This window comes from Mya arenaria, chromosome 1, assembly GCF_026914265.1.
Source record: "Mya arenaria isolate MELC-2E11 chromosome 1, ASM2691426v1".
Lineage (NCBI taxonomy): Eukaryota > Metazoa > Mollusca > Bivalvia > Myida > Myidae > Mya > Mya arenaria.
In genome coordinates this window covers 58,131,455-58,203,543 of record NC_069122.1, presented here as the reverse complement: position 1 = coordinate 58,203,543, position 72,089 = coordinate 58,131,455, and the positions used below count along the sequence as shown (strand labels likewise).

The 72,089-nt window shown below is 34.5% G+C and overlaps 1 protein-coding gene across 4 annotated transcripts; it reads right to left on the bottom strand.

Annotated features, from left to right (window-relative positions):
* Window positions 1–17,497: 17,497 nt before the first annotated feature.
* LOC128235116 (uncharacterized) lies at window positions 17,498–67,209 on the bottom strand. Of its 4 annotated transcripts, none has more exons than XM_052949856.1 (20): window positions 67,154–67,209; window positions 60,143–60,226; window positions 52,611–52,667; window positions 51,868–52,027; window positions 50,655–50,742; window positions 49,683–49,829; window positions 48,518–48,650; window positions 45,470–45,607; window positions 44,690–44,864; window positions 44,265–44,385; window positions 39,706–39,832; window positions 35,406–35,458; window positions 31,228–31,413; window positions 27,214–27,258; window positions 26,029–26,401; window positions 25,444–25,541; window positions 24,980–25,123; window positions 22,288–22,422; window positions 20,143–20,238; window positions 17,498–18,009 (listed from the first exon to the last, which is right to left on the bottom strand). In XM_052949856.1, exons 3-19 carry the CDS (start codon window positions 52,630–52,632, stop codon window positions 20,182–20,184), a joined length of 2,202 nt encoding a protein of 733 aa, XP_052805816.1. In that variant the 5' UTR covers window positions 52,633–52,667; window positions 60,143–60,226; window positions 67,154–67,209; the 3' UTR covers window positions 17,498–18,009; window positions 20,143–20,181. The 4 variants fall into 4 exon arrangements, with proteins under 4 accessions (XP_052805816.1, XP_052805826.1, XP_052805833.1 ...); XM_052949866.1 differs by lacking the exon at window positions 67,154–67,209 and adding an exon at window positions 66,346–67,092; XM_052949873.1 differs by lacking the exon at window positions 20,143–20,238.
* Between the last annotated feature and the right edge of the window lie 4,880 nt (window positions 67,210–72,089).

Here is a 72,089-nt window from a genome sequence, read left to right as displayed (position 1 = left end):
ATTGATATCCTTATAGTATCACGTATGTATATTGTCTTCAGCCATTCGTTAAATTACAGATAAAAAATAAAATATTTCAAGAATTACGGAAAAGAGTTTATGTCGTCAAAAAGACATCTAGTTATAGTTAAATTAAATCCATTTCGAACGATAATAAGGAAAACATCTATATAAATTCTAGAATGTCATTTTGTACAATCATGTCATACCACGTATCCGGCGCAGCTTCGTGTAAGCACTTTTGGCCCGGCCTTTCCACGATGGTGAGAAGATATTGAGCTTATGCCTTTAGGCCATTTATCTTGTGCCTTTGACAGGGTTTTTGTTTGAATTCATGACTATTAAGATTGTCCCTGTAGTTTTCATTATATTCATAAAAATGCGATAATGCGTTTCTACAGTATAACATTTCATTACAGTCATTCAAGATATATACACCATACACATAAGAGCAGGAAGCATGTCTGATATTCAACACTTCTTTACAGTTATTGAATTTGATTTTGATAGTCTCTTTGATTTGTCTTATCTTTTTACATTAAGTAAATGATGTATAAAACAAGGTAAAGGTCACTGTTTAAAGGCAGTGGCCTTCGTATGTATAATGCAGATTGTGTATAGTATGCACTGTGGTATTAACTTAATAAACATTAGATATTGCTACCTATGATATTCTCAAATTTATCTAATAAAGCCAATTTTATAAAATAATTTTGAACTTAAGTTTAACATTGCCCTACACTGAAATACTATGCTCATTTCTGACCCAACAACAAGTTAACCAAAAATGTTCTCTATCACATATCGAACATTTATCCATTAATTCGGACACTTTTCATTCCAATGGTTTATCACGGGCGACTATTTTTTGGTTGTCCGGTTAGCACGGTGGTAAGATCTCTCGCTTTACGCCTTGGGGACCCGGTGTCGATTCCTGGCCTTGATGCATGCGGGTCTGTTTTGTGGTTACAAAGCTGGACAAGTGGGTTTTCTCCGGGTACCCAGGTCTTCCCCACATCTAAAAACCATAGTCCCGCGTCATAATGTGCCAATGGGAGTGATAATTATAATGTTGTCATTACTTTTCACAATCGTTGTCAATTAAAAAAAGTTTAAAGTAAAGATACTTCTTGTTTCTAATGTTTGCAAATGCTAAGTCGCAAGATAAGCTTTCATCGCATATTGTATGCTGCTGGCTTTGGTCATTGTGTGACTGCTGTCAGAGAAATTTATAAATGAACGGCTTGCTACAGTTTGTGTTTTAGATGTAGCTAACTACATTTTATGTTTGTCATTTAGATGTTTTGTCCATACCTTTTCTATTAAAACAGGTAGACATTATGGGATACAGGAGGAGAACGCACTTGCCAATATTGCGAATGTTACTCTTTTTGATGATATGTCTTTGATATAATGTTATAAAGAAAGATTATCTCAAAATACTATCAAGAATACCCTTCTTTAGATCAATTTTAGTTTCGAAATCATTACATGTCATTGTTGCTTTCAATCAGGTTTGTACTTTATATGTTGGCGCACTGAACCACTAGAAATGAGTGTTATATCGCCTGCAAATTCACTACAGAATGTTTAGGGAAATAAAAAGATGATCTGTAACCTTGTGTCATGCCATACAGCGCTGCTGAAGTGGTCTAGTGCACACAGACTGGCCGGTTTTGAATGACCAACTAGCGGCTAACACATTTGCAGGAATATCCAGTGCTGTAATTTTGTTTACTTTCTTAATCACTTGTTTTACAAAAACCGGCACATGAGTCGAGTAAGGTTATCGGCCAGCTACGGCGTACACATACTTTAAATGCTCCTTGTATGTGTCAGAGACGTAAGGTCTTTTCATATGAATACTGTGGTACTTCACTGAATGTTTGGTTTACAATTAAATGTTTTTTTCTTTTCTTTTTTTTTTCGTTCAGTTGTGAAGATTCTTTTATATAAACTGCGGCGCAATTACATGTCGTTTTATAAAATTCCTAAAGATACGTTTTATTTATCCAAACTATTTGTGCATGTCATGCTTCTAAATAGATACCCAATTATGACTATGCATATAAAGGTTTATGTAAACAAGTTGATCTCATGTGGGTTTGAACGATTGGTGCGATAAAATTACTGTCAAAAACAAATAGCACTTGAATGATACAATTTGTATCGGAGTGATTATCTTATTGTACAAGTATAGTACAACGTAATTGCGAGATAGTGAAGTGGTCAGATGACTGGGTGTTACAAAACTATTGTCATGACGTCAGAACTTTAAGTTTTTTTGTTTGTTTGTTGTTGTTGTTTTTTTGTGTGTTTTTTTGTATGCTGCCTTTTATTTTCCCCCGTACATTTATGGTATGCATGGTTCGGGGCACACCACAGGAACATACCTCACAAAACATTTTCATTTATAAACAAAGCAAAGAGGTGAAAAAGTAAAGAAAATAAAATATAATATAAACAGTATGTTCTTGTACAAATTATATTAGTTTTTACTGTTTTTAAAACGTATGTGGTCTAGATAAACAATTTTACAACTGACCAATTTATAAGTTCTGTATCATTAATATTTGATTTTTCATAAATATTCCAAGCAAATTTTAAACTACTCTTTAAACCAATAAAGGACGGTCTTCTTTTTCTCCTTTTACAGAGATAAATGTATTTTTTAATTTCATAACTAAGTATATTATATTGAATTGAATTTTTACAAGTGGTTCCCAACAAAAATGTCTGGCAATTTAATAGGAAAAAATCATATAGGGCAGATAAAAACTCTTTAACACAGTTTATTAAGGTTTGAATAATCTCACAATTCCAGAATATATGAATCAAGGTTTCCTCTTCAGACAAACAGAATGTACATAATCTATCATTAACAATATTCATTTTAGACAAAAGTGAGTTCGTTGCTAAAATCCTATGTATGATTCTTGTTTGAAACCATTGAATATATGTTTCTCTTGTAATACTAAAAACCAATCCATAGATCTTTTTCCAATTTACATCCTGGAAAACAATGTTCCATTTAGCCTGACATGTTGGAGTATCCTTATTTTTTATCAATTCATTATAAACTTTTTTAATTCATTTGGTTTCAAGCAAAATATCCTTAACATAACATGACATTGATGGGTTTTGAGTTCTATCATTATTACTAAATGTAATTTTACATGTTTTAATGTAGTTCTTAACAACTTTAATTAAACCTTCAAACAATATGAAATTTATATTTGTCCCTGTACCATTCTCTAAGTATCTCTTTGTTACAAATGTGCCTGTATTATCAACAATATCTTTAATAAAACGTATTCCTCTATTATAAAGACTTTTGACAAAGATACCTTTATTACCAATCTTCAAATGATGGTTGTAAAACAAAGGTGTATCTAGTATATTCTCAACAGTATCAGTGGATAATTTATCAATGTAGCTATTAAATATGCTAAGTACATCAATCCAAAAAATATTTTTTAATTTCTTTATTATACTTTCAGCAAACAATTTTCCTGTATTAATTACTTTACAGACATCAAACAATGAGTTTATAAACACATAACATTTTCCGTCGGAACTTTAAGTTAAATTAGAAACACCTGCATAGATATTCTTCTTATTATAACTGTTTAACTAATTTGTTGTTTTATAATACGTTTTCATATATAAAAAAGTGTTTTCCTTTCTAACTTTGTCGTTTTTTAAATATTTTTTCTGAAGCTTTGATAGCCATCAAGCAGTTCAAAATAAAAAAAATATATTGTTGGTTGAGTTTGTCTATGTATTGCCAATCAATATTAATAACATAAATGTAAATACTGATATTGATCACTAGTTTCGTAACTTTTAATATGGAGTCCATTAAGGCCGTGTAACTTTGTCGGAATCTCTCAGTAAAAGAGATGCGCGCATTTAAAAATATGCTGCTCTTGATGTGTTTTTGTTTCATTATTTCAAAAGGCGTTGTAAATTAAAATGATTAACCGTGTGTGCTATTACATTGTTGTTGTTGCTTTTATTTACAAAAATATATTCCCGATCGAAGGTTTCAACTTTGGACCTCCCTACGATAACATTAAAAACACCAGAGACCTAAATAGCAACCTGGATCAAATCGTTCGAAATCCATATTTAAAAAGAAAGTGTTAACTTTTCATCATAAAAACAGCCTTATTCCATAACACAATGACGATACCTCGTTTATAAAGGCAATGACGGCTCATTTTTCGTAGTCCTACTGTACAGTATGTGATAGAATACACTAGTTCACGCCTGCTAAATATCACAAGAACTAGGTATTATGGTGGATGTGCAACAGATAACCGCTATTTAATAAATACGGGTGAAAAATGTTGTGTCCGCATATTTGTTAAGTATTCATTGAACTAATTGATCCCTACAATTATTCAATTATTTGAAACTGACTGTAGAGGTGTTCAAAGACATAACTTATAAATATTGTCATGTTAGGGTATTAGCCCATGGTTTAATCTCGAACAATAATATATATTCAAATGCCAAAACTGTGTTGCAAAATGTGTGACTTTGTTTGAGAACAAAAACACTAATTCTACCCACCTTCAGTTTATATTTTTCCGCCAAAGACTTCATAACTGAAACGCTTGGCAAATTTTATGAAACAACCCACCAGGTTATATATATTCGTGTGTGCAGATATTATTGTATAATTAATTGTGCAGATAGCTAGTTTACACGTACAGTGCAGTGTCAATTACATTGATTATCACGAAAATCATCAGACAGTTTCACAACTAAAATTACTCTTGAATAATACCATAGTATTAAATTGAATTTTCTACAGTACTGAACACTAATTAATATTTTACTCATTTTACATTTAATGCCAGAAACGGACATTTAAAGAAGATTTGAAAGAATGAATTCCGCGCTTGTGATCAAAAGAGTTCTTTGGCCAGCGACGACATTTTCCACTGTGAACAGGTTTGTAAAACGAGCGATTCAGATTGACAAAAAGTGTAGATATTTGACGGGCTTAGATGCAAGAGAAACACGCTTTGATGGTGAGATCGTTTTGTTTTACATCGGAAATGACGATACACCCTTTCTGTCAGACCTATATAAGTTCGAAGAGATACACATAGATAAAGTATCATATGAGGATTATGAACAGGCACTAAAAGGAAGGAAAAACAATAAAGAAAATAAAAGTATTTTCATCACAATTACAACAAGCAAAGATGTCTCACACACAGCTCAGTTTTTGGATGGCTTTATCATTGTTCAAAACAGTGATGTTAAAACGGGAGTTAATACAACATGCGAGTTCACTGAAGCTTGTACCCAAAAAAATCTGTCATCGACGTTTAAAAGAAATGTAGAACGGATTGTCTTGCACTCCATGAAGGATGCCGTCGTTAAGTTGCAGTGCATATATGACTCAAAAAGGAAACATTTGTTAGAACACACTTCAGCTGCGAGTACCGACATTGCCGAAGAAGGAAAAAAGAACGACTTTGAACTAGTATTAAACAAAAAAAGAAAGATATCAAAAGTTCTGCCTCGTTTGAACGCAAGCGATAGTTCGTTCACACGATCAGGTATTATAAATTATCCTCGTATAAATTGAGCTTAGATGTGATAAGCTCTCATCCATGAGATTTAACTTTCGTAGCTACCTGCAGCCTATCAAAATAAAACCTAATGAATGGTTTTTACAAAAGATGTTATCTCAAACTAATTCAAAATCAGTTTTACGATAATAAATAACCCAATGTGACAAAATACAACTTGCTTTTTAGTTTAACCTGGTAAAGCATCTGTATAAATATACTATACACAACTTTATACAGGAAAGAAGATTAGATGCAGTTATGACGAGACAAAACGAGTCACGGATTTTGAACGAGATCGAGCTTTGATGAAAGACACACTACATGAGGCTTTTGCCTTGTTCTCGACGAGCAATATCTCAAAGGATGAAAACCCTTTCCAAGCAACATATCGATGGAAACCAATTTTGAGTCCAAAGGTAGATGTTGCGTATGTTATAAATGATACAATGGAGATCACAGGGACAAACCCAACATCAAATATCAACCATGAAAGTGTTTAAAGGCACAAGGCCTAACCAATCCCACTTTGCAGACACTCACACGTTTCCATACATTTATCAACACAATGATAGAAGAAACAAAGTGTCTATCATTAAATTTTGGGAACTGCCATTATTTATCAAATTTCAATTTATGTATTATTATTTATTAATAATTATGGCCTTGTTAAAGCTGCACTCTCACAGATTGAACGTTTTGACTTTTTTTTAAATTTTTGTCTTGGAACGAGCCAACCTTTGCGAAAATGCATAAAAATCAGTTATATGAGACTGCTGACAAAAAATTAGATCGCAGATTTTTATATTCAAGTTCCAAAATTGATGTTTTATGCATGTTTTTAAACCGTTTGTAACGGTTTAAGCCATAAAACATTAGTTTTAAAACGGAAATATGAAAATTTGCGATCTAATCTTTTGCCAGCCGTCTTTTATCATTGGTTACAGATATTAACGCAAAAATCTGCTCTTTCCAAGACAAAAAATAAAAAAAAGTTGTAAAAACGGTAAATCTGCGAGAGTGCAGTTTTAAATTACCTAAATTTACATGCATAACATACCAGTATGTGTCATTTATTTATCTTTATTTTAGCTTAAAAAGGCAGTGTATCATGTTGACAGACGCATATACGGTTGTGGATTCCGAAACTTCACCTTGGAGGTGTTCGTCAACATTGCACAACGCACTCCTACCACAGATGAACGACAATCGTTAAAACACAGAATTGAGACAGCAGCAAAATAATTTAAAATAGATGATGTTGAAGTAAACTTTGGAAGGTATGGACAAACGGAAATGTCATCATGTCGGGTTGGAAATAAAATAAAAAATGACCGTTCCGACATTGCGACACTTGGCGGATTTGCGACTACCGAAACAAGAGGCGAGCAGATTGTGTCTATTAGAGAATATGCAACTCGGTCAGGAGAACGAAATCCCACAGGACTGTACGTTTTATTATCACGACACTTTGCTGATCCAGAGCACGTCAAATTCATTGACTTTGTTGACAGGGCAAATAAATCCCACCTTCTTGCAAAAGTGTTTAAAGCAGAGATACCTGGCGAATATGACATAGCCATTGCTGAAGTTCTGCGTACAGATATCACTGACACACAGTTTCGTGACTTAAGCGGACAAAATAGAGAAAGCGATTTAGTTCAATTTAGTCAAATGGATTTCGCATCAATGAGGAGTATTTCCGAGTTAGAAGTTTACTTTTGGAGTGCGGAAGAAGAGCCGAGAATTGGGAAAGTAGTGATTCCAGATTATGATGAAAGAGCGACAAGTACGAAACTTGTACTTCTTAAGGACATAATGGTATACGATGATGATCTCAATGCAATAATCCCAAAACGGATGTTCAAGAAAGGTCATAGCGGGGCAATCGTTTGCTATGAGGACGAAAGGAATGGGCGAGTGCGCGTCTTGGCAATGTTCATGGGCGCAGTGAACTACAAGGATATTGAAGACGAAACGAACGGTTGGCGGATTCAAGGGGAATATCGAGCATTACCAATGAGTGAGGGGTTGATGCAGCTCAAAGAGGAACATGGAATGATATTCAACATCTGCTGAGGTGGATAAAAATGCAGCCGATGTGAAATAATTAACGGCTATCGACTAACGAGGCATAACATATTTGGCACATTTCGAACAAATAAACGATAAATGAAAAACTTATGTTAACATGATGACCAATGTTTATGTAACAATGGTTTCTAAATGTCATATGATTGTTTGATTGCGTTGTTATAATCATGTTTATGACAATTTATACTGCGCTGTTAAAAACGATGCTCATATTGACCTAGTCATTCGACTGGTCAACTGACTTAATATGTATTAGATAATCCCTGAGTAACATAGTAAATTAACTGTTGTATTTGTATCGAAATATTATCTCACATGTCCATCTTCATAAATTTTGAATCAACTCATCCGAATGAAACACAAAAATGACATTACAGCTCCTAGACGGTGTTTAAAATGGGAAAAAGGTGATGGTAGGATAAATTTGTAAACATAAATAGTTCATATAGAAACATGTATAACAACAATCTATAAGCGTACTCTAGCATAATGATTTAATACATTTAAGTTATGATTGTCCTATTTGTAATGTATTTGGATCCTGACCGGTTTGAAAAATGAACAAACTGAAAACATTTAGAATATTAATCGAGCGAGCGTCGTTGTTTAATGACTAGTAAATTACTAATAATAGTCATATTTCTTGAAGATAATGTAAATTATTTCGTATCATATATATGACTTGGAAAAAAAAGAGAAACTGTTTGGGAATATGTTCTCTCTATTTCTTGCCATGGTTAACGTTGCAGTAATGGGTTGTTTGTCCTAAGTTTGCATTAAATAATTTTGAAAGTATAGAAGCCGGTGGCTAGTTTTATGTCAAACATTAGTAATTTGCTGCTTCGTTTCAATGTGTAACTTAACCTCTTGAAAATAATAAAAGTTCCTTAAAAAAGCCTTCTGATACCATAATGTAATGCATAATAAGTTTATCAACAAACAAGATAAATACCAGGTACACTTCCTTGTCTCTAAGAGGACTATAAACAATGTTCACGTCTGCAGTAGTTGGTAAAGAGGACCACCGAATGAGATATGCCCAAAGACACACCGATCCCGAAATAGTATCAATATTTACAACCCATTCAAATAAACACGGCATTATTTTTTAACATTTTTGTTTAAAGTAGTCAACTTAACGTCCTGTTTTATGCGTCTGAGACATGCAAACTTTTACCTCCTAGTCATGCATCGTAAAAATATGAAGTTAACAGGCTAAGTTGACAGTTTAATTCGTTAAATCATTTAACCTGTCAAATATGCCTACAATATTCAATTTTGTACTTAAGGTAGTTTTACTCGGTATAATATGATAACCCGTTACTTTTAAAAACCCGTGTTATAGCATCATACCATAAGCTTTTCAGTTATTGACTATTTTATCTAAAAGGAGACATTTAAAATTTCTATTTTAAAATAGTTTTGTCAAAGTTCTGATTTTGTGTTGAAAATATGAAGGAATATGACATTCGCAATCTTAACATGATGTCAAATTTCTATTAAAATATCAAAACAGACAACTTTTGCGTATCATTTTAATATGAAACAAGGCATTGCCTTTAGCGAGCTATCGCTTTATATCTATTTAATACGGTCAATTGTTCGTTTCATACTGGTCACGTGTTAAAAGAAGTACATACAGGCCAGCAGTCATGCTTTTTTCCTATTTTCACTACAGTATGTATAAGGGATTGTAATGGCTTTGTTCATCAAATCGGGAGCTACAAACGGTTTTGAGTAGTTGAATCAACTTATTATTATGTTATGGGCCTTGCGAACATGTGGGTCTGTCACAGGTACCATATTCACTATGTCTCATGCCAATGCCTTGACCAAATTGTACTATAAGTGAGATATGGTGAAGGAAACAGTTTTTTGCTTTTCTTACAGAAAATCAGTTAGCTGTATGCTTAAAGCAAAGGCCTATTCTAAATACATAACAATACATTTTTGAATATATACTGCATTAATTGTCGTGCATTTCTTGCTTTTTACCTGATGCTAGCTTGCGTGCATTTTAATGGAGCTTTTGTCAATTTGTCACGTAACAGAGTTTAATACTATAGAATGTGACGTAATACGTTATAATTAAGATATAATTAAGATTTAATTAAATGGATATGTGTCTACATACTGCATGTTTAGTAATGTAGGGCATATTTGATTGTCATTTGAATATGAAGATGGTTGACAGCCGACCTGGTACAAATGTACAAAATGGTCATGTTAATTACAAAAACGTGTATTCCTGTGGTTGTAAAGCTGTCATAGGTAGACAACAAATTAGTACAAATTAGTATAAAAGAGATGATTTGGGATGTGAAAACAGAGTTTGGTAGGCACGGAAGGAGACCGGCCTTGGGTCCTTAATGGACGGCAGTTAGGATGCGGGATTACCTTAAATGCCATGCTGTATTATATACTGATTATTATACTTAGAAAGAACGTTGAACAATAAAGACTTAGAACACTTGAACAGTTGTTGGTTGGTTACTGAACGAACTATCACGAAAGTTAAGTGAGCGTTGGCGTTACGTGACACGTAAAAGTTTGGCGCCTGCTGACCGAAGATATTCAAGAACAGGGTTGACGTGGAACACAACGGGGGAGTACTTATGACTATTGGATCACATTTGATATGAAGATGAAAAAGGTACATGATGACAACTGCGGTTCGAGTGACTATGGACATTGCAGCGCGACCAGGCCACGGGACAAAAGTTAGTGACGTTTTATTACTTTGTATTTCTTGCCTAGATATGACATGTGTTGCTATAATTTTGGGATATTTAACAGGGCAAAATTTTAAAGTTTTGGATAATAAATGCAATCAGAGCCAAGCTGTTCTTTTGAAAGAACCCCTAAGTTATCTAATTTCTGACTTAACAACATTCCACATTATTTAGTACAATAAAACCATTTGATTTAAATAAGAATAAATTGAAGAATGAGTATTTAAGGTAACAAAGATAAAGATATTGAGAAATTCGATAAAAAAAAATTAAAACAGGTGTGAAAAAACGTTGTTAAATGCAAACTAAGTCATTTAAGGACATTAATTGAATAATTAACATGAAAAGAAATGTAATTAAAAGAAGTTTGAGTAAACTTATTTAGCAGGTCTAACATTAATGAAAGTTGCATAAATACAAAAAATAATGACTTATACTCAGGGTTTAGTGCAAACACTGAAGATACTAAAAAATGTGATGTTTTTATGTCGAAGAAGGAGAAAAATGGCAGGTTTTATTACTTCAGTTGTCATGTAACTGTAAGTATTTGTCAAACAAATCAGATAGGTAAATGATTTCAATGTTACCTGTAATTAACTTGACATTAATGATATGAAATCATTAAAATTAAGTAAGTTTATAGTCTTGTAAATAATTGTAGTATTTTGTCAATATATCATTTTATATAATTTTGAGTAAATTGGTGATGGTTTTAAAGTTGTAAAAATCATATAAATAAATCATTGTTTGGATCATAGTAAGGTCTGAGAGAGAAAGCATGCAAAATAAAAAGTATTTTTTTTAGATGTCATTAAATAAAGTGTATCGGCTGAATACGGCAAGTTATTTTCAATTTCGAAATCACTAATTAAATTGTTTGTTAGGTAATAAGTAATCTAATTAAATTATTTAAGTAACTCACAGATTAGTTTGGTAAAACTAATAAATCAATTATAAAGTTGTAAGTTATCCGATGATAAGCATGATGGTAACATGTTAAGCTAGAGTTTAGCTTTCTTATAACTATGAAGATGTACAAAGTTGTACAAAGATAAACAAAGATAGTGGTCAAGAAAGACTAGGTTTCTTAAAAGTGATTGGAGATGATACGTTCAAGATATTGAATTTCAACAAAATTGTTGTACTCCTGTGAAGTCACATTAGGGTGTGAGTTATTTAATAAATTAATTGAATCACTTATGTATTAGTTTTCTTAAAATAATGGACTACTTATGAGCTAACATATAAGCTTTGTAAAATATTGCATAAAAAGGTTCTTAATAAAATAAAATGCTGTTCATAAAAACAAAACGTTTCACAAAAAAAACAACAACTTAGGTCAAACATTCATTAAATCAAACATACGAATACTTACGCACAGATACAGTAATTAATTATAAATGGGGCCACTTTCAAAATATAAGCCTGCTTGAAAATATCAACACAAAATTTCATGGTAATAGCAACACCTATGTCAATGAAAGGTAAAAGTACAGGTAATATGTCACGTGATACGAACAGTCAATATCAACATTATTCTTCAGCGGATATCGAGATAATATACCTAGTGGCGATATTGTGTTAAGTGGTCATCGGTGTTTCATAAAGGATCGAACTATATTCTGGTATTGCGTATGTGATGTGCTAACCAATTGGTTACACTTCGGAATATCCAGAGGAGCTAAGCACACATTCTCGTATGACCTGTGCTCGGCTTGACGTCACATGATCAAGTCTTTAGGACCGTGATGATTCCTGTGTGATGGACAACACCAACTTGAGATCGTTAGTATCTTCAATAACATGAACACTTGCACACATCTATCTAAGTACACTTCCAGAATTAGCAGTCGTATAATGGCAGAACATTTCGAGTCGGTGGGGACATTCTACAATCAAACAACCCCTTGGCTATAAACTCTACATCTACAACAACGAAAAGAAAATCTTGCATTAAAAAGGGACGGTATCTATACAATTTGATATCATTGTTTGGGATTTAGGCACAGATTTTCTTTTGCGTATTTTTTGTCGGAAATACAATTTGATATCATTGTTTGAGATTTAGGCACAGATTTTCTTTTGCGTATTTTTTTGTATTTATGCAACTTTCATTAATGTTAGACCTGCTAAATAAGTTTCTATACAATTTGATATCATTGTTTGGGATTTAGGCACAGATTTTCTTTTGCGTATTTTTTGTCGGAAATACAATTTGATATCATTGTTTGAGATTTAGGCACAGATTTTCTTTTGCGTATTTTTTTTTTTTGTCAGAATTACTTTTTTTAATTTACCTGTTTGGGGTTGAGAAACATAGTTTCTTACGATTTTATTTATCTATTCAATTATAACCATTGTTTGGGGTTGACGCAAAGATTTTCTTAAAAATCTTGATAAAAAAAGGGACGAATGTCACGTAACAGAGTTTAATACTATAGAATGTGACGTAATACGTTATAATTAAGATATAATTAAGATTTAATTAAATGGATATGTGTCTACATACTGCATGTTTAGTAATGTAGGGCATATTTGATTGTCATTTGAATATGAAGATGGTTGACAGCCGACCTGGTACAAATGTACAAAATGGTCATGTTAATTACAAAAACGTGTATTCCTGTGGTTGTAAAGCTGTCATAGGTAGACAACAAATTAGTACAAATTAGTATAAAAGAGATGATTTGGGATGTGAAAACAGAGTTTGGTAGGCACGGAAGGAGACCGGCCTTGGGTCCTTAATGGACGGCAGTTAGGATGCGGGATTACCTTAAATGCCATGCTGTATTATATACTGATTATTATACTTAGAAAGAACGTTGAACAATAAAGACTTAGAACACTTGAACAGTTGTTGGTTGGTTACTGAACGAACTATCACGAAAGTTAAGTGAGCGTTGGCGTTACGTGACAAATTAAATATTCAAAATAAAATGTATAAAATGTGTTCAAAATGGTAAAACATCACCAAAAAACTCAAATAAAAGTTCTGCTGATAATGGTTATTTAAAAATATGACAGGAATAGCTTTAGCCGATTGTGTCAGTTACGCTTTCCGTTGCTTTGATTTACCAATTTACGTTCAAATGAATACATGTCAGTTGCTGTTTGGTTCTCTTTATTAATTAAGGAACATAACTCCAATTGAAGTTCAAACAAATATTGCCAAAATAAAATTGTGAGTGAATCTATTTAATAAAAAAGTTGTGAAATTTTCAAAAATGTTTTCTTAATTGATTTCCATCAGAAGTTTGAACGGTTCTCTATTTGCCATTGTAGCGAATTAGTTCTTGTTGTGTCTAGCAAATGGTATAAATGTCACCTTGAAACGATGTCTATGTTGAATGTAAGATGAATATTTTGAAACAAATTACATTACTGATATACACTTAATGTTTCAACAGCAGTCAATAAATGCCATACACCTGCCCCAAAAAGTACATAATCTCCCTTGCATTTTGACAGAGGATAGAAATGGAACAACGGGTTATAACTCAAACCATTGCAGCAAGAACGTCTGCGCATTGAACTTCTCAATACTATATATCTGTTTATAAAGTTATATCAAAGACTTTTGGAGTTATGATACATAAATACAGTATAAAAATGAATAAAGGGCAATAACTCAAGCCAGAGCTATAGTTCCTATGCACTTCCATTCTCATCAATGTGATATGAAGTTTAAAGTTCATACACCAAAGCCTTATGGAGTTTTGCTCCGGACAAAAGTTATTTATGAAAAAAGTGCAAAAAATAAGAAAATACTAGTCCGTGTTATGGTTCCTGTTCAATTCATTTTTATTCAATATGGTCTATATGAATATGACGTTTGAGGTCCATACCTCAAATCATTTTGGAGTTTCGCTGCGGACAAAAGTTAACAATGAAAACGAACATACGAAGTCAATAGCTCAAAGACCTTTGGGGTTATGCCATTGACAAAAAATCCCGGGACGCTCGTAAACAAGCACATACAGATGCCTTCCATTTCAATATCTCATTCGGCGGGGGTAAAACTAAATAAATAAGCTTAAATATGATGTTAAGAATACCACTTTCAGATCCATTTTAGCCTTACTGAATATAGGTCAAATGCTGAAATCCGCAGCGTAAGCCTAACAAACAGTCAAGCTATATCAAATGCAACACATATATGAGTGATTTGCATTGAGGATTAGTGTTTGTCTCAGTGAAAGATCGTATTATATTTCATCGAGTGAGCACCAAAAGCTATTTTGTTCAATTTAGGTGTCCACGGGGTGATATTTAATTAAAGCGACTATATCTTAAGACTGCAGCTAACAACTTTTAGCATACACTCTTAAGAACCAAAAAACAAAATCAGGTTTCGTGTGATCTACTTTTTGACATGACATGTTAAAAGAATTAATGCGTCGGGTTACAAATGGGACGTATGATGTTATACGGTTTAATGTAGTGCAAATTGAAAAAGCACTTTATTTAAAATACAAAATTTACGTTCATAAAATCATTAAGACAGAAAATGGGATTTTTTTTTACTAAAAGACGCTGCCTTAATTCACTTACAACAATAAGTCAAAAGATCCACACCCGATAATTGGTTTCATTTTTGTTTAACTCTACACTAATAATGAACAGAAAGAGATGAAAGCAGTGTTCTTATATCCTTTTACATATAGGTTTAACAGAAACTGTTATGATACTAGATAATTGTATTAAAACTCGTCAAATTAACAGGCCGTCAACCAAGTTTTAGTGAAAATATAGGAAAAAATATAGGAAATTTTGACCCCAAATATAGGAGGTTTTGGCATTTTCTCGGCAAATATAGGAATTTTAAGGTTAAAAATCGACATTAAGAGGTATGTTAGTGAACATTTACTTACTCGTTTATTGGCTTTAATCATAAAATTTGTGTTTCACTTAACCCACATTCCTTAAAGGGACTGTACACAAGATTGGCACCAATACAGAGTTTTTTCTGAAACAAATCTCAGAACAATTTTTTTTTTTTACTCTTTGATATCATAATTGTAAAACAAGAGGCCCAAGAGGGCCTATGCTCTACTGCCATGGCTCTTGTGGTCATTTTGAATCCAGAACACGTACATACGAGTAATAGGAAACAAATATATAGTTCACTTTTTGTGTTTGGGTTAGCTAAAAAAACGCTTCATGTTCAACATCAGAGGACAGAAAGTGTTGTAAGCAGATTAATTGCATGAACTATTTTAATATTTGCCAAGTAAAGGTAATCTGAGGGTAAAAAATATTTGCTTTCAAAACTGTACTCATGGTCAAAATTTCATTGCTGTAGCTTTAAAAATAAAAAAGTTGGTCAAAAGCTCAAAGTCAAGGACATCTGAGGACAACATTGATGCTCGTTTGCAAAACTGTCCATATGGTTGAAATTTCATTGCTGTAGCTTTTAAATTTAAAAAGTAAGTCAAAAAAGGTGATGCCAGCTTTTGCCCAAGGGGCATAAATTCAAATGTTTTGCTAGACGGTCATAATATGATGCTCCACAACAAATATCAAAGGTATGGGCCTTGTGGTTTGAAACAAGAAGATTTTGAAAATATTTCTTAAATAAGTCTCTAGGAATCTTGTGACCCCCGGGGCATTCACAGTTTTGACCCAAGGGGCATAATTTGAACAACCATGGTAGTGGAACACTTAATAAAGCCTTGTTCAAAATAGCAAGGGTCTGCATACATGTAGCTGTTTCAGACAAAAAGGTTTTTAACATTTCCCAATTTAAGTATACCAAACCTGTGAACCCTGGGCGTGGCCAGTTATGACCCTTAGGGGCATAATTTGAACAAACATTTGCAAGCAATTGTGACTTTACATGTAAAACTTGGCTAAAAATAGACTTTGCTCATGGTGACTTGGCTAAAAATAGACTTAGCTAAAAATAGCATTTTTTTATACTTTCAAGACCTATAATCTAGGCATGCATGGGCGGATCTGGCTGGTTTTCAAAAGGAACATAGCTTAAATGGATATCTAAATACTGTACAAGTTTCATCGAGATACAATCAAAACTGAAGACTGTATCATGTTCACAAGCAATTGTTAACAGACGCACCTACTTTTTTTATACTTTCAAGGCCCATAATCTAGGCATGCATGGGCGGATCTGGCTGGTTTTCGAAAGGAACCAAGCTCTAATGGATATATCTAGATACTGTACAAGTTTCATCGAGATACAATTAAAACTGAAGACTTATCCTGTACACAAGCAATTGCTTACAGACGCACTTATTCTTTATACTTCAAATGCCCATAATCTATGCATGCATGGGAGGATCTGGCTAGTATTCAGAACGAACCGAGCTTTAATGGATATCAAGTTTATGTCAGTTTTCGACAATTTTCTTCTCTTTTTTTTCGCTATTTCATCATACGGAGTACAGCCCCTTTAAACCTCTCCATCAAGGCAGACTATGCTGCAGCAACACAACTGTGGTCACCAAAGTGGACACCTTTAAGATTTGATGTTCGTCATACTCTTCATCAAAGGTGTCCAGATGGATATCCAAGGGTGTACAACAGCAATTCTGAATGATGGTGATGGTTTGGAGGATAAAGAGAGTCTTAAACTGTAAATAAAAAATAGCTAAAGGCAGTATCAATCCTTTGAATGATTTCAAATATATCCCAGCACCGCTTTTTAAGAAAAATATAGGGAAAAAATCCAAAATATAGGATAATATAGGAAATATATAGGTTTTGAAAAATATAGGAAATTTCTCAAATATATAGGAATATAGGAATATGTTGACGGCCTGAATTAAGGAACAACAGAACATATTTTTATTCAGTAAACTACATAGTTTCTTGTGACATATAAGTACATTTAAACAAATCAAACTACAAGACATAACGTAATAGCACATAGGATGGCTTATAAGGAATAAATAAGTTTCACCATATAAATAACAAACTTTAACTGTTTATTGGGATACAATACCGCTGAACATAAAAAGGTAGAACACGTGTTATTGGATGGTCGAACTTAACTTTTATTTCTCAACAGTTAATAAGGTATTTCTTATTATATAAGCTTCATTAACAAATAAAAAGTCATAATACAGATATGGCCAAACATTTATTAATCAATTCTTAATAATAAGTATTACTATAACAATATGCACATGTTATGTGAATAACACAAAATAAAGAAAAAGGAGAGTACAAAGAAGCAGGTTAAACATCATAATGCATGTTACGTATATTGCAACATTTCAAATAGTTTGATCATTGGTACATGATATTATAGATAGAAATCATGATCATTTATTATTGTCAAATGTTGTAGTGATTAGGGTGATCCAAGCACAACATTGCTATTTGTTTTCAATTGTGTATACATGGTCCAAATCCTATTGCTGTAGCTTCAAAAATAATAAAGAAGGTCAAAAAGACACAGTATAGATCATACAACATTGATATTTGTTTGCAAAACTGCACACATGGTCTAACTTCAATTGATGTAGCTTCCAGATAAGAGTAGGACAAAAGGTCACAGTCAAGGTTATCCAAGCAAAACATTGCTGGTTGCATTCAAAACTGTAAACATGGTCCAAATGTCATCACTGGAGCTTAAAAAAGAAAGTAAAAGTGTCACAGCTTATGTCATTCAAGGACATCAAAAATTGTTTTCTAAACTGTATACATGGTTCCAATTTCATTGCTGCAAGAGACAGGATGATTTCCCTATATAAGTTTATAGGAAACTTGTTAACCCTATGGCGTTCGTCATATAAATGAACTTGGTCGAGGACCACTATATGATACAACATACAAAATATCAAGGATGTTGGCCTAGCAGTTACAGACAAGAATATTTTATTATATAAGTCTATAGAAAACTTGTGACAACTGGGACAGGGCCAGTTTTAACCCCAAGGACACGATTTGAACTAACTTGATAGAGGACATCAACATGAGGATACATACAAAATAGCACGGCTCTTGGATTTCAGACAAGAAGATTTTTAAAATGAATCCTATAAAAATCTATAGGAACAAGTGGCAAGTTTTGTCACTAGGGGCATAGTTTTAATAAACTTGGTGGAGGACCACGGTATGATGCTACATGTACATACAAAATATCAAAGGTCTGGTCCCTAGTGGTTTCAAACAAGAAGATTTAAAAGATTCCCCTGTATTAATCTGTAAGAAACTTGTGATCCCCAGGGAAAAATTTGAACAAACTTGGTAGATGACCACTAGACAATGTAGCACACCAAATAGTCAAGCTCTTGGTCTCATGTTTTTTTCATAAGATTTTAAAATATTTTCCATTTGGTTGCCATGGGGACCAGAGATCTGCATGGAAGGCTTTAAACGATTTTGAAAGGGCACCTTCCACGGAACATCCAAGTAAAGCTTTATCTAAATAGGCCAGGTGTTTTTGGAGAATATTATGTTAGAAGCAATTGATGACGGAAGGACGACGATGTGAAAAACGTAAATCCCATGTAACGTAGTGTAACAATCCATTTACATTATGAAAATCCTTCAAATCAACATCATATAATTTACATACTATAAATATATCTAGTAAAGGCAAGACATGCACATAACACAAGGCAGAATTGCACTGTATGAAATAAAAGCAAAACCCTAATACATAACAAGAGCTGTCACAGAGACAGCGCGCTGGACTATTCCGCCGCTTTTCAGTGTAAGGATTGAAAAGTTTTGGCGAAACATGCATGGATCACTGTTAAGATTAGATTTCAATGCAATACATGATGTGCTGAGATATTAACATAAATGTGGTCACATGCAAAATTTTAACCAGAATCTTTAAGTGTAATAATAAAGGGCCATTATTTGCAAAATACAGTTATCTAACTTGGTTATTCAATTAGGTTGGGTGGTTGAATACCATTGTATAAAGTCTCAATGCAATACATCAAGTAGTTGCTGAGATATTATCCTATGTGTGCTAACATGCAAGACCTTAACCAGAATTTTAAAGTAGCATAATAAAGGGGCAAAAATTATGAAATAATAATATGAAAGATAGAGTTATCTTACTTGATTAAATAAGAAGGTTAAATGGTTGGGAGCCTGTGTGTAAAGTTTCAATGGAATACATGATGTATTCGCTGAGGTATTGACTTAAAAGTGGTTATATGCAAAACCTTAACCAGAATTTCTAAGTTTTAAAATAAATTGCATTAAATGCAAACTAGAGTTATCTAACTTGGTTAATTAAGTAGGTTGGTTGGTTGAGTACCATTGTATCGAGTCTCAATGCAATACCTCAAGTAGTTGCTGAGATATTACCTATGTGTGCTTTAAGTCTCAATGCAATACCTCAAACAGTTGCTGAGATATTAACCTATGTGTGCTTGCACGCAAAACCTTAACCAGAATTTCTAAGTCAAATAATAAAGGCCTATTATTTGCATTAAATGCAAACTAAAGTTATCTAACTTTGTTAATCAAGTAGGTTTGATGGTTGAGTACCATTGTATAAAGTCTCAATGCAATACCTCAAGTAGTTGCTGAGATATTAACCTATGTGTGCTTGCACGCAAAACCTTAGCCAAGGGGTGAGCCAACGCCGACGCTTGGATGAGTAGTATAGTTCTCCTTATTCCTCGAATAGTCGTGCTAAAAACATAAATTTTCAGTAAATCTGAATTTTCAGATGTTAAGGGAGGCATTTTATCATTCATTTAAGTGACCTTAAACAATAAAGGTCAAGGGCAACTAACCACTGAAGTTTGATGGTCCTAGGTGAAACGGATCTTCAGTTATTGTGGAGGCAGTCCTGAACAGATCATGGCTTCCTTAACAATATCTAAGTATTTCTGAAAGAGAAGTATAAATCATGCAAGTACTGTTTTGAGTACAGTGTAACATAAACTTATGTAAATAAAAAAACGCTACATTGTAAAACGTTCATATATTTCTCGCAAAATCAAAATTATCGTCATATTCCCAATATATGTATTAATTTCATGACTCTGGTACACGCACAATACAAACTTACGCTCCAGTACACATCAGTGGAGTCATGAGTGGGTCAGCGTACATTTTTTACGTGTTCCTTATTCAACTAAACCATGCAGTTTTTGATCACTAAAATAGAACATGTATACCCGGACAATGATTTACAGAACGATTTTTGGACACAAGTCTTGTTTCTTTCATTTATTAACGATACATAGACTTTGTAATGAAATCGTCGAGGATTTTGGCAATGTAATGTGATAGTGTTAACGTTCACAAGAACTTGTCGCTAGACGTTTCAAAGTGTCTTGTTCGACAGTTTCACGCTTAGTACTGCGGATAAACGAAACTGGGAGTGTGTTAGACAGGCCAAGATCAGGTGCACTACGCGTGACGTCAGTACGTCAGGACAATATCATACGTGCACGTCACCTCCACGATTTGTTTGCTACAGCACGTTCAGTGTCGAACCTAATTAAAGGCTGTAGAGGAACGATTTTCAATTGCAACACAGTGGGAATCAGCTTTTAGAGCAGGGCCTACACTGCAGAAGCCCGTATCGCTGCATGACTTTCAGGTGGAGTCACCGTCAAGTTTGACATCGGTCAACAATCATCCGCGTCGATAAGGTTTAGTGATATTAAGGATGCACACCCCTAATGAAAACTACCACTTGAAACTCTTCAATTTGTATGCTTTAGCCTATGTTGTTAAGGACAGGACTACAAACCTTTTGGGGGTTTCAAGGTAGTGGTTCGATTCTAGCCAGAAGCACATTTTTTTTTCTTCTTTGTTTTCATTAACTAACATTTTTTACTGAAGTTAATATTTTCATTAAAAAGTAATAAAATACATTTCTACATATAAATATTAGCTTCCGTGAAGATTTTATAACTTGAAGGCACGGCTGAAATAGGTGGTTGAGAATTACAACCTTTTTTTTAAATGAGACGGTAAAACATTTTGATTTTTTAGCATTATGTTCCCAAAAGATAAGCGTTTTTTAGTTATTGAGTGTGACCTACAGACTGACGGACAGGGCAAAAACAATATGTCTCCCCATGAATGGGAGAGACATAATTGTTATTTGACGGTAAATTTATTTTAAATTTTGTTTTTGAATCCAGGAAATAATACACATTAAGAAATTACCAAGCTGATCATAGTTGGTGCCCATTTGGCGTGTGCTACCTTAAATAATGCATCACAATTCAATATCTCCGATACTGACAAGACACAGCATGTATACAGGCATCGTCATAAACGCAACACACGTAACTGCATATTGCAATATTACAAACTTCGGTGGGGCAATCAATTTAAATTAAATTTCAGCTAACAGCATGATTAATTCATTAATTTCTGCATAATTTGATTACCATAGGATTGTTGTTTCATATATTATTTATAAAAGTAAAAATTCTTGTCCTCGTTTTTAAAAACATCCTTAATAAAACCATTGTAGCGTTTTTTTTATTTACATCAGTTTAGTTTTAAATATAACAAATGGTTCATAAACACTAAGAGCAGTAAGCCAAAAACAAATAAGTACCTATATAAAATAAGTGAAAGGGTAAATTATATTGAGACAACAAGAGTTCCACAAACCAGTGCCTAGTTAAACCTAGTTAAAGAAATCAAAGGGCATAAATATATGCTAGTGTGATGTGTCTGGCTACACATAAGCAAACAATGTTAAATCTCTTAAAAGGACAAGTATTTTTCATGTTTCCAATGTGGATAGAATCATATGGATGTTTACTTTTCTTGCATACCTTTAACTTTAAATTTTATCTAAATTGATGTAAATACACAAACTCTGTAAAATTAACCAAAACATGTGTGCGCTGTTGCTTAATGATGTCAAGACAGTTATTGTCATTATTCCCTTCAAACCTTTGGCTTACATCATTGCAAATATTGTCATCAACCCTTTTGATCTGTCTGGATTCGAGTAAGGAACAGTTGGTTGATGAAGATGGTTGTCCATCATCAGTATGAACATCACCTGAGGGTACTTCATGGTGTTGAAAAGGAGATACCTGCAATAATTGAGTTTATATGTATTTATGTATGCATACCTGTACATGGGCCCCAAGACCTTCATACAATAAATATTTGAACTCTTGAACTCAATCGTGAATCAAAATATTCTTTCAAAAACGATTCCATGAACAAATACGTTTGGGTCTGATTTTGCAACAATTGAGATTGTTATTGTTCATTTTACAAAAGCAGATGTAATTATTTTATATCAAAGTAAATAATCATGCATTTCATTTTCCTTGAAATACTTTCAACAATTTAAGGCAAACATACCCAACGCAAGCAATGACACCAAAAACAATCTCAATATCTATTTTTTCTATCGATTAAACAAACAAGAAAAGTATGTTAAACAGTATGCCCCCTGAGCACTGCTTTGTCAGAAACATGTGGAAGATGAATCAATCAAATTGTCTGAAGAACAAATGCATGAAGTATTGACCTTGACCTACTGATCCCAAAATCAATAGGGGTCATCTGCTGTCATGGGCAACCTACCACCGAAGTTAACATCTTCGCATATCAAACCTTCTCGAGTTATTGTACATAAGACTGTTGACAGTCATCTTGACTAATGAGTTTAACTGACCAAAAAACAATGGAGCTCATGGTCAATTTACAATTTTTGATTCATGGTTGTAGGCCAAACTTTTCTCGCTTTATTTAGACAAAATTTCAACAAAAATGATAGCCGCAACCTTGATCTCTGACATAGGAGATAACATAATTGTCAAGGACAATCTACCTTGAAAATTTCATGGTCTTTGGTCAAACAGTTTTCAAACAAAAATATGGCTTGAAGCGACGGATGCTCCCCATATGCCCATTTTTTATGAAAGGGCAGAAATTGTTATAATACAATATGCTAGTGAAAGGTAAATTGTGGTAGCATTATCATATTCAAGTTGGAAAAATTCAGTACACAGAAAGATATAAGCAGGTTTAAAAATTATCTTCTTAAGTAAATTTCAAGACATGAAATAAAAAAGCAGCAATTGAAATTCACAAATATCCAAGATTTGGACCTGGACAAACGCTGTTTTTCAAAAACTATCAGTTAAGGGGAGATAACTAAAATGCAGGGCATGATAATGGTTCTGTGGTAATTCACTTCCTCTCATTGCCTTCTATCGGCATTTCACTCCATCAAGTAATTTCCAAGATATAGGCCATACAAGTACCCATTTTTGAAACATATCAGATAAAGTGGAGATAACTTAAAAAATATGCAGGGCAGGTTTATGGTTCATATGCACTGGACTTTCTCTCATAGCCATCTAATTATATTGGGAATTTCTTTTTTAAACTTAAATAATAAATAGTTATAACTTATTTTGAACTTAAAGTAAAAACAATATTATGTTTTATCATCTCATTTTGAAACAAAATAGAGTTTGAAATTCTGAATCTGTTTCAACAATGTCTGCAAGTAATGAAATCTTCAAAGAAGCTAAAAATTATTTGTAGAAATGTATTTAATAAATGTTAAATAAAAATGCACTGATTTTTTTTGTCTAAAATGTAAGCTACTAAAAAACAATTGAAAAAAAATGTACGCTTCTGGATGGATTCGAACCGCTACCTTGAAACCATCAACAACACAGGCTTAAGAATTTAATTGAATAGTTTCAAGTGAAGGTTTTCATAAGGGTGGTACTACCTTAATATACATGAAAGGACATGGTGATTGTGCACTACCCTTCCTCTCATTGCCATCTTTAATCCAATAAGATTTATTTAAATCTCATCAGTAGTTATGAAATTATGGCCTCGAAGAGCACCAATTATGAAAAAATGGTTAAGGGGAGATACCATAACTTATATGCAATATAGGATTAAGCTTCTTGTACACTGCACTTCCTCTCATTACCATCTATATACATGTATATAATTTTAATATATATAACAAGGTTTTTTTTAATCCAATCTGTAGTTTTGAAGTTATTTTCTGGACTAGAGTGTGACTGATGGACGGACGGACTGATGGACAGACAAAGCAGCAACTATTTAATGCTCTCTCTTTGGGTGAAAAAATATTATGCAGACAATTTTTTTTATGACTGTTGTTTGAGAGTGACTTCTGATCGAGGTCGTCTGCTTGCCGATGGCATCTTGCAGCTGAAGTTTCAGTGTCCTAAATCACTCAATTCTTGAATAATTGTGTGCACAAAGTTTTATAACTTGTTTAACTGCAACCTTGACATTTGACCTACTGACCTAAATAAAAATGGGGTCATCTACTGGTCAAAGGCAACCTATCGCATAAGTTTCATTGTCCAACATAAAAAAAAATGCACGAGCTAATGTGCAGACATAGTTTTCATAGCCTGTTGACCGACTGTTGACCATGACTTTGGATGTACATGTAGTGACCCCAAAACAATAGGTGTCATCTATTGCTCAAAGGCTACCAACCACTTAGGTTTGATGGTCATAGGTGAAACCTATCTGGAGTTTTGGTGCAGGCACAAGTTTTGTAATAGACATACACACGGAAAAACAATTCAAATCCCTTTATGATAACAAAACCATTCTTTTTGGTAATAAACATACTGTGGAAGCAGAACTTTTGTTATCCTTTTCAATACCAGATTTCTGTCTTTCTAGTTTTAATCTGGTTTCAGAAGGTGCCTGCAGTTTATGATCTTCTCCTGTAGAACCATTCTTATCTGCAGGTAATGGTGGGGGATCTGGGGGCTAAATAAAATAATAAGATCATTATTTTTATTATCAATAATTTGAATACAAAAAGACTTGATTGAAAAGGGTCTTACATCTAGATTTTAAAACCTAAATAATTGTAATATCATATATTTCTTATTTTCTTTGACAAAAAAATGTAATTAAATTTATTCAGCACTAAAAGGTTATATACCAAGTTTGGTCGCAATAAATTGTAAGTCAAAACTTACTTAAGTTATTCATAACAAACCAAATTTCTATTTTTTCTAAGGGGGTATCAATATAAATAGTCTGTTACTGATAATGATATTAGGGCTAATAAAACTAAACTCTACCTGTATGTGTCTATCCTGGGTGTAGTCTTCACTAGGAACTGAATCAAAGACAACCATGTTGGCCATCAATATTTCTTCTGGGCAGTCTTCTTCTAATGCTAGTCAGGACAACAACATTAACTCAGTTTAAAACCAGACAAATAAAGATCACGCAATCAAACTTTATAAAGTCATCATGCGGCCATCTTATCAGTGATCAATTTGTAATATCAATCTTTAAACAAGAACTAAAAGTTATATGGAGATTTCTACACTTATTTTAAAATTAGAATTTATTTCTTAGCATCTGAGCCCACTGTCATTTAGTTGCATAAATGGTTTGATAATAGAGTATTAAAGTTCCTGTCTCCACAAATTAAAATCCAACCACATTTAAAAGTAAAAGGGGCATAACTCTGGGGACAATCTGGAAGTTTATCCAATTATCTCTATCTTGAAATGCCAACTTGATCATAACCTACATCCCCACGTTATATCATCATGATTTTTACATGTACCACTGTATTATTTCACTCATTGCTTACTCCAATAATGCTTACTCAGAAAGTTCTTACTCTTGCAATTTCGTACTATAATTGGTCTTACCTTGCTCAAAGACATCCTCCATGTCACTACCAGAACTGCTGTCTGATTTTTTATAAAGGTGTGGCAGGCAATTACGTAATTTATAAGATATGTCCTCATCCTTTTGGTCTGATGCATTTCCTAAAGGATTGTCCTCCTCACTCATGAAATACTTTGTTTCACTCTTAGCATCGCTGTCTGTTGAAATTTGAATTTCATCTCCTTCCATGCATGGATGCTCATTGCCAGTGTTCTGAGATGAACACAGGCCATCACCTTGCGTCTCTTTTGGATTTTGTCCTAGTAATTTGAGTGTTAAAATTTCAAGATTTTCCAAAATGGGTTCTGGAATTTCATCAGAACTTTCTATCTGATGAGGTTCTCTTTCATGAGTCTAAAACAAACACAAAATAACATTAACACCATAACTGATATTTGCATATAACATGTTCAAACATATTTAATACACTGTCAATATGTCAAGATTAGAAATAACAGATTAATTGTGAATTTGTTTTTTGCTGCCAATTAATTCCATATTGTTCTTTTTAATAGAAATTTGTATTCCTTATACCTGATAAACCCTAACACAACAAAAAAGATAGTCCAATCATTTTTTTTTCAATCTTACTTAATCAAATTATATAATTTGCTATTCACAGCTTTTTTGTATTCAATTAAGGGTCAAAAATCAGGCCCATTCTGATACATTTTATAAAAAGCAATCCAAAATTTGAAAACATCTTTTAATTCCATCAATCCTTACATAAGTTATTGAAAGAACAATGGCTAATTCTATTTTGAAAAGGGGCCATAACTCAAAATTAAATGGTGTTTACCCAAAATCAAGCCTAACATTATTTATTACAATTTACAGATTAAATTCAATACTTAAATCGGTCATAATTTATCTAGGAATTTAAAAAAAAACGACAACCTGACAAGCAGCAAGCTCCCCCTCCCAACTAACTCCGTGAGGTGGGGACATACAAAATTTAATACGATTTTAAAAAATGGGACTTTCATAACATTTCTGTGCACATTCTTAAAGAAACAACCCACATCAGTCATTTATATTTTTTGTCTATTTATTAAAAATGTTCTTGCTCATTTCTATGCGAAATGAAATCCCAATATTAGTAAAAAAGATTCTATTTTCATTCAAAAGGCCTTGTCCCTTTCCAAAATGGTGGAAAAAACACAAACCAGTGGGGGTCCTTCACGCTGTCCTGCATCCAAAGAAACGTCAAACTGAAATTAAATTTAAAAACAGTTCAAAATAAAAACAAAGGGCATACTACCAGTAGAGGAGCAGATCTCAGACATTTCTTATTGTTTTCACGATACATTCACATCAGGACAGTCACACTAGACTTATAAAGAAATCAGCAGAAACTAAATAATATATCTTTGTTTTCTATTGTTAAGAAATTAATAGATGTAAAATGGGGTAAATTTATAGTTTGACAAGCTTTGCTCTCTTGACATTTTCTTAAAGTAAGGACACAAGGTATATTTTTGCTTCATTTTTTTATATTTTAGAACCAACTTTCATCATTATCCATCAATTCTTACTTTAGTTATTTTTTCCCATTTTTGTAACAGTGAACTTGACTTTAACCCCCACCCCTAACCCCCAACAAACAATCCCAAACTATATTTTCACATAATCTACCCACAGCAACATTCATCACTATACATCAATGCTAGCTTCGAGTCATTGGTTGGAAACCAATGTTTGACGACTGCTAAACGACATCCCAATTCTAATAACCTAATAATTTTTTTAATATAAGTAAAAAAGGTCAATCAAGGGCCATAATTTGTACTCAGGGTTAATATACAGATATGTAACCTAATGGTTAGATTGCCATCACCAGTTGTGTGATAATATGCAGTTATGTAATCTAATTGTGTGATGGCCTTGAACAACTGTGTGAAGAATGAAGCCTATTGAATGAGTGGTATTAAAATGCTAAGTTGCCCTAAAACTTAAACAATTGTGCCCTAAAACCTTAACCTAAATCAGGGGCTATTACATGTGTATTTGCATTTAGGATGATATGGAATTATGTAACCTTATTGTGTGTTATTTACAACTGTGTGAAGTATGAAGTAAATTTAATAATTTTAGGATTTGGAGTTATAAGTGAATGCAAAAATTGTGACTGTACAAGATCTACTCCAGTCCAAATCTACTCCCCTACTGGTATAAAAACATTGTATTTTTATATTGTAAAACATGTGTATTTTTCCTCATTATGGACTCATCCATTAATGTAATTAATCATTAACAGGAAACAAGGGAGTATACTAGACCAGTATTATCTTACAAATTACTGGGCCCCATTTTAATAAAGATCGTTAGGCTTAAATTTGTAACTTTATATGCGTAACCATGTTTATAATAAAAGTATTGTAAGGACTTTATCGCATAGATTCTGCACGTAACAATACGGGCGAGCACCGTATAGCAGCGTAAGGTTTACGACTAAGATATCTTATTGAAACAAGCTCCAGAACACTTACAATCCCGGAAAATAGGATACAGGGCACAATCTGCAAAATGTATATTTATACATATACAATTTGTGTTTGACAGATTTAACTCACCTACTTCAGAAAAAAACATACAGGATATATGTTTATTTCAGTGTAAGATCGTATTTTTATTTCACGAGTGTCATAGAAAAACATATTTTCACGAGTGGCAAAGCCACGAGTGAAAATATATTTTTCCTATGATCATGAGTGAAATTAAATATGATCTTACACTGAAATAAACAAATTTTCTGTTTCTTTTATGCTTATTTTCTGAGTTTTTTTTTTTTTTTTTTTTTCTTAATTACCCCCTTTTTTGAAAAGGGTGTTATTTACGCTGCTGCCCGTGGGGCACCCCTCATGCAAAATTATAGCTGTCAACTATTCTATTTCAGGTTTGTTGAGAAAAATTTCTCTACAATTAATTCTTATAGTTTATTATTGGCTCCTTTTTTAGTGCAAAGCTTTTATGAACAGTAATCAATGGAGTTTTATAAGTGTAAATATGTTCCAAAAAATAACGAAAACACTTTTATTTTAAGCGGGGCATGAATACTTAACCAAATACTACGCCTCCGTTTAATGAATGAAAATTTGGAAGGTCAAATGTGTTAGCAAAACAAATGCGGATGTTCATTGGATTTTAAACATTTTTCTTAGTTTTAGACTGTTTTTCATGATACATGGATATTCAGTCATCTTACTGTCAGAGACCAGTCTGTTTCTTAATCACTTGAAAACAGGTTTGTTTTCCAGGTAAAGAGTGAAAGCCACCTTAGTTTGTTGACAAATTTTGAGGGGTGGGTGGGGTAAAAATATATCAGATTATCTGTAAATTGTTGTGCGAATTTTCCTGGAAGCTCGTTTTACATATTACAATGACAAACAGTTCAAAATATATTTGAACGTTGATATAACATTATATTTATGTTGAAACAGTTGTTTTCATCTGTAATTTGTTTGGCATGAAAACAAATGTTCTAACATTCGATCAGCTTCAAGATGCAGAAAATGTTTGAAAAACAGGATAACCGGTAATAAACGGTAAGTTGTTAATTTCCAAATATATATTTATTTAAACTTATTAAACATTTCTTTAAATTTTAAACATTTTATGCCAACATTGTCTGGTTCAAGCTGAAGTGTTCTGTTTTGACAAAGGATTTTAAAAGTAGTTCTGAAAGTTGATATTTTCACTACTTATTTTGCAGTGAAAATATCAAAGTGATATTTTCACTGTTGTTATTTCACTGATAAAACTCCATTTCATCGAAAAGCATGAAAGAAAAATGTTGTTGTTTTTTTTTTATTTGCTGGCATCTATTAGTCATAAAAAAGGCAAAAAAACCTAAGTTGTTAAGCCAAGCTGCATTGAACAATGCCTGCATCGAACAAAGCCATAACTACAATTGTATGTCTCTGACTTCTGATAGATTGAAACAGTTACATCAAATGAAAACTCCTTTAAAATTTGTTAAAATTATTCTGAGAATTTTCAAAGTCATACGAGGACAACATTAATGCATGTTTGCAAAACTGTACACATGGTCCAAATTACATTTCTGTAGCTTCAAATATAAGAAAGTAGGTCAAAACGTCACAGGCAAGGTTATCAGAGGAAAACATTGATGCCCGTTTGCAAAACCCGTCGCATGGTTGAAATTTCATTGCTCTAGCTTTAAAAATGATAAAGTCAAAAGGGGGTAGGCCAGCTTTGGCCCCAGGGGCATAATTTCAACAGTTTTGGTTGAGGGTCTTCATATGATGCTCCACAACAAATATCAAAGGTATGAGCCTTGTGGTTTGAAACAATATGATTTTGAAAGTTTTTCTAACATAAATCTTAAGGAAAATTGCGACCCCCGGGGCAGGGCCAGTTTTGACCCCAGGGGCATAATTTGAACAATCATGGTAGCGGACCACTTAATGATGCCTTATTCAAAGTAGCAAGGGTCTGCCTACCAGTTTCAGACAAAAAGATTTTCAAACATTTCCCAATTTAAGTATACCAAACCTGTGAACCCCAGGGTGTGGCCAAAAATGACCCCAGGGGCATAAACAAATAATTGTGTTCAATTGGATGCAAGAACAACAGACACTTCTGGTCTTGGCCAATAGAGCTAAAAATGGCATTTGGCCAATAGAGCTAAAATCAACCAACTCCTCTAAACTGTAATTTTGATCTCTTTCAAAAAGGGCAAGGGAGAGTACAACATAAAACCAACTGCACAACCAAAAAAACAAGTTGTCTCCCTTTAATCCTAGACTGGGCTGTAGACCTGTCAAAAAATAGCATTTTTTTATACTTTCAAGGGCCATAATCAAGTCGTGCATGGGCAAACCTAGCAGGAACCGAGCTCCGATGGATATCTACATACTGTACAAGTTTCATCCAGACTGAAGCTGTATCGTGTTCACAAACAATTGTTAACAGACGCACATACAACGTATACATTACCATTGTCATAAAATATGCTCTTCTGGTTTTTGGCCAGTAGAGCTAAAAATGGATGGCCCTAAACTGCTTATATTTTTCAACAAAACGGTTAAACTGTGAATTTTTTTATCTAGTACACCCATTCAAATCTTTTGATAAAAAATCCTGTAGAACAAAAGTCAAAATATTTTTTTGTGTGACTTAAGCACTACTCTTAAATAAAATTCTAAAATTATCATTACCTGATCTCCATGATTAGAATATTTTAAGCTTTGGGGCTCATTTTCTTTCTTCAAGCCTTTTGTTTGTGGTGCCAAGTCATTAGCATAACTGTTGGGTGAAATTGGCCTTTTCACTCCCTGATTTTCAATAGGAATTGTTCCTTGTACAAAACTTTTAAGTCTTCCCAGTACTTCTGAAGCGGCTTGCTGAAAGAAAAATGTGTTAACACGGATATCATTTATATGATGTATGCTTCCCATGTGAGCTACACATTCAGAAAGGAATGTGCCAAATGGAAAATATTGCTTATGAGTAACTAACATTTGACAAAGACAATATGATGAAGTGTTTGTCCTGATTACGGATAATTAAAAGTGATATTAACTTCAACTTTAGAGAGTCACTGATATCATCAGTCTGTCAGTTTTTAATGAAATCACATATTTTTAGTAAGAGTGCTCTTTTAAATCTTTTTTTTTACATCAAATTTCGTATTCATGTAGACCATGAAAAAATGACTTCACTTATGTTCATTCCACTACCAGTCGCTTATTTTATCATAACATTCAAAGGAAATGACGTCAGGTCCTATTTCACAAATGGGTCTGTTTACATTTTTGGTGTATATGTCACTTATCATGGATTTGTCTGGTGACAGCCTCTCCACCAATTAGAATGGTGGAAATATACCAAGTATGAAGTCATTACCATAACTGTTAATGATAAGACAAACGTTTGGTGATCAACAGAAATATCTACATAATCCATGAAGATCCATTGAATAACAATCAGTGTTTGTAAAGAAATAGCACTTTTCAAAGAACTACAGCTCCCTAAAGAATTACTGAGCATGATAATATTGACAATATGCCCATGTTAATAATATTATAGTTATGCTTGTGAAATTTTCTATGAAGTATTGTTTAATTCATCGAGGTGGTTGCTGAGAAAATCTCAGACTAAAAAGATGCTATAGTACAGTTGAACACTGTTAATCCGAAGTTATAGGGACCCAACGAATTACTTCGGGATAGCGGTGTTTCGGATTAACAATTTTCCGCATATGACAGCGTTCGCGGATTATAGATGACGTGAAATACTAAGTCGTGAAAATTACAATGTCGGTTACCAATTGGTAACCAATGCGATACACTCGGTTTGAGGTATCTTTCATATACAAAAATATTTGTTAATTTATTGTTTAATAATTGACAAATAATTCGTTATTATACTTCTTTATCGAAACAACATAAAACATTTAAAACAAAATGACAGCAAATGTATGAATCTGATGACATTTTCGAATGATATTCAAATTGTGTTAACCAGTATTTATATACTACATCACAGAAATGAATCGCTCGTTTTCTGACATTGATGTTTGTAACATACGAGTGCGCAATGTCAATCTTTATAAAGCGCTAATTGTGCTCCATTGTCACCTCAAGCCAATGCATTCGCATTAAGGTGTGAAAAACTATGACACGATCAGGTTCGAATTAAGAATTGATAAATAGGTGTGAAATACCAAATCCAGACCGTAATTTTTACTTCGGAATAGCGATTATTTCGTAATAGCGGTTTCAGATTAAAAACCAAAAATTTAGGTAAACAAAGAAGAAGCAAAATCGGGACGGAAAAATAAATTTGAAATAGCGATAATTTCGGATAAACGGTGTTCCGGATAGCGGTGTTCAACTGTATAGTTTTGTATTAAGTCATGACCAACCTCCCTTCCATGTTTGAGGTTCATGGCCAAAGCACATTCTTGTTATCAATTAGACAACCTTTACATGTTCAAGGCCACCATGACCATGACCTTCCAAAACCCGACCTCAAAATTAATAGGGTTCATCTGCTGATCATGACCAGACTTCATACCAAGACTGAGGACCATAGAACCAAGCACAGTCTAGTAATCAATCAGATAAGGTCTTTGGCCTCAAGGTCAAAGTAAAAATGACTTTGAACCTACTCATCTCAATATTGATAGGGGTCATCTGCTTGCCATGACTAACATACAAACCAAGTTTGAGGACAGTGGGACCAAGAGTACTGTAAATATCACTTGGACAAGCTTTTCGATAACACTTAACACAATGAACCACTCTTCTTTCTCTTTTACTTTTATGAAAAAGAGACAAAGCTGAAGGTTAATCTAGTTAGGTATCTTATATATTTAGTTTCACTGCTACATTCATACACCTCAAAAGCTATCCCAAGCTACCTCAGACCAAGTTTATTCAGGCAGAAACCATTTAACATTGTCAGTAACAGTGACCTTGATCCCACCGTCTTTGAAAAAAATCTCAATCTAGCTCTTCACATAAGCTACCTAAACAAAAAGTTTTGTCACTATCCATCAATACTAACAAAGTTATTGAGTGGAAACCAATATTCTATTAAGCTAACAGGGACCTTGACCTTGACCCGTTCCCCCTCTTTTAAAAGCTTACTCTTCACATAAGCTATGAGGAAACCAATATTTTCAAGATTTTATTTTTAGTAACAGTGACCTTGACCCCATTCCCCTTTATTTAAAGCTAGCTCTTCACATAAGCTACCTTCACACCAAGTTTCATAACTATCCATCAATCCTAACTAATGTTAATGGTTGGAAACTGTTGTTTGACATCTGCCTGCCCAATGTCATCCTCATTCTAATTACCCAGTTTTCACTTTTAAAAAGACACTGTTAATATCATATCAAATTCGACGTCTTCAATCAGATTTTTTTTCAAATTGCAGCCAGTACTGTCAATGTTCTTTCTGTGATGGCACATCAATTTCAGTAATATGGCACACCAACTCCAGTTATGATGTGTACTACCAGTGTCGCTTAGTTAATAGCATGTTATGACTCATCCTATTTCTTAGTTGAAGTCATTCATTAATATTACACACCAGCATTCTAGATGCGGTTGCTTTCAGGAACTTTTGCACCATGTTTTTCAAATAAAAAAAATAGAAGAAAACAAGAGCTGTCACAGTATGTGACAAATGCCCCCGAATGTGACATTGCCCTACGAACAAGGTCAGTACATGAAAAGTTGATCTTGCCTTTATGTGTCAAATACATATGGCAAGTTATGTTAAATTTCCTCTGAACATAAAAAATACCACCCATACTTGACAACCTAGACTGTTATGTCCTTATATTCAGAATTCCCTTGTGAATAAACACTTAGTGTATCTTTCACCTTAGCGGTAGGGACATGGGTCTTGCACAGGACACGTCAGGGACATGGGTCTTGCACAGGACACGTCGTCTTCGGATGTGGAACACATGTAGCAAGTTCTTTTAAAATCTGTCCTTACAAGGGAAAGTTACAGCCCAGACACGACAACCTATACCCTATGTCCTTGTATGCAGCACTCCATTGTAAATAAACACTAAGTGTGACCTTGACCTTTGAGGTAGGGACACGGGTTTTGCACGCGACACGTTGTCTTGGTATGTGGAACACCGGTGGCAAGCTATTTTAAAATCTGTCCATACAAGAGAAAGTAACAGCCCGGACGCGACAACCTATACTCTATGTCCTTATATGCAGCACTCCATTGTGAATAAACACTAAGTGTGACCTTGACCTTTGAGGTAGGGACACGGGTTTTGCAAACGACATGTCGTCTTGGTATGTGGAACACATTTGGCAAGTTATTTTAAAAACTGTCCATACAAGGGAAAGTTACAGAGCCGGACGAACGGACGGACGGACAGACGGACGGAAGGACGGTGCGATTTTAATATGACCACCTTCGGGGGCATAAAAAAGCATGCTGTTATTATAGCGCTAAAACACTGAAGCAAAAAGATGTGCCATGCTCAAGTTGTATGCTACAACACATAATAGAACAAGGTCAACATTGATGGAAATGATGTAAAAACAATAATAATTATACAGAAATAGTGATAATGTTTGCATTATCAAAATCGTGATGATAATGAATACAACATTGTCAGTCTCGGCCGCTCACTCATATATAGTTTTAATAAATGCACATATTAATATTTTTGACTGTGTATTATATTCAAATCATGAAAAATTGTTTAAATTACACTTATTAAGATACTATGTTAAATTCCCAAAATACGGTGACGTAAATCTGATAATAATTAAATGTGTCCTTGTACAACTTAGTGAGCTAGCAAGCATCATTAGAACATTCCAGAAAGGAAACCCTACAGGTGACATACCTCTCCAAAAAGGGGTACATCTTTTCTTGACATCAAAAATCTGTCATCACACTCTGAAAATTCAAAAAGTTTTATAAAATGGACTTTTTATTCAGCTGAAGAAAAAATAGCTTCTCACAACAACTCTAAAACAAGAGCTGTCGTAAGACAGCACGCTCGACTTTGCCGCTTTGACTTAGAAGTGAATACAATAACAATGTAATATTACCACGTTAGGTCTATTTATGTCAAACCAAACTAAAATTATTCAATATATAAGGTGACTTTGATGAAGCCCTCCCACCACCCGAAAAATGACGCAAGTCATTCAAATAACTTGATTTCCCATTATGAAAATGTGGTAAAGAATATACAAATATGCCTTTCAAAAGAAATTAAAATGAAATTTAAAAAAAAAATAAAATAATAATTAAAAAAATCAAGGGCCATATAGTATAGCCCTCCTTGTTTTACCTTGGTAAAAAACTGGTTAAGAATGTAAAAATGTGCCTGTCAATAGAAATTAAAAAAACAAGAGCTGTCATAGTATGTGACGAATGCCCCCGAATGTGACATTGACCTACGAACAAAGTCAGTACATGAAAAGTTGATCTTGCCTTTACGTGTCAAATACATATGGCAAGTTATTTTAAATTGCCTTTGAACATAAAAAAATACCACCCATACTTGACAACCTACACTGTTATGTCCTTATATATGCAGCATTCCATTGTGAATAAACACCCAAGTGTGACCTTGACCTTTGAGATAGGGACACGGGTCTGTCATGCGCCACGTCGTCTTGGTATGTGGAACACATGTGGCAAGTTATTTTAAAATCTGTCCATACAAGGGAAAGTTACAGCCCGGACACGACAACTTATACTCTTTGTCCTTATATGCAGCACTAGCTCTGTTGTGAATAAACACCTAAGTGTGACCTTGACTTTAGAGGTAGGGACACGGGTCTTGCACGCGACACGTCGTCTTGGTATGTGGAACACATGTGGCAAGTTATTTTAAAATCTGTCCTTACAAGGGAAAGTTACAGCACGGACATGACAACCTATACTCTATGTCCTTATATGCAGCACTCCATTGTGAATAAACACTAAGTGTGACCTTGACCTTTGAGGTAGGGACACGGGTCTTGCATGCGACACGTTGTCTTGGTATGTGGAACACATGTGGCAAGTTATTTTAAAATCTGTCCATACAAGGGTAAGTTACAGCCCGGACACGACAACTTATACTCTATGTCCTTATATGCAGCACTCCATTGTGAACAAACACTATGTGTGACCTTGACCTTTGAGCCAGGAACACGGGTCTTGCACGCGACACGTTGTCTTGGTATGTGGAACACATGTGGCAAGTTATTTTAAAATCTGTCCATACAAGAGAAAGTTACAGCCCGGACACGACAACCTATACTCTATGTCCTTATATGCAGCACTCCATTGAGAATAAACACTAAATGTGACCTTGACCTTTGAGGTAGGGACACGGGTCTTGCACGCAACACGTCGTCTTGGCATGTGGAACACATGTGGCAAGTTATTTTAAAATCTGTCCATACAAGGGAAAGTTACAGCCCGGACACGACAACCTATACTCTATGTCCTTATATGCAGCACTCCATTGTGAATAAACACTAAGTGTGACCTTGACCTTTGAGGTAGGGACACGGGTCTTGCACGCGACACGTCACCTTGGTATGTGTAACACATGTGGCAAGTTATTTTAAAATCTGTCCATACAAGGGAAAGTTACAGCCCGGACACAACAACTTATTCTATGTCCTTATATGCTGCAATAGCACTGTTGTGAATAAACAGTAAGTGTGACCTTGACCTTTGAGGTAGGGACACGGGTTTTGCACGTGACACGTCATCTTGGTATGTGGAACACATGTGGCAAGTTATTTTAAAATCTGTCCATACAAGGGAAAGTAACAGCCCGGCCACGACAACCTATACTCTATGTCCTTATATGCAGCACTCCATTGTGAATAAACACTAAGTGTGATCTTGACTTTAGAGGAAGGGACACGGGTCTTGCACGTGACACGTCATCTTGGTATGTGGAATACATGTGGCAAGTTATTTTAAAATCTGTCCATACAAGGGAATGTTACAGCCCGGACACGACAACCTATACTCTATGTCCTTATATGCAGCACTCCATTGTGAATAAACACTAAGTGTGACCTTGACCTTTGAGGTAGGGACACGGGTCTTGCATGCGACACGTGGTCTTGGTATGTGGAAGATATGTGGCAAGTTATTTTAAAATCTGTCCATACAAGGGAAAGTTACAGCCCGGACACGACAACCTATACTCTATGTCCTTATATGCAGCACTCCATTGTGAATAAACACTAAGTGTGACCTTGACCTTTGAGGTAGGGACACGGGTCTTGCATGCGACACGTCATCTTGGTATGTGTTACACATGTGGCAAGTTATTTTAAAATCTTTCACTACAAGAGAAAGTTACAGCACGGACGCGACAACCTATACTCTATGTCCTTATATGCAGCACTCCATTGTGAATAAACACTAAGTGTGACCTTGACCTTTGAGGTAGGGACATGAGCCTTGCACGCCACACGTCGTCTTGGTATGTGGAACACATGTGGCAAGTTATTTTAAAATCTGTCCATACAAGGGAAAGTTACAGAGCCGGCCGGCCGGACGGACGGACAGACGGTGCGATTTTAATATGCCCACCTTCGGGGGCATAAATATATATATATATAAATTTTCCAGGGACACAGTTTGTATTTAGGGTTAAAATGGAGTTATGTTTCTTGTTGTAAGATGGTCGTTAATAATTTTGAATTTTATGAAGTGCACTGAATGAAGGTATATAAGTTTTTTTTATTAAAATCCCAACTTGCCTTTAACTTTTACTTGCCTAAAACTTTAACCTAAGTTAATCTGGGGCCATAACTTGTATTAAGGATATGGAGTTATCTAACCTCATTATGTAATGGCTCTGAACAACTGTGTGAAGTATTAAGTCAATTATATGAATGGTATTGGAGTTTTAAGTGAAAATCCAAACTTGCCCTAAAACTTTAACCTGCCCTAAAACTTTAACCTAAGTCAATCAGGGGCCATAACTTGTATTAAGGATAATATGGAGTTATGTAACGTCATTGTGTGATGGTCCTGAACAACTGTGTGAAGTATTAAGTGATTGAACAAAGGGTATAGCAGTTATTTATAAATATCCAAACCTGCCCTAAAACTTTAACCTAAGTTTCATAGCCAATCAGGGGCCATAATCTGTGTAAAGAATAATAAGGAGTTATCTAATCTCATCATGTGATGGCCCTGAACAACTGTGTGAAGTATTAACTCAATTGAATGAAAGGTATAGGACTTGTAAGTGAAAATCCCAACTTGCCCTAAAACTTTAACCGGACGCCGACGCGAGTAGTATAGCCCACCTATTCTTCGAATAGTCAAGCTAACAATACATATAATATGGGGTTTATACACCTTTTTGAGGTTGTTACCATCTGCGTGTGAGGGCTTTTGATGGTAACTACCTCAAAAAGGTTTTTGTATAAAAATTTGCATTTTTGACCCAAATTTTGACAAGAAACCAAGTCATTCATAGTCAATAGTAATGATGTGGGCCCTGACAGTGTGCATGTAAAACAAAAAAGCCAGTTGTTAATGGCACATGAATTTACTAAATAATGCACGTTATCTACAGAAAATGCCCCGTTTTTGCTTGTTGAGTGACAAGTCCAGAAAATGCCAATTTTGGCTTATAAAAGGACCATAACTCTGGTATTTCTAAGTGCAGCAGGAAACAAGACCCAAGGCACACTACTTAATCATGATATTACCATTCCACTTAGGTTTTTTCACTCAAGGTTATATAGTTTTGGAGTTTTGAGCTACGCATTTTCCAGAAATGTCATTTTTTGCTAATTCAAAGGCCATCACTCTTGTTAAACTAAGCACAGCGGGAAATGAAGCCCGAGGAGCACAACTACATCGCCTTATTAACATTCCCCTAGGATTTCATGGCCCTAGGTAATATGGTTTTGAAGTTTTGAGTCACAAGTTTGCACAATAACTACAGAATCACGAACTCAAGGATTAGCCGACTGACAGACAGACAGACACATGAACAGAAAAGGGCAAATCTATATACCCCACTCCCCCATTTTTGAGCGGGAATCAAAATGTCATGTCTATCACAAGTCAACTTGGTGAATATTTGTGCAAAAATATTTTAAATTCATTCAAACAGAACTTGCCAGATTTGATATTTCAGTAGAAACAAAATAATCTTATACCATTCATCTGCTTTAAAGCATCTTGTGCTGACAGTCTTTGTTCAACACATTGTGTCATGCCCAATAAGATGTCTTTCATCACACTTTCTCCCTTTTCCCCAAGCTCAAGTTTTCCAGCCTTAGCTCTCTGAAACAGATAAAAGATTATACAAACAAGAGCACCACAAGGGGCTGTAAATGCTTATAAAATCAAGTGTGTAACAAAACAAACAAGGCTATAGTTGGAAGTTGTTCTTTTAAACTACCAGTTACATATAGATATGGCAGTTGGTGGTTGAGAGAAGCATGATCAACTTTAGGAGAGAAGTGATCTTGACAATGCACAATAAAAAAACAGACACAAACAAAATAGAGAGTAGTGCAAATTTTGCCTATGCAAAAGCAGGGAAAATATAAAGAACATGCTCCAGACAAAACAAATAAGTATAACAAAAGCTGTCGTAGGACAGCGGACTTGACTATACGCCACTTTGTCTTAGAAATGAATACAATTATGATGTCATATTTGCCTGTCAAAAGCAATAAAAAAGTCAAATTAAAAAAGTAAAAAAGAAAAGCTGCATACTTCAGCCTTCATTATGAGATTCAGTTTGAACTGTTTTTTACTATTCTAAGTAACAGTGAAGTGGACCTTGGCTCTAGGAGCAATCCAAATGCAATCCCATGGGGTCCTCAATAAACTTTTCCTGCATACCAATTTTGGTCACAATATGTCAACTCTAACTTAGGTTATTCAGTTACAACCGAATTACTATTTTTAGTAACAGTGACCTTGACCCTAGAGGCCAAAACTGCAATCCCATGAAAGGTCTATATTAACTCTTCCTACTTACCAAGTTTGGTCACAATTTGTCTATCCAAACTAAAGTTACAAGTCCTATATACCAAGTTTGGTCACAATTTGCCAACCCTGACTGAAATTATGACCTTGACAATGACCCTTCGGGCCTAAAACACAAACCCATGAAAGTTATATATAAACTCTTCCTATATACCAAGATTGGTCGAAATATGTTAACACAAACAAAAACAAAAATGATGTACAAACCTTTTTTTCTATTTTAAGTAACAATGTTCTTGACCAAGACTCTAGGGGCTCCAAACACATTTCCATCAATGGCCTCCGTAAACTTTATACCAAATTTGGTCACTATATGTCAAACTTATCTAAAATTATTCAATACCATAGGAGAGTTTGATGCCAGCATTCCACCAGCCCGCCTGAACAACGACGTAAGTCATTCTAATAACCACATTTCACTCTGTGAACACCTTGTTAAAAATATAAAAACTAGCAAGTCAAAAGTAATAAAAAATATAAAAAATTCAATCAAGGGACATAATTTGTAATTAGGGTTAATATGGAGTTTTATTAATCAACTGTTACATATTTGATGAGATACAGAGACAATTGCGGTATCAATACCAGACAATTGAAGACAACATATGCCAGAATTCGCTCAATATCTACCAAACTCGGCCAATATCAACAAAACTCGCCTAATATGAGTTTCCTCCGTTTTGATTGGTTACAAAACTCGCCTAATATAGGATTTGAGAAATGGGCCATTTCCATTGGCTGTTGAAACTCGCCTTACATGAAAAATATGCTGGAAATTATTTTTAAAGGTAGCCATTTTGTTTTCCGTTTTCCGACTGTTATGAAATTTTTGTGCTTCGTATAACTTTATTTGGAATACTTGAACCTATTGAATGATTGCACCACTTTGTACGGTTTGATATAACAGTTGTATTTAACCGGTGGGTGGATTTTACAACTATTGGATAACAAAGGTGAAACATTTGACACTTTGGCAAACGATTTACAAAATTAAGACGAAAAGACATGTTCCTTACAATGTACAGTGTTTTATTCATAAGTATGTGCAATATCACTATAAGGGTGCATGTCAAAATCAGCAAAGTCAAGTCTAGAAAAGCAGACACCGTAAATGAATAAGGGATAAATACAGCTTCAATGTGAACTAAAGGTAAGTTATAAGAATGTTTTTAACCAAAACAGTAATAGTTAATTTCGGGCTCAGGCAAATACAGCTAACCTCGGACAAATAACTAGGCCAATATGAAATCACTAATTAATAACATTATAATGTAACCTAATTATTTGTTGCCTACTGTGTTAATTTTAAGTACGAAGGCCATTGAATGAAAAGTATTTGGTAACTGAGTAAAAACCCAAAATTGCCCAAAAACTTGAACCAACTTTTTAAGTCAATCAAGTGCCAAAATTTGCATTTAGGATCATATGGAGATATGTCACGTAGTTGTGTGATGACCATAAACAAATGTGTGCAGTTTTAAGTCAATTGAATGAAGGCTATAGATGTAATAAGTGAAAATCTTAACTTGCCCAAAGATTTGTACCCGACATAATGTGCCCTAAAACTTTAACCCAAGTTACTATTACAATCAGGGTCCATAATTTGTTTTTCAGATGAAATGGTGTAATGTAACCTTATTGTAAGATGGTCGTCAATAATTCTATTTAAGTATTAAAGCAATTGAATGTATAGAAGTTATTAGAAAAAACAACTTGCCCTAAAACTTTAACATGACACAATGTGCCATAACCCTTAAGCCTAAGTTTTCTTAGTCAATCAGGGGCCATAATTTGTATCTAGGAAAATATACAGTTATTTAACCTCATTGTGTAATGGGCTTGAAAAACTGTGTGAATATTGAGTGAATTGACAACTTGCCCTAAAACATTAACCAGACAACTACATGTGTGTATGCCGTGGCAGACGTCGATGCCTGGAGGAGTGGTATAGCCTCCTTATTCATCGAATCATCAAGCTAAAAATAATTAAATCAAAGGTATAGTTCTTATGTGTTTCACTACTCCCCAATAGGATCTGTGTGAATATAAAGTTTGAAGTCAAAATCTCAAAAACTTTTAGAGTTATGCTCCAAACAAAAAATAAGTATACCAATAAACAAAGGTCAGTAACTCTAATCAAACACAAAAGAGTAACAGTTCCTGTGTACTGTAATCCTCCTTAATAAGATGTGTTTGCAAATAAATAAAGTTTGAAGTCAGTACCTTAAAAACTTTTGGAGTTATGCTCAAGACAAACAAAGGATTTAATAAATAACTCTAAAATACCAACACATGGTTACTATGCACTGATTTTCTCTGTAGACGAAGTTTATAAGCAACATCTCAAAGAATTTTGAAGTTATGCTCTGGACAAATAATAAACATGAAAATGAACTTTGGGAAAAGATTCTTAAAAAGAGACCTGTGCACTGCTCTTCTCAATATAATCTAGGTGTATGTTAATGTTGAAGTCAATACCTCACAGACCTTTGGAGATATGCTCCATACATAAACAAAATATGCAAATATGCAAATAAACAAAGGGCAATAACTCAGAAAACATATGTCAGCCAGAGTGTTGGTTCCAATGTTTTGCACTTTTCCTCTATCTTTATATAAAGCTTGATTTCAATAACTCATAAACTTGGAGTTTGCACCAAACAAAATGTTTGAGATGCACACAAACACATTGGCTTATCATTTTATATCCCTGTCACCTTTAGCAGGGTACAAAAGGTAAAAGGGGGAGATAATTCAGCTATAACTGAAGTTAAAATCATAGTCCTTGCACACAGCATTTGTGCATAATGGTCTTTGCCTATGATTTAAGTTCCATTGAAATCCCATCAATAGTTTTGCCTCGGACAAGGGTGAGACAAGCAGACATGGAAGAACTGACAGAAAACGGACGGAGGTAACAGTGACCTGCGGAGAGCATAATAATAGGCATATTGATAATCCAATTTGATACTAATTTCAAACTTGTACTTTGACAAACAGACTTAGAAATATATAAGGGTCATTTACAGACCAAGATAAATGTGTATAAAAAGCTTGGCAAAACTTTAAGTCACACATTGACAATGCTTGACAAAGTTATACTATGTGAGTCAGACATGCTTCACATGTGACAAATAAAAGAGTCAGTTAGATAAATAATTTCATTTATATATAAAAACAGGCCTTCGAGCAGCCACTAACAAAAAAGTAGGAAAAAAGAAGGAGGTTTTTTGACAGAAAAGAAGGAAATAGTAGGAATATTTTTTACAAAAAAGTAGGAAAAGAAGGAATATTTTTGGTTAAATATGTAATAATTAATGGTTATTAACTTACCTAGAGGAGATGTTTTTAATGCAAAATCATACCATTCTATATGCCACATTGAATATTTTAGTGAATGATGCTTGGTCGGTTTCTGTTACTGAACTGTGTATTATAAAAGATGATGCATGTCAAATTGGAACATGTTGCCACACCTTTCAACAACAGAAACCAGCCAGTTTGACATCTTTTGTTCATTTTCTGCAAATAAAACTAGCACATTGATCAAACTTTAATATTTATGCGGACTTTATTTTCAAAAAAGAAGGAATAGTAAGAGTTTTTTAGAAAAAAGTAGGAAAAAGTAGGAAGCTGTTAAACAGTAGGAAAAAGTAGGAAAAGTAGGAAAAAGTAGGAACGCTGGAAGGCCTGTAACAACCATGCTCATATATTTTACCTTCATAATGAATTCAAAACGATCCGTGTCTCGAGATGCATGCATTCCAGCAGAGAGACATATCCATAGGAGAGCCAACATGAAGACATCTGATTTACTATCCATGTATTCATGCGACGGACTAAAAACAGTTAAAAGAAACTATTTTTCTACTTTTAGTAACAACCATTATCGACTGACCATTAATGCAAAATCCAATCCTTCTTAAAAAAATTCATATTTGATTAAAATATGATTCATATATCATCAAATGGCAATATATGTCTTAAAACAGACAGCAATTTGCAGTCAAGAAAGTAACAATAAGTAAAATATGTTTTTCTTAAAGAAAACAATAATACATGACAGAACAGGAAGAAAAGGTACACAAGTTTTATTATTCAATAAGATTGGGTTCTGGAACATTCATAAGATACTCAGCTTACCTATTTATTTGCGACTGTATGAAACGACAGATTTCAGGTGAGGAACACTCTGGAAATCTGATGAGCTTCTTCTTGTACCATTCATCGGAAGGTATCTTGTTTCCAGCAAATATAGCAAGGGAGAAATCCACAAACTTTAGCTGAGAACCATTTTCTGCCACAAACACTGACCACGCTGAAAAAACACATAAAAAATGAACATTAATGCTTTCCTTTCAAATTCAACATTAAGAGAATGACTATAATTGAAACAATCATAATTTGAAACAAACTTAAAAGAGGCACAGTGTTAATGCAACAAGTCCAGTAGAAAACGTAATGCCATTTGAGAAACAAATGGTCAGATGATGCCTAGTAGTGCAAGTTGAAGCCATTTCCCAATGGTACAATTTAATCCAGGTTGATAGTGGATAGCTGAGCAAGAACGCATCAAAGCTATCCCTAAAGCTGCTGTGCTTTTTCTTAGTTGAACAAGGGGGCATAACGCAACAATTACTAAAGGCAGTGCTATGGACATTGTTATACTTGAGTATATTGTCTGTCTGCGGAAGCATGAACTGTACCAAGTTTCATTTGAAGATATTGACATATTTGGAGTTATGGCCAAGTTTAAAATATTGCATGACATCAATGCCAAAGATTTGAAAAACAAACAAGCAGAAATAAAGGTAAAGGGCACATAACTCATGTTTTGCCGTCTCTCCCAAATAAAATTTCAGGCACTAATACAATGCATGATGATCACTTGTACCATACTGCATAACAATCTGAATGACTTACGATTGATATACTGGAAGCATATTCCTTTCCGTTCTAACTCACTTCCAAACCGTAAACACTGCTTTAAAAAATCAACATTTTCTTTGTCAGAAAGCTTTCCTGGCATGTGTGAGCTTTTCAATTCTGCAACAGTTACACCTGAAAATAACAAGCAAATTCTTTGAATTAATACCACCACCTGATTAGGCAAAGTAGAGGGAATGGAAATCAAGTGTTGAGAAAATATTTCCACTGAAACATAAAAAAATGTTTAGTGATGGACTCTTATGAACATTTGGATTTGAGATGAAAGTTTGTTTGCAGCTGCTTGAAAAAAAAAGATTATTATATATGGTGTAGCATTTAGATTTGACCTAGTAACCGAGTTTTGGACCCCATATTACCAAGTTTTAAACTAATATAATATTTCATCAATGCCAGATTGGACAAGTAATATTGCAAAACTATAGCCTCCCGAGTGTTAACAAGGTTTCTTCTAATATTTGACCTATTGATCTAGTTTTTTTAACCCCATATGACCTTGTTTTAAGCTAATTTCATCAAGGCAAAATATTCTGATAAGTATCATGAAGATTTGAGCGGATCACTCTGTAAAACTATTTTGAAATCTATCCAAAGGTGTATGAGGAGTAGATTTTTAAGTTTTTCCTTTGGTTACAAGGCAACCAGTTCTACATGGAACCATTTCTGTCAAAGGAATACGGCAGAGGACCATCCAAAGCACATTCCTGTGAATGGTGGTCCAAGAGGAGTTGTTTGAAGGACAAGGCAGTCCAAAGGACAGCTATATCCTCCGCCTTTTTTTCAGTATATTTTCTTTTTCTCGCAACCTGACTGGTAGGTTGAATCTGACCAAATTTGTACACAACCACTGTTCAAGAGTGGGAATATAGAAAATACAAGTTGAAACCTTTAATATTCTTGGATATTTGAACATATTATAAAAGGGTATGTGTTAAAGTTATTCATATTGTGTGTAGTGTAGGTAAGATCAATGTCAAGGTTATTTTGGCTAAAAAAAAAGGAAAATGAGCCCTTGATTTATAACATAGATGAAATAGCAAGCTTTAAGTATTTCCGATAAAGTGATACATCTACATGTATATTGTTTATTGTTTTACTGCTTTTGCAGAGTAAACACATGTTATAAATATATTATCACATTTGTCTCCATTGTTTTTTAAATATATTTTAAGTATCAATATGTGCAACTTGTTCAACACTTTCATTTAACATTTATATCTTATCCTCTATCTAGCATTGTCATAATATGGACCTGAAGCTTCATGATGGATTACTTGCACAAATTGAAATTGGTTCGAGTTCTTGGATCAAATTCAGTTATTTTTGCTTAAAGTACATGAAATGTATGAGGTCAATAAATCCAGTATGAATTGACATGTCTACACTGCTAAATGTAAAAAGCCTGGACACAAGCACATATACTAGGACCTTTTCATGTCAGATGTGGCCTTCACCTTTGAGTTATTGACCTGGGTCAAGGTCACTGCACATCGTCTCAATAAGGACAACATTTGTACCAAGTAATACGGTAATCCATCAATGCAAAAGTAAGCTATAAGTTGGACATGGCATGTGTACTCTGACTTTTAAATGTCTCATGTGACCTTGACCTTTGTGGTATGGACCCGAGTAATGGTCACAGCACATTGTCTCAAGAGGACAACATTTGTACCAAGTAATATGGTAATCCATAAATGCATAATTAAGTTATAGCGCGGAAACGAGCATGTGTACTCTGACCTTTAAATGTCTCATGTGACCTTGACCTTTGAGGTATGGATCCAGGTCAAGGTCACTGCACAATGTCTTAATGAGGACAACATTTGTAACAAGTAATATGGTAATCCATCAATGCATAAGTAAGTTATAGCCCGGACATGAAATGTTACAGACAGACAGACGGACGGATGGACGAACGGACAGACTGACAGATGGACGATGTGCATTCCTATAATCCCCTCCCCACTTTGTGACGGGGGATTAAAATAGTGACAACAGACAGATGACGGAGGAAGACTGACAGTCCCCTATCCCAATAGCTTACCGTTGAGCACTATGTGCTTAGGTGAGCTACAAAAGGGCAATTTCTCTCTTATTAAATGACATGATGTATTATGGTTTTTGTACACAGTCTTTCCTCTCATTGAGGGTTTCCATTGTTTGAAGTTTAATAAGATTCTATCTAATAATGTTCTTGGCAAAAGTTTCTTGAAAATCTTATAATGGTTCTTTCGTCAAGATACAGGTTTAGTCCGGACGGATGGACATGCTGTAACAGATATATATACTGCCATTTTGTCCGTTATGTCTCACTAACCACCCACGGGCACGAAAAAAATACATTCACTAGAAGGGCTTAACCTTCAATGTTTGTTTCCATACCTTGAACTGCCAATGTGCAATCTATAAAGGCCTATCTGTCAAACCATACCACTGGTTTCATATCCATTTTATCAAAACAAAAGCTATTATTTAGGTTAATCAGGCACTTTTTGTGAGTAATGTAAATTTTATCTTTCTGCATTTACAAAGAAAAAGGTCTTATCACCTTAAAGGGACTAGACACCAGATGATACCATTGCAAGAAAAAAAAGAATAGGCAAAAAAAAATTGATATCGTTGTGTACAAGGCATTTAATCTAACTAACTGATGTATCACATCACTTATGACACTTACATGTGTCTTTGTGTATTTTTCTGATTTAAATTTTACTGGATTTATCTACCACAGTTAATTTAAAAAATGTCAGTATATGTAAGTAACTATACTTACCATGTGACTTTCACATCCCAAATATACTCTTTAAACTGGGAAACCATTATGTGCTATTTTTAAATGGGTAAACTCAGATGAGACAGCAACAAAGTATTCTTTTAATCAAGTAAAATGATGTATTATCAGCCTCATCTAAGCTCATATTGATTTTCCTAGGCTTGTTTTGAGGAGATACTATATTTGCCTATTTTTGGGACCATCTGGTGTTTAGTTCCTTATAGTAAGATTTAATCTGGTAAAAAATATACCTTCGAAATTCCAAAACAGTTCCACCCAATCCTGACTTGTCATTATGCCCAAAAGCTCGGGAATTTCTTTGCATGTCCCTTGCATTGACAGAATGGCTTCCAGTGTGTCACTGCCAAATTCTTTTTTTTTTATCTGTAATTTGAAACAAAGAAATATTGTCTATAGATCGCGATTATAATTGGCTTAAAGTGACACTCTTATTCAAAATCAATACATACACATATATAAAAAACATATATTTTGAGTGATAACATTTAACTACTTTATACTAAATAATTAATGCATTTATGGAAAATATTAATTTCTGATAACAAGATTGTAACTGTGCATTTAATAGCAGAAAGTGCAAAAATATAAATATCATTGGTAAATGCTTAAAGATTTTCTGTGGTCTACTATAGTCTCATAATGTAGAAATACCAGGTTTTAAGCTCATTTCTTTCAAATTAAACTTGGTATCCTTTATAAGAACCATACTTTTCAACATTTTTTCATGTGGTATGCAATGGCGCAGTCCAAAGGACTCCACCCATTTTGGGACTCCACCAACATTTTGAACTGCGCCATTGCATACCATACCCCAATAAAATGCAACATGTCGAATTTTAATACTTATATTAAACACCACGATAACGGACCAAAAACACACATTTTATGCAATAATACGTATTATTGCATACAATGGGTGTTTTCAGCCCCATTGCATACCATACCCCAATATAATGCAACATGTCAAATTTTAATCCTTAAATATATACCTTTTCCTAGCAAACACAAAGGTTTGCCCTAAAAATGCGAGTGAGTGTCTGGTTTTGCGAGTTGAAAATTTAAGTACTTGCAAAAAAATGTGAGTATCAAAAAAAAATTAAATTCGAACCCTGAAACATTTGATAAAAAAGAGGGCTTGGCTGTGAATGTTATTTTTCAGTGGAAAAAGGGCATATTCAACAATTATTACTGCCACTGTACACATGCATATTGCCTCTGGCAACATGTGTACAAAGCTTCATTTGAATATCTTGAACATATTTTGAGGTATGACTAACTTCAGGTTCAAGTTTTGCCACTGCACCGCCAACATGGCCCCTGACAACAACACCAAGGCAATGACAATTCATCAACTATTTTCTTTGCACTACAGATGAGCTTATAAAACTAACTTACCCTTTGCCTAGTGAACTTTTGTTGGGAACGATTGTCAGAACAAGTTTCCATCATTGTTCTATCAATTTTTCTGATAACCTGGTAGTGTTCATTCTCAATGTAGTTTGAGGTTTCAGTTGAAATAACTATGGGAAACTTGTCCAATTTCTGTAATACAAACACTTTTAATATATTCAGTGATATCTGATTCTAAATAAGTTATCTGAATGAAACTTTCATTTCAAGGAAAATCAACATTCCTTTGATTTAAAAAAACACATATATATATTGTTGTAATCCGGATTTGTTTTATTCCAAGTTGGTTTAGCAGAAGAAACCAATGATTCTGGATACATCTAATTTCTCTAGCATGTTTACTTTTGTTAGCATTGTTCTTTATTTTATATTTTCTTTCGTTATTATTACTTTCTGAAATAAATACTGGCTAAACCAGACTATGAAAAAGCAAAAACCAGCCCTGTTGCTGTCCATGAAATAATCATGTTTGATGTATTTTTACCTAGTAAATTCTAATGCAATACTTATGGAGCTACATGCGACACAAAGTTTTCAGACTAATATTTACCAAGACAAGGGCCATAACCCAAGTGAAAGGCAACAACAAAGGCAGGTGCATAACAGCTCATGTATGAAGTTTTATGTCTGTGCAATACTTTTGGAGCTACATTTAACACAACAATTATCATACCATCAAGTCATGACATGATGAACGCAACTCCTATATCATTCTATCGGAGGACAAATTTTTAACAAAGAAAGGCAACTTTTTTTCTATTTGAAATTGGCGAACTAGGAATGCACTTAAATGTGCCAAAAAAAGTTCTTAAAACTGTTCCCTATACCTCAACAAAAATAATTTCACATACCTACTTTTCCATCCACAGCCTGCATAAAGGTTAGTCTCTTAACTACTGCTGAAAAGTTTGAAGACTCACTCTTTATTTCAACAAAAAATGATTTTGAATAACTTACCTTAAAGACACCTTTAGGTCCTTCAAAAGGTCCATTTTTTAGTAGTTGCCTCGCATCTTCATTAAAGTCTTTAAAGTGTGTGACTGTTCTGAAATGGGAAGTGGATCTTTTACACTAAAACATAAGTCCCTAGGGTTCCTTGTTTATTCAAAGTGATTTGACTTAATGACTGGGTAAGTCTCATAAAGGAGCATGACCTCCTCCTGTAACAGTTGAGTCTAAAGTGAACGGATAAAAAAAAAAAAATTGAAACTGGGCAATTTGTGGACCATTAACTGAAAAAAACATTTATAAAGGCTTCATTTTTTATCTGTACACAAGTCATATGTTTTGTTAGAGTTTAAGTTCTAAATGTCAAATGAGTTAAACATAATAATGCATTAAAATTTAAAAAAATGATAAAAATGCATCAATCTATGAATGGACCTATAATCAGCCCCTTTAAAGTGACTCGCTTATATTTTGGATAAAAAAATTGTTTTCTTATTCATGCATCCAAAAACACATCTTTTATCGTTATTTTACTCTATGCTGTCCATATTGCAGAAAAACATACAAGTATAAAAAAATATTGTGGTTTAAGTGGGTTGCAAACCTGAACTCCAGTAAAATCAAGAATAAGAAAACTAACGTCTTAATCACTAGGCCACCATGACTTATACAACAGAGATGGATATATTGACCTTTTAACAATACATTTATAACATCATGTGATAATGTCAATCAACTAATCACTCAACAACAAATGCTGAAACCCATCTTAAGGCTATTGAAAATTGTGGTCTTCAAATACAATATTTGAGCACATATCAAAATTTGATGAAGAGTCTGGGTTTCAGTATGTTAGTTTTAACATTTCTTATGATTTGCCAGACTTTATTTCATAATAAACATAGTGCATTAAACAAACCATGAGCGAGTCCCTTTAATGTTGAAACATTAGTTTAAGTGAGAACAAGACCTGAAAAAACTAATATTTAAAGTTGGGATGGCAAGGAGTACCTGAGAACTCAAGTACTCGATCTATCTTCCGAGTTCCTGAGTACATGCACGATACATACACGAACTTGTCTTTCCCAAAAACCTATTCATGTTTTTTGAGTACCGATAATAGAGTACCCATGTACTTGATCAGAAGATTTACAGAGTACTCGAAGAGCAATTATACTACTCGTTGCCATCCCTAATTTAAAGCAGGTCTGTTAAAGCTTACCCAGACAACACAACTGTTTTGTGACCTTGCAGTTCTTCCAAATAAGGCATTTGCTCCATCCTTGAAGAACAGGCAATGTCATTATGAGAGGCAAAGATATCATCATCCATATAATCCATCCCCAGCGATTTGAAATTAGGCAAACTACTGGTGGACATGGCTGAAAATAGAAACATAAAGAAAAGCATATTTTAGCTGCAGTCTTTGTTACAAGAGTTTTCACACTAGTTTAGTATGTAAATTAAAAGAAAAAATGTCATGCATACAAGCCATATCCTTTTTTATCCTTAAGCGGGAGGAAAATTCCCCCAGAATTCCAACCCATCCCCTGGTCCCCCACTGGGTGATCCATATCCCTTTTTTTTACAAGCTCAAGGTCAACAGTGGAAAGCATCCATATTATTATAAGTGTAAAATTCCATGAAGGAACATGATGACTAAGTCTTAATATTATTGTAATAAGAGTTTGTTTCTGTATTTTTTCTTTATTATAAATGTAGATATTACACTAAATTTTGCTGCGAAAAAATCCCCTGGTGTAAGAAATATGTATGGAAGTATAATCATTAGTAAAGCATATTTCACAAGACATGTCAACCTGAAGAAAAACATGTTTCTGCTATTTAATACCAAAATTTTAATTTACAGTCTAATACAAAAGAAAAAGACTTGAGTTCTCTTTATAGCCTTGAATTTTTTTTTAAAAAGGCTTGTTTACGATAACCTAAAATGTATAATACTACCTTCTGAATCTTCTTCTGTCATTATGTCAACACAAGGCCTGACGGCAAGCTGTCACTCTGAAAACATATAGACTGGCATACATGAATTATTCTAAACAAAAGGATCACAGCAGCATTATAACTAAGGCATTTTATTATTTTTAACTTTAAGGGCCCTCTCTCTGACTCATACCAATATCAGCGTGTGTATACCACGTGAAAAATTGCATCACAAATGCTACATTGGAAGGCACTATTTGCCTATCAATAAAGACTTTAACCAAAGATAACTTTACTTTACTTTATTTCTTCACCATTTTAAATGAAACAAAGCCCGGTCTGCACTGCTAACAGAGCCCCGCATTCGGTCTTTAACCGAAATTTTCACAAAACCGCCGTCTGACAGAGCACTGTCAAAACATTTTTTTGGAAAACTGGTTTGTTGAAGTGTTTGATGAAACTAATCACCTTATCAAACTTTGGTAATAAAACGAAAGTGGGGCTCTTTAAGCGGCATAGATTGCCCTTTATGGTGTAGTAAAAGAAAAGTAATCTTTGATTTAAGTCTTTATTTCAAGCAAAATGTTGCCTTCCGGCGTAGCATATATGACATAATTTATCACGTGGTATACACACACTGAATATAGGTTTCATCAAGCTTTGAGAGCGGCCAATGAAGCAAAATGGTTTACAGCCCGTGTGTAAGATCATTCAAAAATTAACAACAGGACCCATTTCTTATCATGTGGTGTTTGTATTTACATGTTTATGAAAGTCAAAGTTTCCTTTTCGGGTAAAGAGATTACAGATACCAGTATGGTTTGAGTGATTTCTTTTGGAATTATATTCACCACTTTTTCCTTCCAAATTCAGTTTGTTTGTTTTTTACTTTGGGAAAAATACAAAATCATGATAAAACAGCAAATGTACATGTTTTTACTTTTTATGCATTCATTATGCTATAAAAGAGCAAGTCTTGTCAAGATTTGTTCATTTTTCAATACATTCATTGCTTTTTTATTCATTCACATGATCTTTATTCAATTAATTGAGAAATTTAAATGAATTTTTGCAAAAAAATGAACAATTTTTCGCTAGGGGAAACAGCCTTTTAATAGAGGGCAGTAAATTGCACCAAAAAAACACTGAATTACATCAAATTTTACCAATGGCATTTTTCTAAGAAAAATCAATAACTTTTATTATTATTCTCTATTATTTAGGAAAAGGAAAAGCTTCTTATAAATATATTAGACATAATCATACAGATTGTACAGTATTGAAGAAAAAAATGTTATTACTGCTGAGTCACAATCTATATTTAAATATGCATAATAGAAATTAACAAACCACAAAATATGGATGAAATTTTGCTTACTAATCAAAAAAGTTCATATGAAACTGCAATAATTTTGAATTAACATGAAGAATGCTGATTTATTTGGCTAAAATACAATTGTTAAACTTTTCTTGAAAAATCAACTTTAAAACAGATTATTTGACAGTCGATGACAAACCTAAAAGCTTCAATCAAAATATGAAGTACTTTATTGAAACCAGATATCAAAATAGCAATATCATAAAGCCGAACTATCTGTTTTCAAGTACTATCCAAATACTAGCTTTTAAACCCTTACTTTTAAATGATGCAAAAGGAAAACTATTATGATTTTTCTGTCGCCTCGTTCTCAAAGCTGGTCGCCATTTTGGACTAATATAAAATTCCTGCGTAATACAATCAGCTAAAAGGCAAACGTATACTAAATAAATAGACTATGAACAAAATATATTCATTTCATCACTGTAATGCAAATGACTTACAGACCACAATAATCACATTGTTTAAGTACATTTAAGTTCTTCATGTGAGAAAATATTTTAATTTCTAAAAAAAATGAATAATTTTTGATTTCAAAAAGCTTATATATATTCTTCACTATAATTTTGTTACATATGAATTCAACATTGCAGAAAATTAGAGCTTTCACAGAAGTGCATACATGCCATATTTTCTGGAGACCATTCAGGGGGATTTGTTCAAAAGGCTGAAAATTCAGGCGGATTTTGGTTGTATTCAGGGGGATTTTTTTAGCAGGTCTAAGTTGGCGAAATATTAAAGTATTTTTAGACGCAAGTACGAAAAAATGTATTCACATATAGTTTGCTTTGAAAACCTCCTAACTTTTTCATTATACTGAATTATTTTATGTCATGATTTATCATATTCTTATGATACACTGTCATGTCATACTGTAATGCACTTGCAGAACAAAATATGTCATTGCAAAAATATGTTTTTGAGAGAATCAAATTAAATTTACCTTCCTCCAAAGCCTTTTAAAAAATTGTGCTTAATTCTATCAGCTTTGATGACTTTCAGACAATAAGAGAATAGAATTAATATTATTAATTTCTTCCTTCCAAAATAGTAATATTTCTTTGCCTTTGATAATTACTACAAAGTAATTGATCACTTGTTGTAAAAGTTTCCTTCTGGCATTTCACCCTTGTGGATTTGTACATTCAGTTACACTCACATACTGTGGTTTCACTTTGTCATTATTGCCTGATGTAAAATATCTAAAAAAAAAAAAAAAAAAAAAAAAAAAAAAATTTTTTTTTTTAATTCCGGGGGATTTTTATCTCCCACCGGGAGACCGGGGGATGGATCGAAATTTCGGGGGATTTTTCCCCTCGCCGGGGGATATGGCATGTATGGAAGTGAGGAGACTTCTGCTGCTTTTTCAATATAATATTGATTGACTTATTCAAATATTGAAATAACAAGAGATGTCACAGGAACGTGCCAAATGCACCCAAAAGGCCTTGTTGGACAAATAGCCATTAGTATTTGGGCCTGTATGTGTCTACACAGCCTTGAGTATGTAACATATTTTCACTTTCCCTACCTTCTAATGATGTTTGCAAAGATTGATATGCAACATTTTTCAATAGCAAAGTTAATGGAAGTGATAAGTCACTGCAAGATGGAAAAGATGTCGACTTATCTCTGGGCCTAAGCATTCTTCAGTTGTTCATCAGAAATGGATTTTCAGCTCGAGGTCACCATGACCTTGACATTGACCTACTGACCTCAAAATCAATGGTATTTACCTGCCTACCAAGTTTGAGGTCTCTGGGCCTAAGTGTTCTTCAGTTATTGATCGGAAACCCAGGGGACAAACGGAGGGATGGATGAAAGGATGCAGCAACATTTATGGTGGATGAGATTTTTCAATTTTTAGAAAATAGCTCTTAACCAGTATTTTTATTATTTTGTCATGTAGAAAACTGTATAAAAAAGCCCATAACCCTCAGTCAGTAAAGCTAATGAACCCTAGATGTTGGTGCGGACAGACAGACAGTTTGATTACTATATATGCTGCCTTTCAGGTGTGTAATAACAAGAGCCGTCACAGAGACAGCGCGCTCGACTATTCCGCTGCTTTTCGGTGTTGATGGATTGAAAAGTTTTGGCGAAACATGCATGGATCACTGTTGGATTAGATTTCAATGCATTACATGATGTGCTGAAATATTTACATAAATTGAATTTGAAAATAATTGAGGTGGTACGCAAACTTTAACGTAAATTCTAAGTCGAAAAAGGGGCATTATTTTGTCAAAATGCTTGATAGAGTTACCTCCTCCTGTGTACAGGTTGGGAGCATGATGGTGAACAAGCGTGCTAAGTTTCAAAGCCAGATGTAATTGGACTTTGAAAATATTTGTGGTGGTACGCAAACTTTAACGTAAATTTTAAGTCCAAAAACAGACATTATTTTGTCAAAATGCTTGATAAAGTTACTTCCTCCTGTGTACAGGCTGGGGGCATGATGATGAACAAGCGTGCAAAGTTTCAAAGCCAGATGTCAATGGACTTTGAAAATATTTGAGGTGGTACGCAAACTTTAACGTAAATTCTACGTAGAAAGAGGCATAATTTTGTCAAAATGCTTGAAAGATTTACCTCCTCCTGTGTACAGGTTGGAGGCATGATGGTGAACAAGTATGCAAAGTTTCAAAGCCAGATGTCAATGGACTTTGAAAATATTTGAGGTGGTACGCAAACTTTAACATAAGTGTTTACGCCGACGCCGACGCTCGGGTGACTAGGATAGCTCTCCTTATTCTTCGAATAGTCGAGCTAAAAATCATAATATAAGTTTTAAGATTATATCAAGGCAATAATGTTTATTTGCCACAAGATAAATCTTAAATCTTTGATTTAACCAAGGTGTTGAACTGACGTTCAAGGACACATAACTCAAAAAAGAGTTGGCCAGGGTTAATGAAAACGAGATTGGCCAAAAATTTGTGCGCCCGCACCTCCATTTTGATTGCCAAGCAGATTTTTTTCAGGTAATAATTTATTAAAGGGCTAAAAATAATCAAGTATAATTTTTCTACACTAGTTTTCGTGTTTTTGTAAAGGAAAGTTACTGATGCGTAGTGTTTTTATACTGTATATCGATCGGTTTAGCAAGGGTTTCAATAAATTCAATCAAAAGGGCAGCTTCCAGTATAAACAATGTGGCTCGAAATTTGGAAATTAAATCTTATTTTTGACAATAAATATGTTTTGAGCATGCTTGAAGTCATTGTTGATCGTCTCATGCACTAAAGGATCATTATTTAAAGCAATCATTATGCAAGAAAGCATGTGTATCTGGTAGCGATTATATTGTGTAATTAGTGACTCGTTTTGAATGGAAATCGGAATGATCAACTTAGTACTATTTTATTCAAGTCATAATACAAGGGACGAAAATTTTACCTCGTTACGACGATGCTGAAGATGACAGGTCAACTTAACTGGAACATGAGTCATTTTTTGGTCCAAATTGATGTATCAAGCTCATTTTTGATCAAATTCTGACAAAACAACAGTTTTGAACAAATATCTTTTCACAAATAGCGATATAAACACTGGTCTGGATATACCTCAACATAAGTTAGCCTAAGTTTATCACCTTATATTTTGTTTTTATTTGCAGCATAATCCGGGATTGTAATGCACTTGTTAATTGTAACCTGAACCACTGCCCCGCCCACCCCTTGCCTTTGTTCCAGGGGTATACCGGGGACAGCAGAGGCAATGGACTGTGTTTTTACCTTTCAGGTGGCCCCGCAGTGCCTAGTGAATGTGGTTTTGTCTTCATATTGAAAATAGTCGGGAATGGGCCTCACATAGGTATTCGGGGTTGCGGGGCCATTTGGCAGGGATTTTACCAGCAGTGTGTCCCTGCAGGTCGGGTATTTTACCCGAGTTTTGAATGACCAAAAGTCAAAGTCCCCAGCGGGCAATTACAGTAAAACTGCGATCGCTCGAGGTCGCCAGGGACCGAGACAAAACCTCGAGGGAACCGGTGTTTCGAGCGACCCGATTTTCAATTTTCCAGTTTGATATGAAATATCTTTCAGTGTATTTTAAGTTTGAAGTCGTCAAACAGACTGTTTACTAAGACACCGATTCTTTCCTGTAAGACACGTGAGTGTTGGTGTCTTGGTATAAGTAATGGGTCCTTCATTAGATTTCTCAGGTGTTTGACAATTATTTTCTTTCATTTGGGTGTGACATTTTGAAAGTAAGGAACCCGATCTAGCTATCCCCCCAGTCATGTGTCCTTCACTAGATTGCTCAGGTGTTCGACAATTTGTAAGTTCTTTCTCATTTGCCATATTGCAAAGCTAAGTGACAAGAAGGAATTCTTTTCAGAGATTCCGATGTTGGATCGATATGGTAGTGTTTTAATAATATTTTTATTACTCATTTAAATTTTTCACAATTAACTTCTCGTCATTAACTTGTCATAATTATCATCTCTAATGCCCATATCAACTAATATCGGTCATGCGTTAACAGTGATAAACGGTTTTTCACACCTTATCAAATTGCCTTTTAACTGTCATTGCAATTTTTACAACTTGCGAAAATTTTAACACCTGGCTATTGTTTGTTTATTTTGGAACACGCGTTCGGGAAAAAGTGTGAAATTATGACCTCGAGGGAGCCATAAGGTTTTGTGCACGATTTGTGTACTTGGGACTGAGGATATTGCTCGACTGCTCGACATAATTAGGTTTCGAGGCAGCGTGGGTATATTTTATATGAAAATAGAAGGAAAAAAGTTCGGGACCAAGCTCCGACCTCGAGGGAACGCCGGTTCTCGAGCGACCGCTTGTTTGAGGGAACGCAGTTTCACTGTATTTTGAACAATCTTTCTTATTTATATTGAATATAAGGAAAAATATATTTTTCACTCTTCGATCGATCGCTCGCTTCGGTTTTTATGAAAACTGACAAAAAAAATTTTTTTTTTCGCTCGCTCGCTCGCTCCAATTTATTTTTGGCAAAAATCCGAGGAAATAAACATTAATTTGGTGAGGCCTCAATTATGAAAAATACACTTGTGACGACCAACATGGTGGTAATGTTATATCAGAAACTTTTGCTCCACAAACTACAAAATAGCCAAGAAAGCAAAAACAAAATTCAAGGACGAACAACTCTAATTATATGCAATGGCCATAGGTCACATACTAGGGACCTGGGTGTGTCCATGACAAGTCATAATCTTAATATGGTGGTCACAAATGCCAAATTATTTCAAAATCCCAATATAAATTACAAAGTTATGTACCAATAACAAACCATTACCATTTGTAAAGATTGTGTAGTTGAACTGATAACATTCTAAGGTGTGCAGTGACCTTGACCTTAAACCTACCCGGGTCTTGACTGTAACACATCATTATCTTAGGCGGGAAGCTGAGTGAACCATCCAGCTAGGGACCTGGGACTTGGGCGCAACAATGGTGGGCACTTCTGCCATATTATTATATCGAAATCCATCATCAGAATGCCTAAGTTATGGACTGGACACAAAAGCGTGATAGACAGAAGTGATGATGTGCATGATACATATATAGACCCCACTTCATGTTAAGGGTATAATTACCTAATCAGAAAAATGCATTAAATAGGCATGAATAAAGGAAACTTTAATAAAAGACATGCATATATATGCTCTTAAATAATTACTTAATAATGAACATTTAGAATATAGATAGTGCTTCTGCTCTTTAAGGAAAATTTCACCCAGCCCCCATTCATTTCGCATAAAAAATCCGTAATTATAAAAATAACAACCTTTTTTTATGGAGTGATGTGGGTTTCATTACACGACTAGAAAAAATAAACAAATTGTATGTGACCATGACCTTCGATATGAAATCATCAATGCTTCATCATAAGTGACACACCCTTTCATGCTGGAAGACACTGACACTAATAATTACTATAAAATTGTTCTTCGTCGACCACTAGTGTGACTTTGACGTTTGAATGGTTAGGGTGACACACATTTCATGCTGCTCTACAATTATGTGTAAGTTTTATTCATCCTCGGCACCCCAGCGTATCATAACCTATATAATATCCTGGGCAAATCAGCTAAAAAAACAAACTAACATACTATGAAATGAAATGCTTATTCTAATATACATATTATAGACCTAGTGTTTAATAATTGGTACAACTGAAAACTCACCCTTCTAACAATGTAGGAGCATGGCTTCTTATATTTCTAGGTGAACTCGTCCTTCTGGCTAAGATCAAAGTGGAGTAAACTGTCCTGTAAAGTAAAAAAACTGTAATTTAATAAGGTTTTAGTTACTCATGTTCTCAATTCACACATGCATCCATGGTTTCACCGATAGTTTCAAGACAATATTCTCAAAAGTGTACTGACAGCTAAAAAACCTACACAAATTAATCATATATATAATATAAATGCAAAATTTTGCGCATCTTGCAGAATTTATTCCATCAAAATGCGCTGCAAATGTTTGTATAAGCATGTCTTACTAACAGCCATATAAATATCACCATCCAAATTACTCTATTCTACTTCAAATGCAATGAATGTCTTAATGATGGCAATGCAGCACAGATCTATCTCTTTATATCATTTATAATACAGGGTGTGCTCAAAAGATCTCCAACATATTGTATTTAATAATTTACTCATTAGTCTTTTCACTCATCTAATTTATCATCGTTCATTAAAAAAAAAAAAAAATGTCGATTAATTAATCATTCATCTGATCGAACAATTATATTCATTAATTCAATTACTTGATCATTTAATCAATGCAATGAAATTTGATCAACTGATTCAATTTATCACTCAATTACTTCTCATTAATAAGAATTAATAGTTTCATCAATTACCTACTTATTTATTTTTCAATAATACTACATGTAGTTTCAATTTGATTTATCAACCACACATTCATCCTGTCAGTCAGTGAATTAATCTATCATTCATTCACTTACTCATTTGATGTTCATTGATTGTAAATTTCATTTCTATTCAATCAATCAATCAATCAATCAATCAATCAATCAATCATTGAATGAATCATCAGTTATCAATTAAAAGTTAAAAATTTAAAAATGACACCAGACACACAACAGGGTCATTGAAAATGGTTGTGGCATTAATATGGAAACTTTAAGGTTGGAATATTTTATACCTTGCAAAAATATTGAAAAATCCAGGTTGTGCACTTGTGTATTTTGCCTATATTCTGCCTCTATTCCAAATGTCATTGAAATCTCATCAGTGGTTTTTAAGTTTTTCTTGGGACAAGGGTGTGAAGTGAAAGTAGATTTACCGCAACAACAAAAAGCACATTCAATTCGGATAAATATGCATCTTTATTATCCAATTCACAACGGCAGGGATGGTATTTCAAGCTTTTTTTTATCCCTGAAATCAATCATCTATTGGTCAGACTCAACCTTCATGTCAAGTTTGAAGACCATAGATCCAGGAATCGTCAAGTTATCACTCGGCTATCACAAGCTTTGGTCTACCGACAGACCAATGGATGGACTGACCAACCGTCCAACCAACATGTGCAAAGCAATAAAGCCCCTCTTCTTCGAAGGTGGGCATAATAAGTGTACTCAAATGACAAAATCATCATTGTAAGCCAATGGAAGCGTGCCCAGACTGAATTGAAAGGACAGAAGAAATTTGTTATGAAAATAGTGGACTCCCGAGATGACAAAAGCAGAGTTTGTCACAGCACAGGTTGATGAATTTGACAAGCATGTCATGAGAATTAAGAAGCAATACAAGGAAATGAAGCGCTTGAAGGAGAACACACCGGTGAATCATTAAATCGTGCATATGGATTTCAGCGAAAACTTCTCATCCAGGCCGTTCAGGAAATCCAGTTGGCACCAAACCAGTGTCACCCTACATCCTATAGTAATATATAACAAGTCAACAAGCTCTGACGAACTACTCCATAAGAGTGTTGTTGTCATATCAGATGAAATAGGTCATAACGCTAGGACCGTATTAACATTCATTGATAAATTGATCCCGGAAGTAAAACTGCTTAACCAGGAAACTACATGCATCCACTACTGAATGGACAGCTCTACATCTCAGTACATGAACAATGTATTCCACACCATGGCCACCCACACTGTTATCTATGACATATAAGCAACATAGAATTATTGGGAAGCCGGCCACAACAAAAGCCTCTTTGATGGGCTAGGGAGGACAGTCAAACGAATGGCACGGGAAAGGTTGCCATACAAGACCCACTGGACTTCTATGAATGGGCACAATCGGTGCACTGCACCATGAATAAAGTACAGATCATATTTGTGTCCACTGAATGTTTTCAAGATTTAGTCATTGAAATAGCAAAACTTTAATTAAAGCCAATTGTTGGAACTATGAAACCACACACAGTCAAGGGAAGGGGCAATTCTACCGTGGCCTTAAGTAACACATTAGCTGTTATTGCAAACTATGCATCGTCTCCGCTAAGTCCACATGTAATATATAGAAAGTTGAGAACATGGAACTGAAAACTAAAATAGTGACTGAATGCTCAACCTCAGCCAACCTTACAGAGGATAAGAATGAATCTTCAATTCCCGCACAACAATTTGATGAGCGACCAGTTCCTGGGTCCAATATAGTCGGTAAGGTGACCGATATAAATTCTGATGGCAAAACTGTAGAAGTGTCATTTCTGGAACAGAATAAGAAGTCTTACCATTTGCCATCTAGATCTGAAGTCATATGCGTGGAAAACAGCAATAAAAATTACTCTGCAAAGTGTCGGCGCCTACACCTGGCAAAACGATCCAAGCGCATGCTGATAATGGATCCAAATGATATCAAGCATGTCGAAAAATTGTTTGACCAACTTTGAAACACAATGTTGCATTTGAAATATTCGTTAGGATTGCATTTTAAAACTTTTCAATTCATCCGTTTGATGTGAATAATATCTGTACATCGCATATATTTACTTGTATAATATGTTGAACTTACAGTTTATGACTACATGTATGTTCATTGTTTGTTAATGTAAAGCTGTATTGCGTTTTGTTCACAGATGTAGAATAGTTATCAAGGGAATAAAACGTGTATAAACGTTTATTTTCTATTTTTAATATGGTGGTTATATTATAAATACATGTATATGCCAGCATAACTCATATGCCCCACATAACACAATGTTTAATAAGATAATTTGTGTGCATATCATATGTATGTTTCTTATGCATACCAAATGTTCGTTACAATTTACCCTGTGTCATAAAAATGATAACATGTTGTAATAACTGAGTTATTACTCATTTATTCAGAACTATATTAAGTATTCTTGAAAAGGTTAAAAAGGTAATTTTGTGTTTTCTGACATAAATTGATCAGCTGAACATCCTTTTAATGACATAAAATAAGAAATGCGTGAATGAAGAGACTGCAGTGTGCAGTATCTTATGCATTATGAAGTGTTATGTCAATATAACAGACATTTCCTGTCAGATAATATCATTTTGAGAATGGGACACATATGAAGAAGACAACCTCACAACATCTCAACTTCTGAGGGAAACCAGTCACCTGATTGGTATGGGTCCCATCCCAGCATCAATAGAGAAACGCAGCGAGGACGATGAGTAGTGTGACAATAAGTTGACTAATTGCATTCAAATGGCGATAATTACTAGTTATTATCACCTTTCAGGCAGTGTGCCATCACACAATAGCCACTATATAATGCATATGTGGTTCACTTTGTCCTGAAATGGTTCACTTAGGAACTGGTTCACTTGTGAAATGGTTCATTTCGTCCTGCACCCTTTTATCATTTATGTAGTGCACCTACATATTGATAATTAGTGGTATGTTACCTATTCCAACATTTCTTAAGGCCTTATTGATGTCTAGTCTAAAATAATAGGCATTTATTACAGGATTCTACTAATCCCTACCCTTGTGAAGGATCTGCCTAGTACTGCATATCAAAAATCGTAAAAAAAATTCCATCCACACACAACTATTTGGACTAAACTGATATCAATTTAAATTAGTAATTCAACAAATACAGATACTGAGCAATTTAAGCGCCACCATTGCCATCAGTTTCCCTGAACATTCCGTATTGTGACCATAGTCCTTATTCCAGTTACCCATAATGCTTTGCTGCAATGATGAGTTCCGGTTTATTTCCGTACACAGAGTCAAAGCGTAGCAGCGATCAACATTTCAGAAAAAAATCGATGAGCAACTGCAACATGTCACTTCAGGTATATTATTAATGCAAATTGTTATTTCCGAATATGATATTCGCCAATTTAAACACAATGTGACTTTTTGAATGTTTTTAAAGAGATAAATTGAACAAGTTCATATTGTGGTATCAATATGTGGGTGGGGTAAATAATGTTTGGCACATATATTCTTCAAACGACTCTGTATCTACATTTCCTGGATTTTGATGATTCAGTTGATAAGGTTTATTTTAATTAGCATTTCAAAGATATCACAAGCATTGCAAGTCATACCTAAATCGAAATTGGCTCATATCTGGGAGGAATAATGATATATATTTTTAAAGAAAAGGGGTGCTACCAAAAAAAGCAGAGTACTGAACACTCACTTTCCATAACTCTTAAGCTTTAACCCTGTTATGTTTAATAAAATAATGGTTAATATGTTGATAAATAAATTGTTTTATATGTGGTTCATTATAAGCCATTTTCATTCTTTTTCCAGACAAATATAACAGTTCACCCCAGTGTGGCGATATAGTTTGATTCCCTTCCTGTATGGCAGTCGCCGATAACCATGTCAAAGTTAATGCAAAACCTTGTAAGTACTTTATCGTACCTATATACTTGTAGGACACATACATTGGTTCATGTCTGTTTTAATACTTCTGGCTTCAAACAGTGGTTGAAATTATCTCAAACCTGCAAGCCCTGTACTAGTTAAATGCATTCCGGGCTAGTCCACCTAAATGGCCGTCAACGAGTCTTTTGATGATTTTTTTAATACGGCAGACTCGTGACGTCCACCATCCCAGCAAAAAAGTAGCAAGCGGTCTTTGCACAGAGAATCCTCGAGGCCACAATTTTGAAATTATATCCGTTATAAATTCAAATTTCTACGAAAATATTATTGCCTACTTTTAAACACATCAGGGCTTTTTCTGCCCAATTTGGGAAAAAGACCCTAGACATTTTGGGAAATTTTGCGTCGTGAAAATGCCGAAATTGGGAAATTTTACAGTTAAAAGAAAATGCTGTCTAGTCTCCAGCGAATTAGGAAATGGTTTTATATTAGTTTATTTCCCTTTAAAATACCCAAAATGGCTGAAATATCAATCCTTGGGTGTAAATATCTATTGCAATAAATCGATCATGACAGATAATATTTTATACAGATATCTGAATGTGATGAAAATGAATGATTTCCAAATTCAATTATCAAAAAAACTAAACATCACATAATTGATATGATGTTGATAATAATCCAGTACTGTACATGTAAAAAGACTTTCTAAAACAAAAAAAAACAAAAAAACAAAAAAATATTTTATTTTGATTGGGATTTTTTTCTGAAAATTGGGAAAAATATCTTTTATTTAGCTTTGGGAATGGGTCCGATAGTCGGACCCGTGGGTACTATAGAAAAAGCCCTGCACATATATATTAAGTTATGTCAGTATGCCACAAAAACATGTTAAGTTATCATAAAACACTTACAAGTGTCGATTGTTTATCAAGTTTCCCGATATCGGTAAATCTGGGACAAATCTGACTGGTTGTGTACATGTATAACGGTATTCGTGACCCATAATATATTAATGTGAAAATAACAACTCTAATGACAAATTTAATCCAGTTCAGATCACTGTCGGATAAAAATTGAACAACTTTGTCATTATTATTCAACATCAATGTATATAATTACAGTATATCATTTCGCCTTTTGTTAAATGGTAGAGAGTTGTAGCGTTACAGGGATACATAAGAAATGTCAAAATAATAAAAAAAAGTATCCCTGATCATCTCATTATTGTAGCTACATTCCGGACTTGCTCAAATTTTGGGTTTTATACAGCAGGGCATGTTTAAAAATGTACTGACAAGCAGTCATATATACATTGGGGCTTGTTCATCAGGACAATTTATAATGTTGTTGCTAATGGCTCAAGACCACAGTTAAAATACTGTACAATACCGGAGACGTTTTGAAATGGGCCCTTTCACCTTGTGCACGTTATAATTCAATTCCTTTCCATGGATCGAGCGAAATTAATTATGAGCAAAAGACTTTGTTTCTTATACTGAATGAATACATGTATGTTATATCTAGATATCAACAATTAAACCCAGCAAAAGTTTTCTTCTTATTTTCCGTACCTTATCTCCAAAACGGTTCTTCCGAGTGGCAGTTATCATAAATTTGGGCTTTTAAATGCTGTTAAAACGTATATGGTTATCTAAAGCATTAGTCTTTTTTAACATCACTCAATGACAGTCTGTCACAACAAAATAATTATAAATGGTGAGCTCAAACATTGAGCTTGACATTCTTCAACCACTGTAGAGGCTATTTTTCATCGCCCAGAACTAATCTTTCAGTGAAATCACCATATGGTTGGCTAAAACATTGGCAAAAGCAAGCATGCTTGAATCAAAGTATACCACCTGACCTGGTGGGGCTGTGGATACAACTGACTGGTGCATAACACATTCACTTGGCACTGCGGAGCTACCTTAAAAGTTAAAACACGGCCAATTTCCCGACTATACCCAGACCTGGGGGGACCGTGGTTACAAATGACTGATCAAATAATGCATAGATCCTTCCCATAGTACTTTAAAACACTTCCCATACAGACAAGCAAACAAACCCACTCTCATCACAATTAAGTGATAATAATTTTCTTCCGAGTGGCAGTTATCATAAATTTGGGCTTTTAAATGCTGTTAAAACGTATATGGTTATCTAAAGCATTAGTCTTTTTTAACATCACTCAATGACAGTCTGTCACAACAAAATAATTATAAATGGTGAGCTCAAACATTGAGCTTGACATTCTTCAACCACTGTAGAGGCTATTTTTCATCGCCCAGAACTAATCTTTCAGTGAAATCACCATATGGTTGGCTAAAACATTGGCAAAAGCAAGCATGCTTGAATCAAAGTATTGAAATCTTCATATGCCTGAATGTTGGAGTTGATTTTCCGCAACATTGTCAACACTGTAAGCAGCCATGAACGTCGTTTTTAACCTCCTTTCTAAGAGTTCAAGCTGCAGACAACAGTTTTTAAACATTATGATCTTTGAGCGAATAATGTTATGATCATTAGTGTTTACGAAACGAGAGTATTTGTAAAATATAAATCCCGTAACATTGTTTACATATTCCCGTACCCAAATCGTACTGTTCACATAAATACCATTACGTTATTTTTCTTACGGTCTCCCTGTTTAATATTTGATAGTGAAAATTTAATCAATTTTACGCTTAAATCCAAATTCACCTATATTATAAAACCATACTTTACAAACACGAAGCCTTTTTTAAAAATTTAACAAGGCGGATTGGGACAAGTTCTAGACGACTGCCAACACCACTCGGACTGCATTACCAGTGAAAAAAATGCATAGTGAAACAAATATTGAAGAACTTTGGTCTGTCTTCAAAAACAGCATCCACACAAGTGTTGAAAAACATGTACCATCTTAATTACATAAATATCAAAAGAACTTACCATGCCTTAACCGAAATATTAAAAGATCCTTGAAAAAAGGCCAGATCATACCTTGAACAAGCTAAGAAAACTGAATCATGGAGCTGGTTTAGACAGTATCAAAATAAATACAAGCGAGAGTTGCGCAGGGCTGAATGGGGTCATATGAACAAGATCACCCAAGAAGGAATGGATAAGAATAACTCAAAACCATTCTGGAGTTATATACAGTCAAAGAAACAAGACAACATTGGTGTAGCCCTTTTGTAAAAGAAAGGTAACTTGTATCCGAGGCCACAGGGAAAGCAGAAATTTAATTGATCAGTTCCAATAGGTATTCACTTAAAGCAATGAAACAACTACACCCGAACTCCTACCCCAACGTATCTCACCTCTTGATAACATCGAAAGGAGTAAAGAAACAACTTGAACATATTACCACATCAAAAGTAATAGGACCAGACAACATACCTAATATAGTATTAAATAACTGTGCAAATGAACTGTCAACAGGCCTGAGCATGATATTCCAACACTCTTTAAACAGCGGCGAGCTTCCCCTGGACTGGAGAAACGCAAACATTACCCCTGTGTTCAAGAAGGGCGATAAACATACAGCTGAGAACCATCGACCAGTGAGCCTAACATCGGTAACCTACAAAATATTAGAACATATTATCTGTAGCCACCTGCTGAAACACTGAAAAACATAATGTCTTAACATCAATAAACCACGGTTTTAGATCTGGATTCTCTACTGAAACTCAGTTGATGGTCACCTTACATGACCTTCTGAACTCCTTTGAAAAGAAACATCAATTGGACATAGCTATACTTGACTTTAGCTTGGCCTTCGATACTGTGCCCCATGATCGCAAACTGCAGAAGATGTCGCATTACGGGATAAAAGGCCATCTTCTGGCGTGGGTGTCAGCTGTCTTGAAAGACAGGTCCATGAATGTAGTGATGGAAGGTGAAAACTCATGGAGCATACACGTAGACTCAGGAGTACCACAAGGAACAGTCTTAGGACCGTTGATGTTTCGCTGCCATATTAATAATGATCTGACATTGAGCGTCAAATCACAGGTTCGACTCTTTGCAGATGATTGTTTTCTGTATCAACAGATAAAGAACACATCAGACCACTATCAGAACTAAAAATGTGGGCCTCCACATGGGGCATGCTAAAAAGTGTTATATTCTAATTGTCAAAAGTAAATCATCTCACTTTGATGAACTTGACAATACAATACTGAAACACGTGGACTCAAACCCTTTCCTTTGATCACTTATATCAAATGACTTAACATGGTCTAACCACATAGCAATCGTCTGCAAAAAGGCAAACTCTACACTTGGATTCCTTCGTCGTAACTTCAAACATTGTCCACTAGAATGCCGGAAAACCGCCTTTATCGCACTCGTATGATCTCAATTAGAGTACGGCTCAATCAAATGGGACCCATACTTGAAGAAAGATATTGATAAACTAAAAAAAATCAACGCCTATGGGCACACTTCATCCTTAACAGCTACAAGAAAAAAGGGAAAAAAAGCTGTGTGAGAGAAATGCTTAGCACACTGGAACTTAGCCACCTACAAGACCACACGGTGTATTCAACAGACTGGCGATGCTCTACAAGATGTAAGGGGGTATGGTGCCGGCAGTGGACCCTGACCTTTACCTGACTAAACAATTAAACAAACGCTGCATAAAAGCAAAGGCATACACTGATTATTTACCTTCTAATGTAATAGATAGACATGTTTCCAATAATGTACGTTCATATAACATTCCCGTTGCTCACACTGAACAGTATAAACATTCATTTTTTTGTGGAAACACTTGTAAATTGAAACCACCTGGAAGACAGTGTTGTGTGCGCATCTACAGTCGAGGACTTAAAAAGCTCTCCCACAGCGCGACTAGAACACCCCCTCCCCCATAGATATATGCCAGAAGTGGCCCTTCTACGTATTTGAACAGATACAGATACAGACAGATACAGATGTTCTGGGTTTCACTTTTCTCATTCATCAGAGGTTCGATCGTGATGAATCTAACATACGTATGTGATACGCATAGCATCATCACTCTGATTAACGAGAATAGGTTTCGCAGGCTGCGTCTAATGCATATTTATTAAAAATAGCAGTTTAATGAAAATAAAAAACAGACATGATTTAATCCATTGCACCATAATAATTAAGCACCTTAGAATATGTGCTTAACAGAAATGAGGCCTTGAAGAAAAGAAATGAAGTGGTTGTCTTCTGGTTAACGTCGCTGTTCAATTGTCGCTGTTATGTACCGATCTATTTCATTGAAGTGGCTGGGTAAAATCTTTAGAGTCCTGGCATTCTTCTAGTCGAATGGCACATCCTGCTATGGCTGGATTAACTATCATCTTCGATGCTGGGATATTCTTGTATTAACGATTGTTTTCGGGTGATGGAGTGGTGTCTGCAGTATGTGATTCTAAGAGATATTGCAGGATACAATATATCCAATCTGGTGCATTGCCAAATCGTTCTCCACATACTACACAAAAGAAACCTTGAATACAAAATCTCAAATCTGCTGGTACATTTTTACATTTCCCCTTCTCCCCCGTTCCCACTAAACACCTTCTCCTGAAAGTTGCTCTTTCCCTTTCCCTTCGTGGTTTTGCGATTTGACTCCTCCAAATTTTAGTTCCGGAACCTCCTGCGAAAGCATCTTTAGAGAACTCCTTAAGAGTTGGCATTGTATCACAGTCACTTTCACTAGTAATTCATTTGCTGATTTGTATCATTATGCATAAGGATTATTTAATAAGCCCCAAAGATTAATTCAAGGTCCTTTTTGCAAATGGTGTTTTAACAATCCCTTTAAGACAGTTTACCAGTTTGTTCACTCATGTTTACTTGAAGGATAACGGGGCAGTTTAACTTCAGACCTAACGTTGTTGGTGCTTGAAGTTTGTTTAGGTAGTACCAATCACCTTCGTCTTTAGATTTGAAAGTGCTCATTTTACCTACCGTAACTCTCGATGTATCCTGGTTGAAAATTGTTTTGTAGATCAAACAAATGGACCGTATTTTCAATTTCAGGAATGTTTCAGTCTAAGGTCTTGATCATTTTTAGATAAGTTTTTGATAGGGATCCTTTTTCACACTTATGTATGCAAACCATCAAATCAAATCTGTATAAAAATGTATTTTAAAGCAATGATGAATATCGGTAAAATGCATTAAATAACTTTGATAGTTGTAATGTTCGCATGCTCCGTCTAGGACGTATGCGGAAGCCCTATCTTTAAACAACCTGATGGCACATTGTACACTTGTACGAACGCCCCTAAACCTAATGGGCAACGCAATGTAATAGATTCAGTAACTAACATGTTTACTTGAAGGAAAACAAACGTCGATTTTGTTGACTTTCGTAAAGGAAATTAATAAATGTTTTGTTTCCCTTAATTTGAGTTTAAAAATAGAAACTTACTAGAGTCGAAACAGAATATATTTTACAGGCTATCTGAAATCCAGGTTACTATGCAAATTTTGTCCGCATTCATTAACCTGACGGTATATGTACATTTTCTCAAACATTACAGTATATCAAGTAACGTGCAACGTTTCTTAAGCATTATTCAGTATAACCAATTACGTTCTACAAGTACGGTACATTACTTCGAACTAAAACAGCCATACATAATACATTCGCCAGTGTGTAAAAGGGGCCTTTTAAATGATAAAAAAGTAGTTTTTCTGCCCCCGCATAATTGCAATATGTGATCGCTTCATTAACTAAGCTGTTTTAGTTGATACTTATATTCAATCTAATACGAATACAACTTTGCCCGATACAAAATGCGATTACCTACGACATACATGCTGAAAATATGCACTATGTCCATGTGGAACTTATAAGCATAGCGTGTGAATGTGCTGCCAAACGGTTCGAGCTCAGAATTGGTTTTGCGTGTAAAGAAGCTAGCCAGTAAAATTGCGGAAGACGCTGGTCCTTCCCAGAGACACCTATGTGTTTTTCTTCTACGAAAAGTTGATATCTGATCATAAGTATAAATTGTATCAACCGTTAAAAATTGACGCCATTTCTGATCACAATTAAATAGTGATAAGTTTTCAACGACTATTTTTTCAAAATCTATGTTGAAATATTTGAAGGGTTAATTTCTAACGTTGTCTCCCTCTCTCTCTCAACGTTAGAAATTAAGAGAGAGAGAGAGAGAGAGAGAGAGAGAGGGAGAGAGACAGAGAGAGAGAGCGTATTCACTATAATAAACAAGATATTTGTTAAAAATAAAAATGACAGAGACATTCATACACCAACGTTTTCAGCAAATACACCGTCACTAATGACATACCCTTCCAAAACTGATCGATATAAACATTT

What these genes read in the sequence shown, in the direction of transcription:
- LOC128235116 (XM_052949856.1), bottom strand. Translation starts at nt 52,632, where the DNA reads ATGACAGAAGAAGATTCAGAAG. An exon ending in ACTGTTTTGGAATTTCGAAG is followed by an intron (nt 45,608 to 48,517) that starts GTATATTTTTTA and finishes TGTTATTTTCAG; the next exon opens with GTGTAACTGTTGCAGAATTG. An exon ending in ATGACAATATTTGCAATGAT is followed by an intron (nt 20,239 to 22,287) that starts GTAAGCCAAAGG and finishes CTTCTCTTTCAG; the next exon opens with AAATACTTAGATATTGTTAA.